The following is a 71,540-nucleotide window of genomic DNA, read 5'->3' as shown; positions in this document are numbered from 1 at the left end:
GATACTTGGCTGTAGTGCATGCAACTAATAGCCAGAAACCCAGAAGGCTGCTGGCTGAGAAGGTCATTTATGTGGGTGTTTGGCTTCCTGCTGCTCTCCTCACAGTGCCAGACTTGGTGTTTGCCCAGGTACATGATGAAGGAACCCGAATAATGTGCGACCGCGCCTACCCAATTGAGTCAAGCTACATCTGGATGACAGTCTTCAGGTTTCAGCACATCTTTGTTGGGTTAGTGCTCCCAGGTCTGGTCATTTTAATCTGCTACTGCATCATCATCTCCAAGCTCTCTCAAGGTTCCAAGGGCCTGCAAAAACGCAGAGCCTTGAAAACCACCATCATTCTCATTCTTGCCTTCTTCATCTGCTGGCTGCCGTACTGCATCACCATATTGGTTGACACCTTGATGCTGCTCAACGTTATCCAGTACAGCTGCACCTTCCAGCAACATATGGAAACATGGATTTTCATTACTGAAGGTCTGGCTTATTTCCACTGCTGTCTCAATCCAATTTTGTATGCTTTCCTGGGAGTCAAGTTCAAGAAATCAGCCAAGAGTGCACTGACTGTCAACAGCAGAGGGTCAAGCTTAAAAATATTGTCCAAGAACAAACGAGGAGTGCTTTCATCAATTTCCACAGAGTCTGAGTCTTCAAGTTTCCAGTCCAGCTAACAGACATGTTCATTCAATAATGACAGACATTTTAAAAGACTTACATGTCAAAAAAGGACTGACTACATTTTGAACTGTATATACTTTATTTTGTTTTATATATTTTGTTAATGCCCCTATTGTTCATATGTTCTATTTAATTTTGCATACATTATTTCAATTTTTCCTAAAAGAGCACAACATTATCCAGGCAGAGCCTGTGGACCATTGATTGGTCATCTTAAACCTGTGTAAATAATCATGTTATCTGCCTGTATACCATTCCTTAAAAATAATTAAATTAATGTACCATGTTTTACAGTATCTGAGGCATGTTATGCTCATTAAAATTGTTTTGCCAGCTTTAGACCCAGTAACAGAGTACGATACTTTCAGATTCACTTAAAATTATTATTATTAATAATAATAATAATAATAATAATAATAATAATAAATAATAATAAAAAGTTCAGATTTTTTTTTTTAGCACTTAGTCATCTCTTTTAATATAGATCATATTTACTTGTGTAGTTTACACAAAATTTTGGCAAGTGTTTTGCTAACTTTCAGCTCCTTTTCAAGTTGCTTCAGTCTGTTCATGGTAAATGTTAATAAAACACAAATAATTAAACAAAGCAATGAATGTCTCCTTTCTTAAACCAAAAATCAACTATTAAGCTTTTGTAAGTTGTGATACTAATACATGTTTGGCAGGAGCTGTTGAAGAATTTGAAGTAACCACACCTTATCCTATGATACGTCATATTCTCAAAATCCGGAATCGCACTAAGGAATCAACATACTTTCAAAGATTCTTAAGTGTAAAGCGCATTTCAGAAGTGAAAAACACCTCTTCTCATGTTGAAAAAAATGCAAATAATAATATTTTTGTATTTAAAAAAAACAAAACAAAACAACCTTTAAAAGCCTGTGCGACTCAGAGAGGGCAATACGTTTGGACTGGTATGAAGAATAACAAATCACTTAACTCTTCTGCTTATGTCATAGGGAAGGGTTGGTATATCTCCAAATCACTATTTTATCTCTAATTACTTCCCCAAGTTAGTAAAAGCCATTAAATGGTACTTTCAAGAAATATTTTTCCTTAAACGTTAATCTTGCCCTTAGTGTTGGCACACCTGTGCTCATGAGAGTCATTCTGAGCAGAGTGGAAGCTCAACGAACATGGGGATTCCCCTGAGTGGCACAAATGTAATGTAAACTGTTCTACAAGCACTGCAACATGCATAGTGAGACAGAAACTGTTCACTTTTACTGTTAAATACAATTCATCTACTTGTCAAAAAGCCTCTAAGTTATTGCTCTATAGCTAAATATGGCTATTACCGTTGCTGCTATGAAACCACAAATGTAATATTTTTCTTTGCATTATTGATAGCACAATTCATACTGTCATTTTCCCATTACACTTCACACAGACTTATATGGAACTATATGGTCTGATATGGAACCCTTGTACTTGTGTGACTGTTCTATGATGATGGGGAGCCTGATATCTCATCATGACAGAGCAGATAAAAAGTTTCTGGGGTTTTGTTTTTCATTTTATCCGAGTGTGTCCTCCCTGTAACCTTCTATTCCTCTTTTCTCCTGCCAGTTGTTACCAGCATTAATTAGAAATCTGGATCAAAATTAATCATTCATCTCTCTCTGCTCATCCGATTATTAAAAACAAATGCCATCAAACGTCTTGGATCTGGTGATGGTCTCATTGTTCTTTCCATACTGTTTTAACTCCTGTCTAATTTTTATTTCACCATCTCCCCATGATTCACAAAGGCTGTATTACAAAATTGAGAATACCTTGAATGTATTAATGCACGTAGTTGTCTGGTTCTGATTTTGTTCCTGTCATAAAATTAAAGAACGTGTATAAAAAAAAAAAGTAGATCAGTAAACACTTAGAACATGCACTGTATGCATATGTTGTGTAAATGGGCTGTCAATCACATGGGTGATTAATATGCTAGGATGGATAAGACAGTCGATCTGAGGCCCATCAAAGACAGATCATAGATTTGAATGGGATCAGTATCATGGGCATTCTATTTCAATCCAGCTTTCCCTTGAGGAATAGTAATTGTAACACCCTATAAATTGTGCAATGGAAGATGTTTCACATTTTATTTTCCAACCCCTAAATGGGTTGATCAGAAACTGCTTTTGCAGATCGATTCTATGCTATCCTATGCCTTAATTGTATGATATACATGTTAGGATAAGTTTAAGCCCTAAAACATAAAAAAAATGAATAGTTCAAGAGGATAAATGCATTCAAACATCTTCAACAATATCTAGGCAGGAAATATTTACAACATCCACTAGCAATTAGTTATCTTCCATGAGGTGAACTCCTGGTAGTTTGACCTGAAGTGCACAGTGGGAATGAAGCAGAACTTACTGCTGAGTTCATTATGGTCAGGATGTTTATCCTGCTAACGGGTCTCACTATATGTATCAGATTCTATTAAGTTCACAGAGGAATTGCTGGATAGTAACACAAACAGCTAGCTCCTAGTGTTTCCTTTGAGCAGCTGCCCATTAGAAAATTTTTGATATTGTTTTGGCTAGGAAACGACCATTAGGAAACCTTTCCTGTGCTTGGGCCAACATTGTTTAGTGCAGAATTATATCCACACTTTTTTATTATTGTGCACAACTTTAAAAATGTAGGTCCTAATGCTGATCTTTTTTTTTTTTTAAACCACATGGCTGAGTATTCATTTTCTACTGGCAGTTTTAAATTTAAGGTAACTTATTTCTCACAACACCCATATCACGGTTCCTCTGAAGGTTATTTCCATAGTATTAATGTGGAATGCTTAAGACACCAGATTTTACAATAAACAGTAAACAGTTTGCTCAGGGTAGTTTTTGTGTGGATGGCAGTCACATAGTCAGCAAAACAGTTGCTGACTTTGGCTCCAGGCCCTCATCAAAAAGGATGTCAATCTGGTAAAGCATTTGGAATAAATACATACATTTACCTCCAGCTGTCCAAAGTGAGAGCTGCATACGATAAGTGTGATTAAAAGCTCTCAGAGACTGGACACATACCTTCTGAGTTATTATTCAAGCCTAGTGTATCAGCTTTCAACGGCTCATTACTATGTTGCCGGAAATCCTTGAACAAGTTTTCAGAATATATTGACCACTGAATCTACTGTTTCAATGGCTTTTCAGAAGATTTAGGAGTCATTAAAAAAAATAAATAAATAAAAATCTGGTGAAAGCTGATGAATATTCTCAATAGTAGCTTTTTCAGGTATCTAGTGTGTTAATGACAGGAAAGCACAATCTTGGATCATTTTGATGACAACACCTTAAACATAACTGTTGTTCCATTATCCATTCTGTAGTGCAAAATTCCATTATTATTATTATTATTATTATTATTATTATTATTATTATTATTATTATTTATTATTATTATTATATAGTACACAACAAAATTAAACATCAAATACAGAGCAATTAAAAACATTTACAAACTAAAAAGGCTTTTGGATTTCAGTTCAGTTCAGTATTTTTCTTGTTCCGACCACTGTACTCTTTTGGCTTCACTTAGTGATTACTGTCATTGAATCATTGTGACAGTTATTTTGACCCATAGGGATTTAGCAGCACTTTATTTTCAAAACATGGGTGGTTCACAGCCACACTGTCAAAATAACTTGCTATGTAGCAGTACTAAATAGAAACTAGTACACTTTTTTGACAATTATTTAAACTAGATGTCCAAAATAAGATAATTATAGTCAAAACATTTGCCAAAGAATTCTAGTAGTTTATGTAAGTATTGCTACATGCAGCATTTTATGGGTGTTAGAAAATTATAAATGTCTAACTTCAAACATGTGGGGACAAAGAAGGTGTAGCTGTATCCAGATTTTCATGAAGGAGGGGGGATGGGGGGGGGTCATGACTGTCATGAAGGGTACTTACCTGATGAAACTACCTTTAAAGGCAATTTATAAACTATATTTTGACATTTTAAAAATTACGGAAGGGGGGGGGGGGGTTCCGGACAGGCCTGTGGGTTTTCTCATAACACAGTATGGTAAAGCATTAAGAAACATGGTACTGTATAGATAAATATGATAAAGCATAGTATAATTACAGTGCAAATATATTTCTATGGACTTAGCCTGTAGCTATTTCTAATCAGCCATGGATCAACAAATGCCCTTTCACTTGCTCTGGAGCCATGAAATTGCTTTAAGTATAAATATTAGGTACTAATAGGAAACAATGGTCTGTTTGGGAAACAGACAACAGTCTTAAAAATGTAATCTACCATAACATAAACAAATACAGTAATGTATGTTATGCAGAAATCAGAAATAAGCAATCAAATTTAAAGAACTCTTATGTGTAGTCGGAATCTCCAAACACAGAGATAATAGTAGATAATTATTAAAAAATCCAAGTATTCCGAACATAAGAACATAAGAAAGTTTACAAACGAAAGGAAGCCATATAGCCCATCTTGCTCATTTGGCTGTTAGTAGCTTATTGATCCAAGAATTTCATCAGGCAGCTTTTTGAAGCATTCTTGAAGGGTGTCAGCTTCAACAACATTACTGGGGAGTTGGTTCCAGACCCTCACAATTCTCTGTGTAAATTTTCTGTTCTGAATGCCCTTTTATCTAATCTCCATTTGTGACCCCTGGTCCTTGTTTCTTTTTTCAATGCTTGAATCAGATTGCTGCATAATCTTCTTTGTTCAAGACTGAATAGATTTGGTTCTTTAAGCCTGTCTGCAACCCAGAATAATTCTGGTCACTCTTCTTTGCACTCTTTCTAGAGCAGCAATATTCTTTTTGTAGCGAGGTGACCAGAACTGAACACAATTTTTTAGATGAGGTCTTACTAATGCATTGTAACCTTTTAATATTACTTCAACACTTTTCATTATATATCCAAGCACTTGTTGGCCTTTTTATAGCTTCCCCACATTGTCTAGATGAAGACATTTCTGAGTCAATATAAACTCCTAGGTCTTTTTCATAGATTCCTTCTTCAATTTCAGTATCTCCCATATAATATTTATAATGTACATTTTTATTGCCTGTGTGCAGCACCTTACACTTTTCTCTATTAAATAACATTTGCCATGTGTCTGTCCATACTGTCTAGGTCATTTTGAATGTACTTTGCTTCTGCAATGGTGTTTGCCACGCCTCCTATTTTTGTGTCATCTGCAAATTTAACAAGTTTGCTTACTATACCAGAATCTAAGTCAATAATGTAGATTAGGAATAGCAGAGGACCTAATACTGTGGTACTCCATTGGTTACCTCGCTCCATTTTGAGGTTTCTCCTCTAATCAGTGCTTTCTGTTTTTTATATGTTAACCACTCCCTAATCCATGTGCATGCATTTCATTGAATCCCTACTGCGTTCAGTTTGAGAATTAATCTTTTGGAAATCTAAATAAACCATGTCATATGTTTTGCAGTTATCCATTGCATCCTCAAAAAAGTTTGACACGATCTCTCTTTCCTAAAACCATGCTGACTGACTCCCAGGATACTGTTACCATATAGGTCATTTTCCGTTTTGGATTTTACTATAGTTTCCATAAGTTTACATATACTAGAAGTCAGGATTATTTGTCTGTAGTTACCTGGTTCGTTTTGTCTCCCTTTTTGCGATATCACGTTTGCGATTCTCCAGTCCGTCAGTACAGCACCTGTGTCAAGAGACTGTTGCATTATCTTGGTTAGCGGTTTGTAAATAACTTCTTTCATTTCTTTAAAGTTATTTAAAACTGAATAGGAACATGTGGGGCATGTTACCCATATCCTACTCTGTAAAAACTTGTGCAAAGTAATAATTTAATATATTTGCTAGTTTTTTCTCTTCATTTATGATTTTGACATTTGTATCTCTTAGACATTTTACTTCCTCTTTGAATGTTCTCTTGCTGTTATAATATTGGAAAAACTTTTTGGAATTGGTTTTAGCCCCCTTAAAAATGTTAATTTCTATCTCTCTCTTGACCTTTCTAACTTTTTGACTTGTGTTTGCAGTTCCCACTCTTTCTGTTCTTGGTCCCTTTTAAACATTCTGTGCTTTCTGGGTTTTTTTTTTATTGATCTATTAAACCATTTTGGCAATTTTGTTTTGGATTTAGATTAGTCTACTTTTGGGATGCAATTGTTTTGCACCTGTAGTACTACATTAAAAAAAAAACAGTCAATCTTTTTCCATGGATGTTTTCTCTATTTTACTCCAATCTACTTCTGTTAGTGTTTCATACCTTTATAGTTTGCCTTTCTAAAATTGCAAACCTTAACTTTAGTCATTACTCTTTGGGTTTTAAAAATGAGACCATGTTGTGGTCTGAGTTTGCCAATGGTTCTCTGACCTCTGTTTCAGTTATTCTGTCTTCGTTATTTGAAAAGACTAAATCAAGGCATGCCACCCCTCCAGTTGGTGCCTTGACAAATTGCGTTAGGAAGCAGTCATTTGTCATTTCCACCATTTCAATTTCGTCTGTCGTGCTCCCCACCAGGGTTTTCCCATTTTATATGGGGGAAGTTTAAATGCCCCATTAATATGGCTTCTCCTTTGCTGCACACATTTCTAATGTCATTGTGTAACAGATTATTTTGCTTAGTGCCTGAATTTGGCAGTCTATAGCATGCCCCTATTATTATGCAATTTTTGTTCACTATTCTGACCCATATTGATTCTGCATTGTTTTTTTCTTCCAGACTGTTTTTGATGTATAGCGCTATCCCTCAGTCTCTTTTATCCTGCCTGTCTTTCCTATACAGTGTAAACCAACTAATATTATATTTGTCTCCATCACTCGCAGATAACCAAGTTTCTGTAACACCTATCACATCGTAGTTACTTGTTAGTGCAGTGGCTTCAAGTAGTAACATTTTGTTTCTGAGACTTCTACCATTTAGATAAATACATTTAATGGTGATCTTACCTGAGTTGTTTCCCTTGTTTTGATGTAGTCTCCCTTTTGTTTTTTTGTTGATTCCTGTGTGCAGAGCTTTTGAGTTTTACAGCCCATGTAAAAAGACAGACAGGTTTTATTTGAAGCAGGCTGATCATATTGTAATGTAAGTAAATAGAGAGGCACTGAATGCAGCTTGCACCAGATGCCTTCTGCACAATTAGTTATATGACTCCTGAGCTGATACAATCCCAGGTGTCTTTCTTTAAGAATAGATAAAGAACCAATGTGCCCTGGGGAGTACTCCTTATTAACTGGCCTACATTTTCCCCACAAACAAAAATCACCCTGAATCCAGTTACATTGTTTTTAATGAACAAAATGTTAGACCAAAAAAAAAAAAAACTCTATATTTGCATATTGTGAATGGTTTTTGTTTTATCTACATTCATGGGTGTGGATACTTAATAGTCTATAAAAATATGAAATGTAATTGGACAGATACAATATAGGAGTAATATATGTTTTTTGCATAAGCACCTCGTAACTGACTTTTACATTTTAAATGAAAAGATGAAACAACCAAGAGATGGTTCACTAAACTGGTAAAACAAGAACATAAATAAACACTACTGAATTTTGTGAAAACTGAAAAGCTTGCACGCATCGGTTAAATCATGGTTCACTACAGAATGGGCAACGGTTAGTGAGTAAAACATTGCTTAGTTGTTAAACTGACCACAGTATGAAAACGCTTAGGCGTCAACACGAATCTCAACTTGAAAAAAAAACAAAAAAAAACAACAACAGCATAAAATTCCAGGTATTTGACATCAAAGGAAGTAAAACCTGTATATTAATGACTCACAGTTTTAAGTATGTAAGAAAGGGGAGGTGAATTAAACCATGTCTTTGGACTTTAAATCTTCAAGAAGAAACAAATAGGATATTGCGGATTGAGCTGGACTTCTTTGGTGGCTCAACATACAATATGAATATGCTTTGCCATACCTCGCTATTCTTTACAATGCTTACTATGCTTTATTACATTTTGCTATGCTTTTACTATGGTACATTTTTATAAGGGGCACTGGTAACCCTGGTCTTCCTGGTTCTCAATGCAATAAACTGAATAAACTTGACCTCAAGTTATTGTGACCCTCATCTACAGAATTTTGTAGACTTAATGACAAGGCTGTTAGCAGATTTCTGTTCACATGTTATTATTTTACCTGTGCATATCTCCTCATGAATTGCTGGACAAAAGCCATCCTATTTTGGCACCAATCTTACTATGAATTAACACTTCAAATATCCATTCTCTTTGCTAGCACAAAATGAGCTAAACTTTTACTTGCACCATTTGTATATATGTACAAATTAGCATTTTCTTTTTTATATGATTAATTCTGAAATCTAAACATTAAAAAAAAAAAAATCCCTAACACAGATTTGGATATTAAATCACTCTCCACAAGGAACAGAGTTGTAGACATTGGTGCTCAAGATGTTTGAAGTATTAAATGTCATGCAAGCAGAAGTGGCCTTTATAAACTGTTATATGTTATTAAATGCATATGCATTTTTTCGAACTTCCTTTTTTTAAGGGTATTGAACATGAGATAAGACCACAGACGGGTAGGTAGTGGCTGTGTTGGTTAATATGTGGACAGTACAGTTGCTTAGACTTACTGTATGAACCTTAAAGTACATGGTGTACAAAACAGGATGAACTCTGCCCATTAAACTACTCTATTTGACCCATGTTTTCACATGCTTTTCATTGCAGCACGTGTATTGCAATAGACCATTAAAAAATTGATACAACAGGTCAGGGTAGGGTTGCCACCTGGCCCCATAATTCCGGAACACTGTGAAACAGAACAGGATTTTGAAGTTGCCCTTAAAGTGAAGGAAATCAACAAGTGAATTGAGCCCTAGACCTTTGCTAAATTGATTCTGGTGATTAATTATCTTGAGGCAGAATGACAATACAATAATAGCTTTTAACAAATGAAATAAATAAATAAATAAATCCATCATCAATATTAATGTATTTTATTAATAGTTTTAAAAATATATATTTTCAAGTTTCTTTATAGTTTCTAATAGTATATCACCTTCTCCCACTGAAATCATTAATACTGAGCAGCTGTTCACTATTCCTGACACCAGACAGCGTGAACACTGGATCAGAGTTGTTATTTAATTGGGAGAGTCAATGTAAATTAGGGCTATATATTACTAATTAATAGGATATAAATAGCATCTTTTAAATATTGAGAACTGAAATATCATTTTGTACAAAATAAAAATAAATATCTTGAATAAACCTACACACATGATTGATGCAATGATTTGGATAATTAAGAAGCAGTATCAATTAAGCAAGTGCTTAGTGCTCAGTTCAAGTGTTTATTGCTTTCAGTTTAAGGGCAACTTAAAAACCATGTCCCATCCCAAAGTTTTCCGGAATTATGGGGCCAGGTGGCAACCCTAGGTCAGGGTCAAATGTGGTAATTTTCACCTAATTTGAAGAAAAAAAAAAAGATTTAGCTTCCAATTGCAATTGTTGCAACAATTTAGCAACAGTTTCACACCTTTTCAGCAACTATTTATAAAGAACAGCCATGCAAAGTGCTGCTGTGTACCCTATTCACACTACCTAAACAATGCATGCCCAGCACGTTTTGAAAACACGATTGTGAATAAAGAGAATTTGAATAATGTGATTTCAACTCATGCTAATAGTGCATGTCTTAAGTAATGTGGATAGGTTATCTCTTAAACATCTTTTAAGCAGTTACATGACAAACTATATCCATCTAATACCTTTGCTAAATCAAGTTTATGTCATTATCTAGCAGGGGCCAACCAATTGCTTGAAAAGGTACAGACTTTAAATTCCATTGCTGAAGCATTAATGGCAATAAAGAGCAAAGGAAGTCAGTAGATGTTCAATAAGTAAAACCCAATTAGAAACATGTTTATATTAGTATCTTGGAGCAGGGAAAGAAACACGAGGGTCATTCTAAACCAGGTTTAACAGGTTAATTAACTGTTTTGAGACAGGGACTTTTTTTAATTGATTCAATTAACAAATTAGGAAAATGTCTGGAACACATACCTGTTGTAAGGGCCGGAATTGCCCACCCCTTTCTATGCTTTTTTCTCGCTATCATTACAGCATTAACAACCATAAACCCAATACTGATTATTATTAACAGTTATTTCTGGCACAAGTCCATGTGATGCATACAACTACAAGTATGAACATTAGGCTAAAATCGTATCCCTTCACCTCTTATGTATCAACTTCGGTTAATATTTAGCAGAGGAATTTTAATTTTGCCTGTGTTTCTGTCCGGAACAACAGGAAGGTTGCACTAGGAAACGAGTTCTTCTTCTACATGTCTAATTTGCAAGGGCTGAGGTAGTAATAGGATAGCAGCTAACATTTAAGTTTATTGTTTAAAATAAATAAATAGATAAATAAGTAAGCGCGACATTCTGAAGTACAAGAAGCATGACTAAAGAAGAAAGCACCGGGTAAGAAGTAAATGACAATATGTACCACCACACTACGGCAAGCGTTTTTTTTTTTTTTTTTTTTTGCACTGGATTTCAATTTCATGCAGCTTATTGCATCACTTTTTGTTAAAACCCTCGTTGTCCTCGATAATTATTGTGTTAAAACAGGAGCGTTGTCCTCGATAGTTACTCTGTCATGAATACTTAAATTGTCTTTTTTAAAGGGGTTATCCCAAAAAGCTTTATCTACATTTAATGCACGGACCTGTTACAGATATATATATAATATATAATATATATATATATATAATATCGTATGTATGTGACTGGGGAACAGAACGTATAACTCTGTATAGCTTAGCTGGACAGTAAGTCGGTATGGTGTCTAATGTTGATTGAAATCAACAGGGGCACATGCTGTACAAAACAAACCAAAAAAAAAAAAAAAGAACTGTGGTGTGGTTATATATTCATATTGTTCAAGCACACTCACTCACTCGCATACATATTAAAGTCTCTGTAGGCGGGGTTATGAGCAGGAAACTAGTAGCGTTACAATAAACTTTATATGTGACCTTAAATACAGTTGTATGACAGTGATATACACTGGAGTGAGAGAGTGACCAGTGATATCAAGTTGACTCCCAGTTACATTCTGGCCAGAGCATTTCAGTGTGGTGGTAAGGGTGACGTTTTACCAGGAGGGATTTTACTCTAAGCTGAAGGTCCAAATTAATCAACCCGACCCGAACACGAACTGACAGTTATTTACCTGACCCAATGTAAAATTCTTGTTAGTAGACCCGGATCCGACCCGGCGTGTGTTTGTGTAAAACGTAGAGAGAAATACATTATCTGAAAATCAAATGATCTGAAGTACGATATCGTAAATGAGTGCTTTTATTCAAAATGTAACAAGAGCAAATGTGTGTTTGCAAAAATTGTTTGTCCACAACAAACGATTCCCACGTTCCTTAACTTTCTTTCAAGTCCTTCATAAACAAATCCATTACAGTGACTTTTAAGAATGATCTAACACCTTCGATATAGGTCACGTGTCTGCTGATGCGCTCTGCAAGCCATGTCATGTGTTACTGGGGGAAGTCAGTCCACGCAGCAGGAAGTATAAGCAATGATTTTTAAAAGCAAAGAGAAGAGAGGGACAGTTTGTGTATTACAAAGTAAACAAAATGGGACCCGACTTGACAATTTTGCATCCGAAAACCCGTTCGGTACGTGTCGGATCTCGGGTCCTGGTAGACCAGTGGAGACCTACTCTAAGCGGGTTTGACTTGCATAAATACATGTACACACCTTTACCAGTGCCTAAATCTACAGCACCTGCCTCGATGTAATATTGGAAGAGCTTTAATCTATCTATTTTTCACTTTTGCATAAAACTATGTGGGGTTGGTTATGTTCTCATAATTCCAGCCACTCCTGTAATTGTGCAAGAACTACTTTCTTGAAAAAAATGAGTTTACAGCTTTAAAGCAAGTTTTAATTAATTTATGAAACATATAAATTCAACATGAAACCCAAACCTAACAGCGTGTTTAAATGCACCATGAATAGTGTATTTCCTCCTATGTGCTTATCAAGTGTTCATGCTCTATACAATATTGTAACATACATGCAATACAATTAGGAAATTACTATTAGTAGTTACATATTTGAGCCCCACTTGGTCCAAGAATCAAATCTGGTGTCTCCCGTCCCATGCCTAAAATATGTTTACATACCTTGTATGGCCCAAAGATCTTTTCTGAAGTCTGAACTTTCCGCCCCAAGGTTGGGCTAACTAATTTATAACAACCAGACCTGTTTAGGTGAGAGGCATGCTTTTCATGCTCCTGTGAGTTGGGACAATTACGGTAAATACAGAACCCAAATTGTAACCTTGGCTATACATTTCTTATTTGTTTAGTACTGTCCCAAACCTGAATAAGTGTGTGAAAAAATAATCAAATAAAAAAAAAACAAGAGAAGAAACGGTTTTAGTACATAACGTTGTAAAGTTGTACTGTTTAAAATATACACACTACACTTTTTAAACCCTATTTAGGTTTCCTGTGATATAGTACAAAACAAGTGTCATTAACTAATGCAAAAATCACCCAATATAACCTGGCTTCTCATTTGATAAGTAACATAAGTCCTGCCCTATCTTGGAACAAAAAACATAATTCAGACCTGGCTTTAATGGCATTGTGCATTGCCCTTACCTAATGAAAATGCTATGAATAAATTCATTGTATCATGTTTAATGAGCTGAATGGAGATTTTTAAATACTTCAGGGTTAACTTTATCAGTGATTACATTTTCACACTTGTCCTGACCTTTTGGATATTGGTATAGTAGTACTATATAGAAATATATTGTACAGAAGATAACACCAACCTCAGGATCTGAGTACAGGAATGGAAATGGATTTGTGTACATTAGAAAGACCGTACTAGAAGCAGAGATTGTGAGCCTGTAAATGTGTCCTCCATAGCTAAAGAACATAGCTGTCATTTTGTGTTCGCTAGGTTCTGCTAGAGGAAGTAAACACGGCTTATCTTCCCCAAATTAACAGTCCAAAATAGGAAATGGTTCAATTTCCTAAACATCGAAAATACTTGTAAGTGGCTTAGAGAAACATCTGAAATTAGTCAATCAGTATACAATTGCTGCCCGGTCATTGAAACAGCTAATTTCTTGTTCTTTTCCTTGTAAATTAGCTTGTGATGTTAAGCAGGCTGCTGTTCCGAATATGATGAATCTCCAATAGTAGCAATAACAAATATAAAACCAAGCCTTAGGTTCGCCATTCAGGTCAAGACCATAGAGGTCAGAGTTCATGATGAAATGATTCATTTATATTCTTCCATTACTTTTCATTTTTGGTTTATCGGTGGAACCAGTCAATATTGTAGATGTACACATTCCAGCCTAGTTGACAAGGACAGAGGATCCTTACCAGTTTCAAGATCCATAGGGAATACAGTCTGGGTAGCGATAAACTCAACTCCTTAGAAATTTGTAGTCTCACGGAAATCCTGTTTGCTCATATTTATTCCCAGATTGAGAGGGGTATACAGTAGAGGTGTTAATGTAAAGTTTAATGGATGTTTAATCGTTGTCCTACATAATGTATTTATATGTTAACCTACAGAATTTATACAGCGGTAAGTAGTGAAGTTTGAATGTTTAGAAGGTTCAACAGAATTGAACACCTTTACTTTGAAGCACATGATGATTAACACAATAGCCAGGCAACCATGTGGGGCGGGCTGGGGTGGTTCTTGCACGGGGAGGGACAATGGTGCTAGATCTCTGCATCTGCTGCTCAAAAACTGCTGTGAACTCACTGGGAGACAGACTTCTGATGCATATTATACATGGGTATTTTTCCACTTTTGTATTCTATACAGAGCTTTGGGCAGAGGAGAAACATTTAAAGCCAGTTAAACAGGTGGTGTAAAAGGTTCAGCTGAAGAACGATTTGTGAAGAGGCACCTGCTAAAGTAATTGTGCTGCCATCTTCCTTGCACCTGGGACTGCTGTGCAGACGCAGTTCTCATGCAAATGTTTGTTTCCTTCAGGAATCATTTAGTCAACGCCTCCTAAACTTAGAAACTTGGCATGTTTATCTAACTGTTGCAGCATTACTGATAATCAGGCTGTTGTTTCTACTGAAACACACATAGTTTAGTACAAGTTTTGTTATAAAATATATTGTAAAGCAAATTGCAGAACACTAGACTCCCCACTAGTTACAGTTTTAAGGCTTGGTTTGTATGCCTTCATGAGTAATTGTGTAAATAACATGATCGTGTTACAGAAGAGAGTCATAGCAACATTTAAAAGCATTCCGTTTTTTCACACCTCATTTCATGAGAAATTGCTGATCAAGGAGTTTGATCTGAGACCTGAACTGTGAGGTTCTGTTTTATTTAAGTAGGCTATGCTTCCAATGTACAGCTGACCCAAGAACTGTTCCTTTTATAGACTTTAGAATATCAACTAGATAACTCCACACAGCACTTGTCATGAAGTGCAGTGTTATGTTTTGTTTTTATTGCATATTTTCTCTTCTATTTTTTTTTTGTTTGTTTCATCCAGTTACTTCTGTCTGCTAGGGGTGGTCAGGTAAAATATAGGCTACCTTATTGTAATGTTTAAAATCAACTCTGTTGTTTTCTCACAGACATTTCAAACTAGACTACCCACTTCACATTGGTAGAATTAAGCTTTTAAAAACAATAGGGATATAGGTTGGGTTGAAGTTGAAGTGTACGATACATTTTCCCAACTTGGCTAAAAACTTCCTACAGGAAGTATAATAAATAGACCTGGAAGTTTACAGTTGTTTTTTTTGTCTTCCTGTTACAGTGCAGAGGAACTGCAGGCACAATCAAAGAAAGCCGTCAAGAAACAGCAGAAGGAAGCTGAGAAAGCCTCTAAGAAAGCTGAAAAGCAAGCAAAGTTGGTTAGTATGTAAAAAAAACTTCATGCACTTAACAGCTGTGATGTGACGTTGGCACGAAAAGGAAAATTCCATGTGTTTACAAGCTAAAAGGATGCTTATTGTTTTTCTATTCCTGTGCTCTCAGACCTGTTTTGTCCGGCAAGGCTGTATATTGCTAGAAATGGGATTACAAGGCACGGCATACAGTAAACAACAATGCTGACTGTACCTTGCTTGCCTAGGGCCTCAAGTGTATCTGACAAAAGAAACGGTCTACAAGTTTTTACTGAGTGTACCTTGTAAAGCTGGTTCTAATGTTGCCTTTTTTTAAACAGCTTTAAATGTCATCCAACAGGGCAATTTTTTTTTTTTTTTTTTTTTTTTTTTTATAAATATAGGAATTCTGACAAAAGTAGTTATACAAATGGAACATTTCTAAATTTATATGATAAATGCAGGGCACAGAAGTTTATCTGGACTTTATATTCAATCCATCACTGGTCTTCCCCCCCAGTTAAAAAAGGGACCCCTTTTTTAGGCGTTTATGCAGCTTTTTAAAAAGTAAAACTAGTTTAAGAAAAGATTTTAAAAGTTCTACTTTTAAATTATTTCAATTGAAGAAATAAAGCAACAGCATGTAATTGATCTTATCTTTCTTTCAATTGTCTTTAGGCAGCCGAGCAGCAAAGCCCTGATGAAGAGGTCAGTGTCCTTGAACAATCTGCAGCCATTCAGACTGCTTTGTGTACTAAGCAGATACATCCCTGCAGATGTAACATTAGTAAATGTGTTTTTTCTGGGTATAACCAGTTCGCAAGTGTTAAAAGATGTTCAACCCTGCTGTTCACATACGTTTCTTGGAAATATTGTTCTTGATAGTAATACCTTCTGCCTAGTGTAAGTTACTTCTATGGTCATTTTGAAGCTTAGATTTACTTTTGAAGTATACTGTTTTTTGATAATGTCCTAAGGACTGCAAGGGAAAAATGACATGCCATGCATATTTAAGACATGCTTTAACTGTCTTAAATGATAGTACACTACATTGCAGTAAAAGCACTATTGAATCATGGCTTCCAACTACAGCTTTTTTTGTGAGGGAGAGCAAGTCTTTGCAATCAATTTTATATGCATACATCATTCCCTGCCTTTGACAATGTCTGTTTATTCATCTTTGTATTGCTGTTATGTAGGACTTTGCAAAGGATAGATATGGACTGTCTCCACTGGTTCAGTCACAGCAGAAACTAGGTCAGTAGTTTGGTTGGTTTTAGGGGAGTGCTCTCTAATACATTTTTAAACTAATCTTGAACTGATATTTCACATGTTTTTAAAATTATTGGCTCTGTGTGTTCCATGCAAGTGCCGTTTATAATATATATAATTATATAGATATATATATAGATATAGATATCTATATATATATATATATATGATATATATAGATATCTAATATATAATAATATATATATATATATATATGTATATATAATCACAGGTACAGTGTCCATGCAGAGTATTCGTTTCATAAGTAACTTATCACACCAGAGACCACACACACACACACATTGGTGTACACATACATATATATTATATATATATATGATATATAGATATATATATATAATAATATATCTATATATATATATTATACCTCTGGAGACATCTATTACCTGGTCCACCAGAATGATCAAACCCACTCCACCAATGTCACCTCCCCCTTAGTGTTGTTTTTTTTATTTTCTATCCCAAGGATAATTATCTGTAAAATTAATGTTTTCAATCAGTAAACCTACATACATAATTTCTGTTCAGCCATAATCAGATTCCCCACCAACCTGTCACCATCATTAAGGATATGAATATATTGGAATCTTCATTAAGAAATTAGATAGTGCAGTATTAAATGTATACATGTAGATGCTGCTCTATTTTTGTCATATTTTACTAAATTGTATTTCCCATTGAAAACTGGAAAGCAGGTGCTTATTTATTATTATTATTTTTTTATTATTTAAAAAATACAATGAAATACAAAAAACAAACTGCAGACCGGGTGCTGGTACTTGTACAGGATCTGACTCCAGAGAAGACTGACCAGCTGCTATGGCTTCGTGCCAGGATTCACACCAGCAGAGCTAAAGGTACGTTTTCCACATTTATCTCGCCTTTTTCCAATATCAAATCAAACGATAGAGGCATTTCAGAACTCTTGTTTTCTCCCTCCTGTTCATGCTAGCATATATTTCAATATTTTGTTTTCAAAGCACAGATAAACTAATTAAAGTTAAATAACAGACTGTTAACATTTTTTTGTGACATTGGAGTTTCAATAAAGTGAAATGCGTGTTCTTGCTAACACTAATATACTGTAAGCATCTGTCAGTATGTAACTGATCATCAAGAAATATACTTTTGTAAAACAAACCTGTACATTTAGCACACTGCTTTGTGCTGTTTTCACCGCTAAATTAACACATTCAAATATGATTTCTGTATTTTACTGCAAAACAACCATTGCTTTTCCTAGCATACCTTTCTGGGGATCTAAATGGACATATGATTTGGTCATAAGCCAGTGTGTCGATACATTATGAAAAGAGGTGGCTTTTAATAATCTGTGTATTTCAAGACTGATTCAGACTGATTTCATTGCTAAAATGATGTTGGTGTTTGTGAAAGAAGTTGCAAATCAATGCTGTGGTTATAAGCCGTTAAATATATACAGTTCCTTGGTGTGAAAACCTACCTTTCACTTTATAAATCTGATGATTGGAACCTGTACTAACTTAGTAAGTGGCTACGAATAACTGATCTTCGTTAAGTGGGGAATTTCAGTCCCTAGGTATGTAAATTCTGTAACCACACTTTTCTTGCCAGCATGGGTTCTTTCCAGAATGACCTGATTTCCATTTCCATGATTTCCTACTTTCTACATTCATTCATTCACAAATATGCAGCCTAAAGGCATCCTTCAGGACAGGATAACATATGCTCATTTACACACACATACTTTTTGCCTTCTGCTTTGCAGTTGACACCCCTGGCCGCATAACAAAAACAGAAATTTAAAGTTGAAGCTCGTGTTTCTGCCCTGGGAGAATGGCATTCCTCCTTGTTTGTTGGCAGGGAGTAATATCTGGAAGATGGTACTGGATAGTCACTCAGAACACATGCTCGCATACACAACCCTGGGTTGTACCAGAAATATTTTATTTATTCATTATTTTGTGGCAAGAAAGATGATATGTAGGTTTTGGTTGTTAGTGAAGCCCTCCCAAGAAAAACAAACAAACAAACAAAATAAACAGTTTAAATAATGGTATTCCCTAATCCCCATGCACCTGGTTATTAACTATGTAAAATAGTTTAAAATGATTCAAATCATTGCACAGACAATTTCTATAAAGAAAATCTGTTTTAAATGCATTCTAGCTTGTATAGTACACATGTCTTTGCTAAGTTTGCTAATGTAAAGGCAAAATGTAATAAATATACACATCTATGGATAGGGGAGGTACAGTATAGCAGTGGTAGCTGTTATGCCATTGAAAGGTACATACCTTACATTTAAAAACATGTCATGATACATTACGGAATATTGTGCTCAATAACATAGTCATAATGTGTGACACATTAGCAGTGCTTTTTGTGAAGGATTCCTGTGGAAAGGATTCATAATTTTTCTGAGGCACATTGGATGTAAATGACGGGGTAGTCTAACAGCTGCAGCGTGTCTGCTGTTATTTTCCAGGAAAGCAGTGTTTTCTGGTCCTGCGTCAGCAGCAGTTTAACATTCAAGCCCTGGTGGCAGTGGGAGATCGTGCAAGCAAGCAGATGGTGAAGTTCGCTGCCAAGTGAGTAAGAAATCGCATCCTGTTGTCAGAGTAAACAATGGTGGGAAAACAGACTTCTGATGGTTGGGTCCATTTTCACACATTCAAGTGAATTCATCATTTCTGCAGGACAAAGCTGTTTTTTCATCAGTACCACTGTAACCGTTCGAATGAACTTGGACGATGAATTGTCATTTAGTCTTATTGTAAAGATAATAAACAGCAGGTGTCTTTTTTAAAGGGTTTTGTGTTGCTAATGTGTACATGTCTACATGTACCTAGTAGAAGAGTGTGTGTCACTGTGACTAAACCCTTTGTTGCAGTGAGGACTGATAAGTCACAAACTGTTGTTTGAGAAGTTCAATATGGCCTCTAGTGCACAACAAAGTATAGTGTTTGAATGCAAATGATCCATTAAATCTTTGTAATTCATGCAACATGTGCAATCCAGCAGTGCAGGATATGCAACAATGAACAGAAGTTCAATTTATTTGAAGAAAGAGCATTATCGTGAATACTTGTAACTAATATACTAGTAACTAGCATCATGGACATGGAAAGTAAAATGTATTGGTTTATTTTAATATAAAAATTAGATGATCACGTCACTATAGATTCATCACTTTAAAGATTTAGCCGACTAAAACAAGAATATTTACTGAAAACCAAACCGGAAACAAACTTAGGTTGCTGAGGAATGCATGTGGTTTAGAAGCTTTGTAAAGGTATGAAATGAAATATTAACAAGTAAGATTTACCATACAACCTGTGTTAAATTAGCGTGTAAAAATTGTCGCTTCTTCTAAGGAGCTGTTAAGAGGACTGTGTGCTTACCACCTCATGCTCATCTCAAGTCGTTTGTTGTTCATTTTCCAGTAAATATGCTTTTGATCTTTAAGTGCCTTTTTTTTTTTTTATAAACTTGCTGTAAATGACGACCACATCCACATGAAGGTTGCTTACTGCAAAGCTAAAACATCTTAATCTGTGAATCCACTTGTACTCTGTAAATGATAAAAATGAAATTATTATAATCATTTTGAGTTCATTGACTTGCATCATGGTGATCCAAAATAAAAATCACTTGACAGGTAGCAACATTGTGCCCTTGTGGGAACCTTACATTGCAGGGGTCGCTGTCCTAGCATGTGGGCACTATCTGCTCAATCCGGGCTCCATCTTTGCCTGATAGCTTGAGTCCTTAGGATGACATGATTTTGACATGAGTAATTAAGTATCCCTGTAAAGTGAGCTTGTAGGTTTGTAAATTTGCCACCGCCACCTTAACATTGACCCCAGACCTAATGTGGCTGTCATATTGAGGCCATGTGATGTTTGAAAATTCAGCTGCATAGAGAACGTACATTTTGAGTTCCTACAGACCCACTTCTCTCAAACTGCACTGGAACAAGGTAAATGTCAGGTTAAAGGTTACAGTACGTTTGACCTTACGTGTTACGCTGTTGCAGTATTTTTCGGTTTGCATGTCTACTTTTACATGTTGTTGCATTTCCATCTAGTGATGAATAATTAATTAAACGAGACAAACTTATACAGAAATGGATAATGTGGTTTTCCCATAGCCTGCATTTCCTCAACCCGCAGGCTCATTGTGATGTTTTGCACAGAACTCCACATAGTTTCATGACATAGTGTTTACAGAAACTTTATGGTCTTTGAAATACTTAAGTTTCATTACTGATGTTGTCCTTTCATTGTCACATTGCTTTAATCTAATAAATGATCCAGATCACAAGCTTTGACATGCTTCCTTTTTAAAGGTTAAAGTACCCTCCCTTTGGTTAGACATCTAATTGAGGTGTGTACTTCAGTTATAACAAATGACCACTGTGTGGGTAGGCTATAGGCAACTGGTTTGTCCAATGTGCATATTTCCACAGTTGGTGAAATATTGACATAATTTTTTTTTTGATCTTTTGGGCAGGCTGACCAGTGTCACAAGAGTTGAAGTATTTAATGTCATGCCCTGCCAGATTACTGTGTGTGGTGTGAGAGAATCGTGTTTCCTCATCAAGTTTAGTTTGTCCAGTTCCCCTTTTTTGTCTGTACTTTCTATTACTTTTATCATGGTCTGCAGCCCTAAAAGCTTGTCTTGTTTCTGACCACAGTGCTCAGGAAGGTGACCCTTGCCTTAAGTGATTTGAATACAGAAGCTCTTGTGACCTTCTGATGAAGAGGGTCAGCACACAAATGTACCAGTATGTTGACCTTGTGTGCTTGCCAAAACTTTCCGTATGTTTTTCATTCAATGTGAAGCTTAAATATTCTTCTCAGAGCAGGACAACTATTCTTATGTTGGCAAGTTTGTTGTATGCAGATATGTTCTTTAACATAGAGATTCTGTTGAATTATGAGTTCTGACAAAACATCACGACAGTGCTTGAGGCAGAGGCAATTACTTGTGTATCCAAAATGTTGTTTTCTTTCTTTTTTACAGTTTGCTGTTAAAGCAATATGAGGTCGTTTCTAAATCATGAAGTAACAGACAAGTGTTACAGTAGTACGGTAGCTGGAACGTAAATAAAAGTTCCTCTTTCGTGTACTTGCAAAACTACTTGTGGTTAAACTGACAGTGTCTTGCATGCAAGTTTTGCAGTTTTAGAGTGAGGTGGGCGACACTAAAAAAAAAAAAAAAAAATTAAATTAAAAAGTGAATATGTGGGGGAAACTTTCGCTTTACTTGAAGAGAAATAATAACTTCAAACCTGTAATGCATTATTTTTTATAAATGGTATCTGAACAAGCATATTATGCTTTAAACCCCTTTACAGTATATGCACAAGATCGTTATTTTTTTTATTAGCAATTGTTTTAAGAAACTCGGTGGTCCACTATGAAAGGCGCGCTATATATAAAATAAAGATTGATTGATTGCAATAAACTGGGTTAGACCAAGAACCAGATGGTGCCATATATCAGGGTTTCCCAACTGGTGTGCCATGGAATTTTTTGATTAAAAACTGCATGTGAGAGGGAAAAAAAACAGCCTTCCCTTGTATTTTAGTTAGTGTTGGAACGGTGGCATTCTGTAGTGTTTCTGTCCGGATGGGCATGACAGACGCAACATTACGCTCTTACAAACTTGCTGTTACGGGAGTCACGCGGTGCTCCATGTGTTTTAAATCTTACAAATCTCAAAACTTCAACTCTTTATACATCTGGGTCACACGCTAATCCTTCCTTAACTGACACTTTTTTTAAGAATTGACATCCCAGTAGTTGACCCACAATCAAAAGCTGACTCTGAGAATTTCGAATTTTCGAATTTCCCAAAAATGGACAAATATTTGAAGAAAAAGATTTTGGAGCTTCCACGTCTACTTGTAGTGATAAAGCTGAACATGAAATAAAGAAACTGAAAGTAGTTGGAGCTCTCTGCAATATAGATTTTCGTTTGTAGGGGAACCATCTTGACCTCTTCCACAATGTCTCGTGTCCGTGGAGAAACTCAAACCATGCCATAGTGCTAAGTAAGTTTAAAACGACACCTTACAAGCAAACATTCATCCCTTGCTAAGAAGGACATACATCATTTTTTTCAAGCGTTTATTTCTGACATAGCGCTGGAAGCAAGCTACGTGGTTGCTGAGCTTGAAGCAAAGGCAAAAAAGCCACATACAATCGCAGAGACTTCAATTTTACTAGCATGCAAAGAAATCGTGAGAGTAATGTTAGGGGCACATACAGTCAAGGAAATTGAAAAAGTTCCCCTTTCAGAGAATACGGTAAGTCACTGCATTGATGACATGGCAGGTGATATTCAGATGGTGCTCCAAGAGAATTTTTTAAATCAAGTGGAAAGTATACATTGCAGCTTGATGAATGGACAGAGATCAGTGGCCAGCTCAACTCTTGGCAAATGTAAGGTATGTTGACGGAGATAGTATCAAAGTAAAATAAAGTTAATGATGCAAGAGGAATGGCAAGGGTTTTAAACGGCTTAAACCGAGGCGATTAGAGGGCAAGTTCATTTGGAGGCAATATGGTGGCATGCCTCAAAAATAAGTACCAATGTATGCCGCGGCAGAGAAAAGGTTTGGAACCACTGCCGTGTGTAATTCCACCTACCTGTGGTTTCCTTGCCAAGGTGGATTTTAGGATTATTGTGTTGGGCAGTATGCTGTAAAAGTAGATCTGTACTTTTAGCTGTGCAGTTTAACATTCAAAAAGCTTGTATTGTAGCTAAATTCCCTTTTCATCCTGTGACTGGCAGCAGGCAGAGATCTTTCAGCAAATATCACAAAAGCTACAGATGTGCAGTACTTTAGTTAAAAAGGATTGAAGTAGTTTCTGCATAAAATGTAGACGTGCATTGTGTTAATTCAAGGACCCATCAAAGCCACAAAAGATCAAACCCAACAAAACAATCATGTTGCTTGTGAAGATTGACATACCCCACCAGCCACTGACAGCTGGCATTCTGTATTCCTTGTAGTGCTCTTGTGTAGTAATGGGGCAGTGCATAGGGAAACAAGAACATGTCAGAAATATACAGCAGTTAACAATCATTTTAAAAAAGGTGTAATTTAATATGAGGTTTGCGATGAAAATCCAGATGGGTTTCTATTGGCCTCAGTGACTTAGCTAAAGTAGACCTTTGGTAATGTGCTTGGAGCTTTGTGTGTGGTTTAAGTTGTTCTAGTGGTCAATTAATTCATAAACATTGTGGTCCTTTTCAGGTTGTTTTATGATCACAGAAGGATCCATGTGTCACAGGATTCCAAAAGCTTTTCTAGAAGAACAAACAGATCCATATTCTCCTCGTTATTCTTGTGAATACATTGAAACCATTTGAGCAAAACAGCTATTTGCAATCCATCAAGTTTGATTAAAAACTGTGAGAAAAAAAAACAACCTTCCCTTGTATTTTAATTAGTGTTGGAACGGTGGCATTCTGTAGTGTTTCTGTCCGGATGGGCATGACAGACGCAACATTACGCTCTTACAAACTTGCTGTTACGGGAGTCACGTGGTGGTCCATGTGTTTTTAAGTCTTACAAATCTCAAAAGTTCAACTCTTTCTACATTTGGGTCACCCGCTAATCCTTCCTTAAGACACTTTTTTTTAAGAATCTTGACATCCCAGTAGTCGACCCACAATCAAAAGCTGACTGAGAATTTTGAATTTGACCCAAAAATTGACAAATATTTGAAGAAAAAGCGCAAACAAAACAAAATCCCATCGGATGATAGTAGAATCAGAGGAAAGGATATCAAGCTGATCCAATTATTTATTCACTGAAAGCATTCATTTCTGTCTAGAATGTGTTTTGTATATCCTGGCCTCTTTATGTAATGAGTCATTGTTTCAGACCGCATTAGGATTGCCTGAGAATCCTCTATTTCTATTCTCTTCATTATCAAAGGCAATTCCCTAGAATAGGGCATTCTCACTACTACTGTTCTTCCAATTATACAAGCGCTGAACGCAAAAACAGTTTTGTACAGAGTACGTTCTTTGTGTGTTTCACATAAATGGTGTCTGGGGGTAAAGACAAAATCATGTGCAGTATGAAATCTAGAGTTTCACAAGCAGCTTGTGTATATGCATTATCCTGTAGCGATGTGGTTATGTCATCATGCAATGGCAAAAAAAAAATACAACTATGTTGGGGATCTGTAATTTACCTGCAGATCTGTGCATTGGTAGTAGTTTATCCCTCCCCATACTTATTCTCCAGGGGTACATCTTGGATGGCCTGCTCTGGGTGTGTCATCCAAAGGTCCTGTCTTTTTTCTCCCCCTGTTGTAGGAACTGTGCAGTTAAAATATTTCTCTTCGCTCCTTGTGAATGGTAGGCTATTTTAGTACACATTTAACAGCTAGACTGTTTGGGACCCATTGTGCTGCTTAGAGCCAAAAACAAATCTACAGTATAAGTAGGGCTTCTGATTTTCAGTTTTATCCGATAAAACCCCCGATACAAAAAAAAAAAAAAAAAAATGAAATCGGTGGATAGCTAATAAACACAGGAAAACTATGGAAATGGTTAATCAATTCACGTTGACTTTACCCCTTACTAAATAAAACCTACTACAAAAAATAATTATAAATACATTTCCCAGTGCTACTGGGCAATGTCCAGCCTTATTAACTTGTATCTGTCATTGATTTGTTCTGAATACTTAAACCCGCCCCAACTACTGAGTGACAGCACATTCCAACATTTCTATTGGAGGCTCTGCATGCCAGATTTAAAACAAGATGACAATCAGGAATGGAGTCTTGTTCACAGGATTTAAAGCTGTATTACAGTTAAGATATGGAGAATTTAAAACAGAATTGCAAATTGTGGTGAAATGTAAAAAAAAAAAAATGCCTACACACAAAAACCCCAGAAGAATGTGCCCATGACCATAGGGATTTTGTTGCTGAAGACATCAAAGGGAAGAAGGTACAACTTAAGTGTGCAAGTACTGTCGAGTTACTGTGATACATATGTAAACAGAAAAAAAAAATAAAATGCTGAAGCATTTTGGAAAGGAACCGAAAACACTAATTAAATACAGTATATCAAAAAACGAAACCCCCGCAGAAAAGATTTATATAACTCAAAAATATCTAAAAATAAGCACCGGAAAATACAATTAATAAAAACCAGAAAAACAAAAGCACTAAGTATATGTGTTTATGATATGTATCTATGCTGTTTCTGATATTAAATTTCAGCAGTTAAGGAAATGGGTATAATAAGAAATGGGTTACTAGTAGGTTGAGTTTTAGAAATTATAATTAAAAATGGTGAAAGTGTGTGTCTTGTTTGTGTAACCATGATTCATTGATTTATAATACCAGAAAAGGAACAGAATTAAGGTGTAACATAAGGAAAAAAGGACTTGGAGGTTGGCAGTTGGCTTCACTTGCAAAATAGTTTAGCCACAGAGAATTATGCAATTCAGTTTCATAGTTTCTGAAATATATTAATGATGCTGACTTCAATTTTAAATCATTGTTTCTTCTTCTGACCACTTTTTTGCAGAGGCAATTTTGATATATATTTAGCAAATCCCATCTGTGTCCTGTCATGGCAGGGAGCAGCTGGAGATGAGCTGTTTCATCAACCATTAATCTTTGCATCTGTGCATGATGCCTATCCGTGCACATTAGTGCATTTTCCTCTGGGTAAAGCTGTCTGCATCCTATATTTGCCATCTGTTGAAATATTGACATATACTGTACACAATAGTTAACTTCAAATAAAGACCCATTCCCAAGTCATTATGCCTATGTCTGAATTTAACCCCATGCAGTCCTATGTCGGACCAGGTCCGACATTACAATTTTCCCTTTCCAGTAAAGCACAGGTCTCTAGTCATTTTTTTCTCCTGAAAAAGCAGAGGAAACCTTCTAATGTCCGAGTGAGACCGATAGGAGCCGAATGAAATTGAAAAAAAGGGTGTATCTCATAGCCCCATCCACTACAGAGATAACACGGACATTAATGGAGATAGCTGCTTCTGCATCCAGCGCTGAAAGAATATCACTGACATTTGCAGAGCTTTGAGATGTTATAGTAATAAAATATTGACTTGGATCGCATTGTTGAGGAGTTTGGTGATAAAACGAGTAATCAGGAGAGGATTTATCAGTATGCACGTCTATAAAGAGGTATGTGAAAAATACAGCGAACAAGGGGTGGGGCTTGGCTGTAGATACAGTACTGAGTGTCCTTTTGTGATTCAATGCCTTTTAATCCTATTTTTCTCTGAAAAAATATAGCGAGTGTGAAAATAAATTGGTCCAGACGTGCCTAACAAGTGCTGAATAAATGGACTGCGAAGGTTAATAAATGGAAAACAAGCCTTGATTGATGTTTGTTCTTTCTTGAGTGCAGCATCAACAAAGAAAGCATAGTTGATGTGGAGGGGGTTCTACGGAAGGTGGATCAGAAGATTGAAAGCTGTTCCCAGCAGGATGTGGAGCTGCATGTTGAAAGGGTAAGTATAGCAGATTGATCATTTTATAAAACTTTATTTTTTTCTGCGACTGCTGTATTCTGTGCTGCCATGATCCAGACAAGGAAGGTTTCTGATGTCATGTCGTTCCTGGCTGTTCTGTTGTTTGGCCTTTCAGATTTAATTGATGAAAGTCACAGTGCTGTACAGTATATTGACAGTTTAAGTGAAATATGAAAACGAGGGCCTATGGTTTGTAACCATGAGACTTGCTCATTGTTTTGTTTTTCACCTTCATGTCGGGATGTCTGTTCTCCAGTCGACCGTTTATGCTCTTTCTTGATGTCAGATCTTTGTGATCAGCCTGGCTGAGCCTCGCCTGCCCCTGCAGCTGGAGGATGCTGTCCGCCCAGAGGGGGAGGGAGACGAGGTAAGGCGCTCAAGCTTCTCCTGATCGGCTCCACTGGCTTCAGGCAGGAGCCTTGTCGAGGAAGGGTATCTTGGGCATATCTGGGTTCTGTTAAGAGTCTGAGTTGTTTTTAACATGCTGTATTTGGATGGAGAGTGTTTCTATCGATTTTCAAATTTTATAAAATGTTCATTTTGGCGCACAAGTGAAAAAAAATTGTTCAGGTTTTGTTGTTGCGGTGGACGCAAGTAAATGCAATAGCTGTACATATTTCTCTCTCCATTTGGCTTTTTGAAATGGTAAAAGGCTGCATGGACGGCCAAGTAACCAGTACCTATTTGACTTTTGTCACAGTTTTTGTCTGAGATACACTGTCACTGTAACATATCCTACAGTCCACATGACCGGTATACTACTTTTAAACTTCCATCTGTGTGAAGCCAGCACAGGATTTTGTTCAAATCTTTGCAGTCTTCCAGTTCATAAGTTCAACCACTAAACCTTGTAGTGAACAGACTGATTTGTTTTGCTTTATGTGAACACCGAAGACAGATTCTTGAACGAACAGTAATTATAATTGGCTATAATTGAATGTGGCAAGTGGAGCTATGTTTGATGGTTTTGTTTTTTGTATTTGTGCCTCATGGTATCAGAAATGCCAATTTCTTAAAATCATACATGGTATATTATGAAGGATAACTCTGCCATCTTGGTGCAGGAGATATTCTGCAAAATGTTTTCCAGTAAATTGTCGTGTCCTTGTTTATTTGCCTGGTATCCACTGTTATTTGAACACATTTTTATAGTATTAATGCCTCATTGGTTGCCAGGGTGGTAGATTCCATCAAGATGCTCTAAAACCAGCTTATGTAAAGATTACAGTGAGACCCTTTATATCCCAGTGTGAACTTCTCAGCAAGTACTAGAAGTGTCCACAGAGACTTAGCAATGCACGTAATCTTTTTCTTTCTTTATAAACAATCTTCAATGTTCTTTCTCAAACACATTTGCTGTAGTGGTTAAAAAAAATACCTAATCAAATAAAGAAGTAGAGGATGGCCTAAAAGTAACTTGACACCTTTATTTTAATTATTACCCTGTAAAATAAAAAATACATACATTAACCTAAAGCAAGTTGGTGTCTAAATTGACAGAACTTTCCAAAGCAAAGAATCATGAGAACACTGCATTAATATTTAAAACAAAGTAACCATGCTCTTCCTAACTTTAGGATTGTATTTTTTTAAACTTTCTTCCCCCAGGAAGGAAGAGCCACTGTGAATCAGGATACCCGACTGGACAACAGAGTTATTGACCTCAGGGTAAACATATCTTTCCTTTTTTCCTAAATGTTACAAAAATACATTTCTAGATTTCTAGTAAGTTTTGTGATTTGACAGTCTTGCCATTCAGAAGTAAACCTTTGATTTGGAGAAGGGTGTATTGGGTAAACGTACATTTTTTTTTTTTTTTTTAGAAATCGTGTTTAACCAAGCATTCTTTTGACAACAGTATGCCCCATTTGAGATTTAATAAATAATGTGCAGGTGGTTATTATAAAGCAGGCATCTTAGCAGAGTAAAGCCGCCTGGTGCCCTTGCACTTTTTAAAAAAAGACAACTTTTCTTGCCCTGTCTTTTGAGATCGTTGGGTGTTGTAATAAAGTTATACAATACAGTGCTTGTGACACCACTGTTTGAAAAAATAATCAACATGGCAATTTCTGTATTTTAAGATTTCTTGAAGTTTTGCATGTAGCAAAGTGGGGAATTTATTCAATAGAAATCACTTGTAATAAAGCAGCCTTGAAAACATCCTCAGTGTTCAAAATAGTCATTGTTATTCAATTCTTAATCAGTAATACAGCAACAGGAAAACAATGGGTTTACTTCTGCTTGCATTTATGTGTTTTCTTTGGAACACCTGTTTTTAAATGTCCCTGGTTAACACTTGTGGAGCAACAGTTGCATATTGCTGGACTATGGTATATCATAATATCATACATAAATCTGTAACTTGATGTAGCTGTTTTATTACTAGCATTGATAAACATTACATTATTGGTTTCACAGAGCAGTTTTTTTTTGTTTTTTTTTTAAAACAAGCAGAGGTATGTGTGAAAGTAATTTAGTGCTCTTTTTTTTTCTACGTAGACTCTGATGTAGCTAACGTGGATAAAGGGGGGTTACTCAGTCCTTTATGTCAATTATATTTTGTTGAAAAGCCCTTGAAACAGTTTAAAATCATTTAACAGCTAGACTGGATGTTACCCTGCACATGGATAAAAATGGGTTTAAAGATCATCAAAAAAAAAAAAAAAAAAAAAAAAAACATTTTCCAGACACATTCTCACTATGTGGGGCATGGGTTACACAGCTAACCTTTTCTCCATCACAAACGCCTCACCACATTTTGGTCAGCTGGAATGACTCTGTGAGATCTTGCTAGTTTGTAGACCATATTTAAAAAAGAGCAAACACTTTTTATTAAAAAATCTTTATGAAAGAAATGCATTTAGACAAAGAAACAAGACAACCATTCTCATGTGTCTTGCTGTCTTTGGAATGTCTTAATAACAGTTGTATCCTTTTACATTGTAAATTACATTTTAGTTTAAAGTGAAGATCACTCTGAGCAAAGCATAACTATACTAGGCCAGAATATTTTATTTCTGGAAATGAACTGTCCCTAAGAGTTTAAAATTGAACATCTTTTGGATTTTGAAAAGATCACTGTTTTACTGTATACTGTAAGTTAAGCTGTTATTACCCATCAGTGCAGATATTATTTTCATGCAGAGAAAACCTATGGGTGACATGACCACATTTGTGGTGTCCGGGTCATATATTTAAACTACAAGGAAAGTTATGTCAGGCTTTTGTGGTTAGGCCATGTGACGCAAATTGGTACAGTGACTGAGAGAACACAAGTAAACAAGTGCTTGATGTCACAGACATCTAATTTCAAATCAAAGTATTCTGTTGCACAGCAACACCCATAGAATGTTTGTTTTGACGCCTGAGTGTTCTGAGAACATAAAGTTCATTGCAGAAGTGAAGACACTTGTTTACCAGAGACCATGACCTGCACAAGTGGGCCATTGTTCATCTTCATTAAGTCCAGTTGTAAACTTGTATCAAGTTTTTAAAGTAGCTGACCCCATTTTCCCTTTTAACTAATGACATGTTCTTGTAAGTATATTTTAAAGTTTCATTCAGGTGCATTTTCAACCTTTCATGGATTATATTAGGATAGCTACTTTAGGAGCATTTCTTAAAATCCTACATTACAATATAAAGCCACTTATATTGTATATAACATATCCAAGCATTTCACAAAAAGTGCAACAAGCATCCACAAGACCACATACCAGTTGAATTTGATGGGAGCCTTAAAACCAGATGAAACAAGTCTGTCTGACCTTCAGCATTACCTGTATATCTGAATTAGACATAACTTTCCCATTTAACTACCTGTGTTGCTCTGTGGAGAGTCCTTGGGGAACATTGCTTCTGCAGTCTAAAACAAATGCCTGGCTTCTGAAACCCCTGGGACACACTTAACTGCTTTAGCATAGCTCTATTTTTGCTTATTTTTTGGAGGGGTTTGTTTCTACTTTTGTCCAGTTGGCAAGTTTTAGGTTTGAACAGTGAGGGTTAGGGCCAGCATCCTTTGTTGCCTTAGCACAAAGCACAAACTGGGAGAGGTGCAATTTGTACAAACTGGGTTGGGGCCAGTCTCTTAGTCATGGAATTAGGGTTTGGATTAGCACCCAAAAAAGGTAAATTCCCAGCATTTACATCTTTTATTAGTGCACAGTTGTCATGGAACCTACAAAGATCAACTTCTCTATACTGTCAAACAGTGTCTAGACAGAAGCATTAATAATTGAGGTCAGTTTTTATATTGATATTCCAGTGAATTGGGAAATGCCTATGTTGACTCATCTGAAACTAGTCACGGGTATTTACTCGTTTACTTCTCTACAGACAACAACCAACCAGGCCATCTTCCGCTTACAGTCAGGAGTCTGCCAGCTCTTCAGGGAGACACTCATCAACAAGCAATTTGTGGAAATTCAGACTCCAAAAATTATTTCTGGTTTTTTTTTTTTTTTTTTTTTTTTTTTTAAGGGTGGGGCGGACGGGCATTTCCACTTGAAGTCATCAATTCTTCAACATTTAAGATACAAATGTTTCCACCATAGTCACAGCACAGGTGTGGCTGGTGGTAGATTACTTAAGTGCTTGTCTTTGGATGTGCACTTCATTAGAAACAGGTATAAGAGGGCTGTGATTGTAAAGTTCCAGATTTAGCCTTGAGCTAGTGCCTTAATGGCACAGTCCCAGGGGTCTTTGCACTGGTTTGCAGACAGTGCGTCTTTACAAGATTTTCTGAATTCCCCACTGGGTCATTTTACACTTAGTCTGCCATTGCCTGAGTAGCGTATTATAATGGGCAGTGGCAGGCAGCTGCAGAGCTGTAGCTTTTTCCATCAACTAACATGCATTAGCTCCAATGATATCAGCCTTCTTTTTGCTTGTTATGACTGTAGTAGTCTTCCACCCTTCACAAACAGTAACTGTCTTTTAAATGTGAAGGCATTCTCATTCCTTTGACATGCTATCTTATTTTTCTTCATTTTATGCTCAGAATGTAGCAACTGAAAATATAAAGAAGCACTGATTTGTACATGTCTATCTTTAAATCTGCAAAATCTTTGTCTCCAAGTCTTCTGTCATCCACATATACATTTGTTAAAATTATTGGTGTTTTTAACTGGTTTAGAACCATGGCTGGTATACCAACATGTGTACTAATAGTTTATTTGCCCAGTCTATTTAACGCAACCCTGGATTAAAGTACACACCCTTATTCTCACTTCCTGAAATTCAGACAGCCAACCAAAATACCCAGGGGTGGTCTTTTTGAATTTTGAATTTGTCGGGTGCAAACTGTTAAATTACAATAAGGCAAATTTCAGCAAGTCATTTTGTAATGCAAAGCACACACAAGAAATGGAAGTTTCAAAATTATTTGACTTTTATACACACAGCAATAATTATAGTTGTGTGTCAGAACAGCTTCCTATTGAATGGGGTTTATTCATATTAAGTTAAATTGGAGTGGAGTACATGTTTCATCCAGGTAGTCTGTTTCAGATTCAAATAACTTTTTTCTCAATTTTAACAATTAAAATGATTAATTCCAGCTGCTAGTGAAGGAGGAGCCAATGTGTTCACGGTCTCCTACTTTAAAACCAGCGCCTTCCTGGCCCAGTCCCCACAGCTCTACAAGCAGATGTGCATTGCTGCTGACTTTGATAAAGTGTTCTGCATTGGGCCTGGTAAGGTTATGTGTGTTTGTTGAGGTTCTCCGCCTGTCACTTGGGGACCTATGTGCAAATCCTAGGTTTTGTACAAAATAAATTGTTTGTTTAAAAATACACTGTATACATATTTATATGGCACAACAGTAGATGTTTACCATGTTCCAAAAAACGATCTGATGTTAGCCATTCTTGAAATATGTTTACTTTAGCAAAACATGTGTTTCACAAGAACTATGACAGAGCCACTGACTGCATGCGAAAGTTGGTTTATATTCTGAAGATGAAAATGTTTGTTATGGAAACCCCCACATTTTCAGACTGAAAACAATAACAACCAAACTTTAAATGCAATGTTATCATGATATATGTATAGCTCTTAGGGGACCTCTAGTGCTTAATGGTAGTATGGCTTTAATTTTTCAGCATCTGTGATCCTAAAAGGGCCATATAGCCAGTACTATGACAGGCATAATATTTTACTGAAATTACAACAGACAGACACATAGCAAGTATTAATCTCCATAAATAGCAATATAAATATTTTAAACTGTTACAGATGGGGGGGGTTTAAAAGCTGTTATTTCTGGTGAACAACCAGCCTGTGAAACTACAAAATTAAAAATAAATAAATGAATATGTATATAAGTTTTCATGCTATAAGGCACCCAGTAATAAATACATTGGAGTAACAGAACTCACTGAATTTGCTTAGTTCCCACACAGATACAGGGCAAATGGCTGTGAAGTTCCAGTTTATAATAACATTTTGCCCCATGGGTTTTGTCAGGTTTTACGGTAATAAATACACTTTTATATAATGATGTGTAAGATTGTACACGCTTCTACAGTGGATTTGTATTTGTTTAGTTACCACTGATGTGTGTTTGTTTGTTTTTTGTGTATTTTTATTTAATCTGTTCAATCAGTGTTTCGAGCAGAGGACTCGAACACACATCGCCACCTCACCGAGTTTGTAGGCCTGGATATTGAGATGGCTTTTAACTACCATTATCATGAGGTGGTGGACCAAATTGCTGCAACTTTGGTTCAGATTTTCAAAGGACTGAGAGACAGGTAAAACTAAATTCTTCAGATAAACATGAGATTAAGAAAGGGATCCATGACACTTTACCTGTCTGTAAACAATGATAACACAAGGGTTTGTCAAACTTCACACTGTGGACAGATTAAAGTGCTATTGAACAGGCTTGAAGTATAGGTTTACCAGTTTGATATGACGCTGCAGTGCAACCTTGTGGACGGAGAGTGCAATACTGAGACTGTTCTCTAAATGCAGTTTGTGTTCCATATTGATAAACTTTTAGTGTGCACAATACATATAAAGCAGTAGGAGATTAATACAAATGTATTTTAAATGGAAATGATTGTGTGATTTGTCATGGAATGCATTTTCATGTACATGTATGTATTAAACAGTGCCCTTTTTAATTCTGTTTTTTAAATGGCTCAGATTCCAGACAGAGATTCAGACAGTGAACAAACAGTATCCGAGTGAGCCCTTCAAGTTCTTGGAACCCACCCTCAGGCTGGAATACAAGGAGGGTGTGGCTATGCTCAAGGAAGCTGGGGTGGAGATGGGAGATGAGGATGATCTCAGGTAAAGCAGGCAATGTTTTAAGACTTAAATATAAAGACAACAGTGTTATTACTTCACTGTTTTTTGCTCCGTAAGCAAGTCACTGTTCCCTTTTCGGACCCTGATTGACGCAATTTTTTAAACATTTATTTGCAGATTTACGTTGGAGTTTCTAACCCTTTTCAAACTTGTGGTATGAGTCATTCACATGAAAGATATTTGAAAGAGCATGGTAACAGCACATGAATGTCAATACAGGCCAACAGTATTAACCTCATTATTTGAGATTGCTCTTCCTTTTTACCTGTTGTGTAGACAATGCATTTGTGACATGGGTATCTAGCCTTTTGACTTCTGATAACAGATGGAACTGGGAAGGAATAAATACTTTTAAAATAAGATAGTCCACACCATCAGACATGCATGTCATGTTGAGGACCAAAACTATATAACATTTTTTTTTTTTCTTTAGTACACCAAATGAAAAACTTCTTGGCCGTCTAGTAAAGGAAAAGGTAACTAATGTATTCAAATTATTGACTTGCTAACCGTTAACATACTATAGAGACTTATTCACTAATAGTGCAAAGGGGACCTACATCGAAAATAAGGTGTTTCATAATGGTGTTGATGTCTGAGTAGGGGGCACTCAGCCAACAGCTCCAGCATAGTGCCAGGGAGAATCCTTCAGATGAGATGTTAAATCAGAGTCATATATATACAGTCTGTGAACAATACAGATCCCATTGCTCCCAGGCCATTATTTAAAGTCAAAGATTCAATTCCCCAATCCCTGTTAACAGGGAGGCATATTTTGAAATAAAAAGGATCACAACTCGGGGAATCTTTCCTGATTTTAAGTAGTATAGCTAATGATTATGGCATTTGATAAAGTAGTATCCATGTAATTAAATGTTTGATAAATAGTCTGCTTGATGACCGTGGCATAGAGAGAAATATAATATAGTAGTTATTGGCATTCAAAGTAAGAGTGACACATGCACATATTCTAAAGAACACCTTTTTGTTGTCATTTTAATATTTTTTTTATTTTCCAGTATGACACTGATTTCTACATCCTTGACAAGTATCCTCTGGCTGTGAGACCCTTCTACACCATGCCAGACCCCAGCAATCCTGTAAGTGTGCAAGGGGATCTCCTTGAGTCGCATCAGTGTCTAAAAGGAAATCCGTTTCCAGTGTTTATTAACCGGATGTATTTTGCAATATTTCAGAAATACTCCAATTCGTATGACATGTTTATGAGAGGAGAGGAGATTTTGTCTGGTGCTCAGCGAATCCATGATCCCCAGCTGCTATCAGAGAGAGCCCTGCATCACAACATCGGTAACAATTCTAAAGGATGTCATGGAGTGTAAAATTAGATTTTACCCCTAAACACTCCATGATAGATTTGTATTGTATTGCTCAAGTGTAACATTACAGTCTATGTAAAATTGCTAGTTGTTTAACCAAATCATACATTTTGTTTTGAAATATGTAAACTTTTACATTACAAAACAGATGTTAGGTCCATGCTTTTTATTTAATGTGTGTGTTTCGTTCTTGGAGTAGAACGACAGTGACCAAAGGGTATACTCAACTTTTTCTTTCTGACAGACCTTGAAAAAATCAAGTCCTACATCGACTCTTTCAGATTTGGAGCTCCTCCCCATGCAGGTGGTGGTATAGGTAATGTATCTCATATTTTGATATTCCAGTCAGAAACACAATTCAATGAATGAGTTGATGGAGGGGGAGGGGGGTATGCAAAGGTACTTGCATTGCATATTTTCTTTGAGAAATAATACAGGTACCCACTAGGTGGCACCTTACATTATGTTAAACTGACATTCCCTTGCCCTACTAATTCCATACCATACCATACCATTCATGAAGTTAACAAACATATTGGGATCTGTAATGGAAACTTTTAAAGAGCCTCTGTCTAAAATAGTTTAAAGTTTACAATAAGAAATTCTTTGTGTAAAATAACTGCATCGGGACATGTACATTTATTTATTTATTTTTTTAATATACAAGATAATGGTTTGTAGTGTTTTCTCATCTTTCAGCAGAACCAGTTCGTGAATCTAACATTTGCTGTTTTGTCATGATGGATTTCATCATGAATCGGTCGCCAAGTCACATGTATAAAGAGAAAATTCTATAAAAGTATTATGATTTTACTCCTATGAAATTTTATTGGATGTACTAGTTTGTCACCATCGTCTCCTGGACACAGTATTTAATGTGTGGATTGCTGTTGTTTTTCTGCAGGTTTGGAGCGTGTCGTTATGCTGTATCTGGGACTTCACAACATTCGCCAGACCTCTATGTTCCCACGTGACCCCAAGAGGTTGACTCCTTAGGAAATGTGCTGACAGGACATTCACTCTATCAATCTGCCTTGGAATCGAGCTGATCAAATGCAATAGGCCATACATGTAATAAACAGAAGTGCCACAGACATTTAACAAATAAAGCAGTTTTTGTATGAATGAAATAACAATGATAGTTTAATAGTTAGTATAACTAAGTCTTTTTATTAATATTATGATGAAAAAGTCATACACTACACTGTAGTTTACGTGTGTAAACTGGATACATTGGCAAAATGTTATAAATAACTATCAGTGAATGGAATTAAGTTATGTACTTTTAAAACAATAATAAAATTATTGCAGGCATAAACCTTTACAGGCAAAGTTTTTAAATGCAATGAAACATGGTTTTCAGAGTAATGCTGTTTATTTTACATGAAGGAACAAGTTTCTAATAGACCAATTGATGCATAAAAGGTCTTGTATAGCATACATAGTGTGATACCCAACTGCAATAACATATCTTATGAAACGATGTTCGGTTGTTGGGTATCTGCTATGTGAGGTAATGTTTTATTGTAATTGGAAATGAATCCTGATCATTTTCACACTGGAAGAGTTCAAATGATATTATTTGGTAAGAGAGAAAAGGGGATCATCTGTTTTTAAAAGGTTTGCGTTTACAGTGTGTCACACTATGTAATGGACTCCAACTGCAACACTTTTTAAAAATAAGTTACGACCAAAACTAACGTGTTAGGCAGTGTTCAGTAATATACAATAACCTTCCTGAACAAGTAAGCAATTTTAAACACGACATAACAAAGATCCAAGTTCAAGCTGCGTCCATTTTTTATGTATTTTGGTATGGTTACAAACCACTCCCCCCACACATTTTCTCGCAGCTGGGATTGGCCAAAAAACTCAGGGCAAAAGTAATTTTTCGGAAAGGGCTCACTGAATTGGCTATTGGTGGCGCGAAAGAGAACACGTGGGTTAGAGACCGGCGCGAATTTCTCCTGAGTAGTGTTGCAGGAGAGGTGTGTGAGTGATTCATTCTGGTGTACATGTACTAAGAACTTAATAAAAACGTAAAACCGAGTTCTACAACATTTCAAGAAAATATGGATATCCCGGAACCCGCAGCTGGAGCCAACGGCCAACACGTTAAGGATGACTTGGCAGAGAAGTGTCAGAAATTGTTTCAGGACTTTTTAGAAGAGTAAGTACAAATATAGCAACAGAAACAATGCAGTATATTTCTCTTATGTTTGGTTTGTATTTTAACATTTGCAGCTGTGTGAATTATCATATTAAAATGTGTTAATATTGAATGTGGTTTTTAAAAGTGAGTATTATACAATATAATTTAATTAAGTGCATTAAACTATGGCCTGTAAGACGAGGTCCCAGTTAAAAACAAGTACACAATTACGGCGATATTCTGCTGTATCTGTGGGGAATAACTAACCAATGAACACATTTATGATTATTATATTTTAGTAATGTACTTTTGTAGGAGATTAGAACATTTCGCGTCAACATAAAAAGGTTGTAGGTTGTAGCAGCTGAGACTATTCGAATACTAAATTTAAGATTGAAATCAGCCGTAGTACCGTTTGTGCAACAGGTTGAGAGCTTGGCCTGTCTTTTTGCAAGTGTGCAAAAAAAAAAAAAAAAAAAAAAAAAACGCATGGAAAAAATTTAATTATAAAGTTAGTTCATTGTTTATTTCTGGCATGGTCTGTTTAATTTAACTTCCTTAAAAAGTTTCACGATAAGGTTATTCGGCATACAAATGCCATTTCACATTGTATGCTGCAACCCACGTGTTACATTGTTTAGTCATTAAATTAGTTTAAGTGTTCTAGTTTTTTTGACTGTTGAATGTTGTTTTGATTTCTGCAATGTTCCTCTGATGCACATTAAGTTGTGTCTTTCTCAAACAAAAGCTGTTCTTCCACGGTTTCTGCAGCGCCATGGTCTGCAGTGAGTGACGTCATCAAGCCGGGAGATGACACTGTAATCTGTTTAAATTACTCCAGTGCGCTAATAAAACATCAAGGAAACCATTCTGGTGGGGTGGGAGGCTCAAACATAAGGTTTTTGCCTATTCAGATTACTTAAAAAAAAGTGTACATTTCATGTGAAAAGTATATGTATTTGGTGTTCTATATTAACTTTAAAAACTACAAAATTAATAATCTGACTATTGCACCCTAAACTGTTCCCAGACATAACCAAAAACAGTGATGTCAACATCATCCGATTCAGAGACGCAGAGTCACTTAATGTTTAATTCGAGGTTTTTAGCTTTTGAATTCTAATTTTATGTATCAATCTTATTATTTTAAACTTGTTCACTGTATTTCTGTTTTTAAACCAAGTTGTTGCTTACTTGCCAATTTTGCTGTAAAAGGTTTAATTCTGTATTTTTTTATTTTTATTTTTTTTTACTGTATTGTAAAGCACTTTGAGACACTTTGTGAAAAGTGCTATATAAATAAATAAACTTACGTTATTACATGTTCCTGTAATTAATTTATATTTATAAACTGCTTCATCCTGTATTCTTATGGTGGTTAGTCCTTAGCTATTCTGTTTTTCATCAGTTTAAAATGTGCATATTTCAGGACAGTTTACAGAAGAGTTTTAAACCGGAAGTTAAACTCCTAGTTATCTCCCAGGTTTCAGAACAGTGATGGGGATGTGAAGTACCTGCGTGATGCAGAGGAGCTGATTCGTCCCGAGAGGAACACTCTGCTTGTAAGCTTTGCAGATTTGGAGCAGTTTAACCAAGAGCTTGCAACCACTGTTCAGGAGGAGTACTACAGGTAATGAACCAACACTTGGCAAGTTTGAAGTAAATTTTGGTTGTGATCCATTTGCACATATGCTAAAGTGAATGTTTTAAGTAAACAAGGAGAGAAAGCAGCAGGGTGTATGATGGAACATTATCAAATACTGTCATATGAATAAATGGCTGTATCTTTAAAAAAAAAAAAAAAAAAAAAAAAAAAAAAAAAAAAAGTAATCCCATTACACATGGTTTCCTTTCAGAGTGTATCCTTTTCTGTGCCGGGCTGTGCGAAGTTTTGCTCGAGATCACGGGAATATGATTCCAGCCAACAAGGAGTTCTATCTGGCAATCCAGGATCTGCCATCAAGACACAAGTAAGAATGCATTACATCTGTTTGGTGTCAGGCTATTAAAAAGACCATGTGAAACCATAAATTAGAAAGAGTTGTAAATTGAAATACTGCTTGCATATTGGTTATCCTTAAGTATTAAATAAATAACTTAATTATCAGTAGATAGGTGTTATTTTCACAAGATCACCTGCAGTTTCTTAGACGGATCATTATTAGAGGGTCATGTGTTCTAAGCTGAAGGAATTTGAGTTGTTTTTGGTAAGCAATGCGACACGTGTCAAAGAGAACAGTGGAATTAAATCAGATGTGCTGGCTGTGTTCACTGTACATCAGTGCAGTGTGTTTCTCATGGCTTAGGTCAGCTGTTGCTCACTTACAGATATTAAAGCCATTGCTCCTCCTGCTCACTGAGACCCAATCCTCTTTCCTGTCCAGGATCAGGGAATTAACGACTGCACGGGTTGGCGCTCTGGTACGGATCAGCGGCCAGGTGGTTCGTACCCACCCTGTTCACCCTGAGCTGGTCAGTGGCACGTTCCTGTGTCTCGACTGCCAGACTGTGGTTAAAGATGTAGAGCAGCAGTTCAAGTACACCCAGCCCAACATCTGCCGAAACCCAGTCTGTAGCAATAGGAGGAGATTCATGCTAGACACCAACAAATCAAGATTTGTTGACTTTCAGAAGGTACGTTGAACAACTACTGTGAAGAATTTGGTGAACCAAAGCTGCTGTTTTTTGTTTGTTTGTCTTGGTCGTTTCTGGGGTTTTATTGTAAACTTCACTTATAGTCTCTGTTTTCCAAAGTCTGTACAACATTAAAAAGATGCCATTGAATGATTACCACACTCTGGTTTACGAATATGAGGCCCTGTTTTTGTTTTGTTTTTGCTTTGTACAAATATAAACAAACCTCCCCATCTTCCTCTTCAGGTTCGTGTTCAGGAGACGCAGGCAGAGTTGCCCCGTGGCAGCATCCCTCGCAGTCTGGAGGTGATCCTGCGTGCCGAGGCAGTGGAAACGGCCCAGGCTGGGGACAAGTGTGACTTTACCGGCACTCTGATTGTTGTCCCTGATGTGTCACAGCTTTCTTCCCCAGGTATTAGCCTTTGACTTGTCTTCACCCTGGAATATTATTCAAAGCTGGTTGTTTTACTAATTGACTACTGCTCTCTCTGATTTACGAATGAGGCCCTTCCTGAATTTGTTATTGCTTTGTAGTACAATCTGCTTTAATCATCTCAACGGCCCACCTAAAGGAGGTCTTTATTGATGTATTTGATTTTGTTTGGAGGCATTTTAACTCCGGTGGTGACTTTTCTTTTTCAGGTTCGCGTTCTGAGACAAGCTCCCGTGTTGCTGGCTCAGAGGGTTATGAAAACGAGGGAGTCCGAGGATTGCGAGCTCTGGGAGTGAGGGACCTCTCCTACAAGCTGGCCTTCCTAGCCTGTTATGTGGCACCGACTAATCCCCGGGTATGTGTGAGTTAGGAGCAGGGGGTCTGAGGGCCATAAAATGAAAGTAATACAGATTGACACTTTGCTATCTGCTCCGCTGTAGGTAGTTAAGAGCCCTTTTGCCCTTCCAACCTGTTAGTTCAACACATTGACCCGTTCTTTGGTAACTGTCTGTAACTTTTTTTTTCTCCAAGGGTGTTTTATTTAAGTTTACCCAATAATAAATAATAATTTTAATATAGCTCTTTTCATAGTGGACCAACATCACAAAGCGCTTTACAAGATACGAGACTAGGGTGTGTGGACTATGCATCAGCTGCAGAGTTACTTACAAGAACGTCGCAATGAGTTAGTGGCTGAGCTAGGATTTGAACCGGGCACCTCCTGGTTACAAGCCCATTTCTTTACACTGGACAACACAGCCTCCTAACTTAGAATGATAAAGTTTGAATATTAGATTTCCCTTTCCTTTTCAAGATATGACAGGGGAATCTAACACTAGTCTCGTTTTAGTTCAGACCTTGACTGCCATATGGGGGCTGTAATAAGGTGGATCAGATCAGTTGAGGGTGAGCTGTAAAAGAGTGAATATGTGTTTTATTCAAGGAATGTGTTGGTGTTTTTGTGTTTTTTTCTGTTTTACAGTGGCTCTCAAAAGTATTCACCCCCCCCTTGGACTTTGCCACATTTTATTGTTACAGCATGGAATCAAAATTTATTTAATTAGGAGTTTTTGTCACTGATCAACACAAAAAAAGTCCATAATGTCAAAGTGAAAAATAAAATCTACAAATTGTTCTAAATTAATTACAATTACAAAAAAGAAAATAATTGATTGCATAAGTATTCACTCCCTTGAGTCAATATTTGGTAGAGGCACATTTGGCAGCAATTACAGCCATGAGTCTATTTGGATGCTCAATCTCCGTCAAGTTGGACGGGGACCTTTGAGCAGCAATTTTCAACTCTTTCCACATATTCTCAATTGGATTGAGGTCCGGTGTTTTGGCTGGGACACTCCAGGACATTGACCTTTTTGTTTAAGCACCTCCAGTGTAGCTTTGGCTGTATGTTTGGGGTCATTGTCTTGCTGGAAGATGAATCTTCTCCCACGTCCCAGGTCTCTTGCAGACTTCAGCAGGTTTTTCTCCAGAATTTCTCTGTACTTTGCTGCATCCATTTTGGCCTCTATCTTCACAAGCTTTCCAGGCCCTGATGCAGAGAAGCATCCCCATAGTATGATGCTGCCACCACCATGCTTCATGGTAGGGATGGTGTTCACAGGATGATGTGCAATGTTAGGCTCGCTTAGCGTTGAGGCTGAAAATCTCTATTTTAGTCTCATCAGACCATAGAATCTTTTTCCACTTAGTCTCAGAGTCTCCCACATGCCTTCTGGCAAACTCTAGCCGAGATTTGATGTGAGTTTTTTTTTTTTTCAACAATGGCTTGCTATTGTTGCCGTATGTACAGTGTCTCCCAGCTCAGCCGTGGAATACTGTAACTCCTTTAGAGTTGTCATAGGCCTCTTGGTGGCCTCCATGATTAGTGCCCTTCTCGCCCGGATACTCAGTTTTTGAGGATGGCCTGTTCTAGACAGATTCACAGTTGTGCCATATGCTGTACATTTCTTAATAATGCACTTTACTGTACTCCGGGGGATATTCAGTGCCTTGGAAATGTTCTTATACCCTACGCCTGATTGATGCTTTTGAAGAACCTTATTCCGGATTTGCTTTAAATGTTCCTTCGTCTTCGTGATGTAGTTTTGTTAGGAAATGTACTAACCAACTGTGGGACCTCCCAGAGACAGGTGTATTTAACCTGAAATCATGTGAAACACCTTAATTGCACACAGGTGGACTCCATTCAACTAATTATGTGACTTCTAAAAACAATTGGTTGCACCAGAGCTTATTTAGGTGTGTCATAGCAAAGGGGGTGAATACTTATCCAATAAATTATTTTCTGTTTTATATTTGTAATTTAGAACAATTTGTAGATTTTATTTTTCACTTTGACATTATAGACTTTTTTGCGTTGATCAGTGGCAAAAACTCCTAATTCCACGTTGTAACACAACAAAATGTGGAAAAGTCCAAGGGGGGTGAATACTTTTGAGAGCCACTGTAAGTATGACGTTAAACATCAAGCAACATGTTTTTTTTGGTTGAAACATACTAAAACAAAATCATACGAAATGTGCAGAGAATTATTTAAAGGAAAATATCCTGTTAAGAAATACGGGGAGCCACCGTCAAAGCCGGCCATTCATAAGTTAGTGCAGAAACAGAGAGAGACTGGTTCTACATTTCTAACTGCATTTTTCTAATTTTATTAGGTAAACGTTTAAATAAAACACCCTGTTAAAGCACAGGGCACGAATTCTGCTACATTTATTACAAAATATTACGCCATCTGTATTCTGCACCATGTTAGTCTAGCTGTCCTACCAGTTAGAACACAAATGTCAACTCTAAGTAGTTGGTTCTTCAGTGTTGTAAAAGGAACTCCTTTGTGCTGATTTAGTTCGGCGGTAAGGAGCTACGAGATGAAGAGCAGACTGCTGAGAGCATTAAGAACCAGATGTCGGTGAAGGAGTGGGAGAAGGTGTTTGAGATGAGCCAGGATAAGAACCTGTACCACAACCTCTGTACAAGCCTTTTCCCCACCATACACGGTAAGAGGTTGGCTATACTGGATTGATTAACAACCAATAGCAGCTACAGGGAAATATTTATAGAACTGTTAGCATATTTACATAAACCAGTTATCTTATGCTCAGTCAAAAACTGCATCTTGTGAGGTTTTGGTTGAAGTAGTGTTGCTCGCCATGGTATGCTTGTTAAACCAGAAGTCTTTGAGCTACTGAGGTTTTGATGGAGAATGCTGTCATCCTCATCCATGTTTTGTTGTTTCTCTGTTAGGTAATGATGAGGTGAAGAGAGGCATCCTGTTGATGCTGTTTGGAGGAGTTCCCAAGACCACAATGGAGAAGACATCGCTGCGTGGTGACATCAATGTCTGTATCGTTGGAGATCCCAGTACTGCAAAGAGCCAGTTCCTCAAGTGGGTATCTGAAACAGGGTTGCCAGATTTCTGCTGGGTTTATAGCCAAAATTCACTGCAAAAATAGCCCAATTATTTGTTTCAACTGAAAGCAAGCTTATTGTTAACATGCAGGCCTATGCATTAAAAAACAAACAATCAAAAGCTTTAATAAGAAAAGATACCTAGTATAAATTTGATACAAACTACAAGCCCCAGTACAGCTCATCCATGTGTCACCAAATCAGCAAATTTGTATGGAAGCTCTGAAGGGACAAATAAACATTCATACCAGAGAAGCAACCAAATTACAGCGTGATCCCTTTATTGAAATACTAATGCTGGTACTGTATCCCAAACAATATTGCAAACTTGAAAAAAGTTTAAATTTTTTAAAGTTATACCACTATTCTAATTGTATTATCAACCTGCGACTCCTTAATATTTCCCGCGGCTGTGTTTTTAAAGTAGCCGAATTCTGTGGGAAAACCGCAGACCTGGCAACACTACGTCTCTCTGCATTGGAACCTATTGCATTGCCATGGCTCGCTCCTTATTTTTTTTTTATTTTGTTGTTGGCCTTGGCTTGCTTCTATCTACATTTAGATGAGGTCACCATTGAAATCTGCTGTTGGTACTGTACATAAAGGAACTAAAAAAATAGTTTTATGTTGTCATTGTCCCCCCAGGCATATTGAAGAGTTCAGTCCCAGAGCTGTATACACCAGTGGAAAAGCCTCCAGTGCTGCCGGGCTGACTGCTGCTGTAGTGAGGGATGAAGAATCCCATGAGTTTGTCATTGAGGCTGGCGCGCTGATGCTGGCTGACAATGTAAGTAGTTCATCTGTAAAGTTACACTTCCATCAGTAATAAGATAAAGAAATATAGAAAGGCCAAAAACTTGTGTTTCTTGTGCATCTAGTTTTTATGTTGCTGTGAGAATTTGTTCTAGCTGAGTAGGTCAAAACTGTAATGCACTTTTATATAGAATGTACTGTTTTGTTACATTCGGTACAGCTGATTAAATAATTAATTCGGCTATTTTGAATGTTCGCTAAATTTAACGTATGTCAAGTGAGATTCTTAAATTGTAATGGATAATTTGTTTGTTTGGTAGGGAGTCTGCTGTATTGATGAGTTTGATAAGATGGACCTAAAGGATCAGGTGGCTATCCATGAAGCCATGGAGCAGCAGACTATTTCAATCACCAAAGCGGGAGTCAAGGTAAAGCACCTGGTGATAAACACGATGACGTAGGTAGGACTTGTGAGCAAACTGTGAAGTGTACGGTGACGGGTTGGAGAAAATTTGACTGAAGCAATGGCTGACACCTGGTTAATTTAGAAATCTTCTAAACTCATGCCTTTAACAGGCCACCCTGAATGCCCGGACGTCCATTTTAGCAGCAGCAAACCCTGTTGGTGGGCGCTACGACAGGTCAAAGTCCCTGAAACAGAATGTGAATCTTTCTGCACCCATCATGTCCAGATTCGATCTCTTCTTCATTCTGGTAGACGATTGCAATGAGGTAAGAACTGAACAGCACATACCCTATGTCCTCTCCTTGTTATCTGCAAACTTAAAGCTGCTTTTATGTATGACTCTTGCCGATATTCATTTTGTCTCTTATTGTTCCAGGTCACGGATTACGCCATAGCCAGACGTATAGTGGATCTCCATTCCAGAATTGAAGAGTCTGTTGAACGCCTCTATACCTTGGATGAAGTTCGGAGGTACCTGCTCTTTGCAAGGCAGTTCAAACCAAAGGTAACTAACCCAACCTTAATGGTCAGTTTGTAGTAAACCAAGCCCCTACTTGTTAATGTTTTGACCTAGAGGGTTTTTAACGGTTTGTAAAATTAAGCTGTTCCTTTTTAATTTTGTCCTCTTTCAGATTTCAAAGGAGTCAGAAGATTTCATCGTTGAGCAGTACAAGCGCCTACGCCAGAGAGACGGATCAGGGGTCACCAAGTCGGCTTGGCGGATCACTGTCAGGCAGCTGGAGAGTATGATCCGCCTGTCTGAAAGCATGGCCAGGATGCATTGCTGTGATGAGGTGAGGAACTGGATCTGCTTCAGTCTAGCTAACCCCCTGTGCACTAGGGTTTCACATCTGCACTGATCCTAAATGCAATAACTTGAGCCTGTTTCTGAACTAATGTCAAATTTGAATTGCAGTGGCTTCATCAGTGTCCTCTGTTCCGCTTGCTGTCTTGCAGGTGCAACCAAAGCATGTCAAGGAAGCTTTCCGATTGCTGAACAAATCCATCATCCGGGTGGAGACTCCAGATGTCAATTTGGACCAGGAAGAGGTGGAGCCAGAGGAAGAGGATGCAGCAGTGCAACATGGTGTTAATGGTGTGCAGTTTATGCCACTGGGATACCTCTAATTTTCTTATTTGACCTCCTAGTATCTAAATGGGATATAATGCATATTCTATATAAGTAATGCTATACTTTGGAGCAGGGGTTATATAAAGGTGAAGACAGTTTTTCATGTATTTTATTTACTATTACATGAAGTAACAGCACATCCTCCTGGTTACGTAATTAAGGTATTTGTTAAATGTTATTATATAATTAATATAGCATCTCACTGATAAAGCATTTTTTGGTGCACTTGTATATCTGGTGAACAAATTCATGAGTCATGATGCAAAAACTTACTTCAACAGGTAATGATGGGGTTGTACCAAATGGGGTCAGTGGTGATGCGCATGGAATCAGTGGACATGCTGAAAATGGGGTCAGTGGCTCGGCTGCTCAACCGTCTCTCATACTGTCTTTCACTGAGTACCGCCGGATTTCGAACCTTGTGGTCCTCCATCTCCGACAGGCAGAGGAAGGTTAGTGCTGCTTCAGAATAGCTAACAGAAGCTATCTGTTATGAATAGGTGGTCATCTGAATGTCATTTTTAACCATTAGCGGTCCATTTATTCAGCGCTTGTCGGGCACATCAGGTCCAATTTATTTTCACACGTGCCGTTTTAATTTTTTTATGAGTAAAATAGATTTAGAAGGCCCTGCATAGCAAAAGGGTATCAATATTAGATCTCCAGCCAAGCCCCACCCCTTGTTCGCTGTATTTTTCACATACCTCTTCATAGTCATGATAAATCCTCTCCTGATCACTCGTTTTATCACCAAACTCCTCAGTAATGCAATCCAAGTCATTATTTTATTACTATAAAATCTCAACTCTGCAAATGTCCATGATATTCTTTGAGCGCTGGATGCAGAAGCAGCAGTGCAGGGGCTATGTACCAGGTGGTACTTTTTTTTTTGGGCTTCATTCAGCTCCTCTCGATCTCACTCGGCCATTGAAAGGTTTTCTCTGCTTTTTCCGGAGAAAAAACAACTAGAGACCTGTGCCTGACGTCTTTTTGATGATATCGGACTGGAAAGGGAAAATTGTAATGTCGGACCTGGTCTGACATAGGACCGCAAAGGGTTAAAAATATATATAATATATATATATATATATATATATATATATATATATATATATATATATATATATATATAATAATTTTTAGTAATACATTCATGAAATTCTCATGTATGTCTAACTGCCCTAAGACTTTTAGAACCACCAACTTACAAGATGCAAATACTAAGTGACAAATAATGTGTTGCTGTAAAAATGAATAAATAAAATAAGTGACTGGTAGTGGGGACAAATATAGGCTTACATTTTTTTTTGTTTTTTATTCCCGGCAGAGGAAGACGAATCTACACTTAAGAAAAGTGGACTGATAAACTGGTACCTGAAGGAAATAGAATCTGAAATTGATTCTGAAGAAGAGCTTGTTAACAAAAAGAAAATGATTGAAAAAGTCATTCACAGACTTGTTCATTATGTAAGTACTGAAGTGATATGGTTAATAATTATGGCATTTTAAATATAGGCATTTATTGCATTCTGAAGGACACGTAGAACCAAAGCTACCTGTGTTTACTTGAAGGATGGCAGTAATTCGGATGTCTGTTTTATTTTAAAGGACCACATTCTGATTGAGCTGACGCAGAGCGGTCTAAAAGGATCGGCAGAAGCAGCAGAGGCTGAAACAGGGGAGGATCCATTTTTGGTTGTGAATCCAAACTACACACTGGAGGATTAAAACTTGGAAACATAGACTGAAATGTTTTATTTTGCACTTGTTTTTGGATAATTTTCCTCAACACTGTGTGTTTTAACCATGCAGTTGGATCTGTGGTTTTATTTGTTTAATGAATATGTCTTGTATTTTATCATTTGTCTAGATATTGTACTTTTTATCAGTGTTATGGTTTCATGTACTGCATTTGCATGCATTGTTTATATAATTCCGTTGCTACTCATACAGTGGAATTTTGAAATGCTGCTTGTTTTTATGAAAGATTGTATAAAGAGAAACCTTATCTATCTGATTGCAAAGTTTGTACTGGAAATGGTGTAAATTCAGAATGTTTTGATTTCCAGGAAGCATTCATGTTAGGAAACAAAAATAATAAACTGCAAATTGCTTTGAGGTTAATTTTTTGTAGGGAATAAAATATACCCTGTTTTAATGTTGAAACTTTTACTTGGTCTCTTATAGCTAGATTACTAATTAACTTTTTTTTTAACCAAAGATGAAAAACAATCCCATTTAACTACCCGTGTTCTTTTTGTGTGTGAATGGTTTTATATTTAAAAACTCAAACAAAATTACATCATTAAATTCAGGAGTGAGTGTTTTCGCCACTCTAAATTTCAAATTACTAATATAAAATATCATTAACCTTTTTTATGTTGAATGATGCGTATCTATCTGTAGCAGGGCAGTAGGAAAGCCCTGATGTTTAATCGTAATGTTTATTTTTATAACGGGGGTCTCCCCCTCCGCCCCTGTGTTATTTTGTATTTGTTTATTTGTTTTTTGTATTTTATTTTGTATGCAGATGACGGCGAACCGCCGTGTGTTTGGTTTATTACAAAATAAAAATAAATAAAACGCACGGCCACGCCCATAAATAAATATATATATATATATATATATATATATATATATATAAACAATACATACACAAACAGAAAACACAGTACAGGAGCGGAGGGGGAAATCAAGTTCTAAAACCACTAAATGTACAGGCCTCCTGTTAAATTGTGTGGAATGCCCGGGTTGTATAAAAAAACGAGATAACTAATTTTATATGTATACTGAGCATCAAATGAAACCTCACTTATTTTTGAGAATCAAAAGAAACGTATCACTTATATTTGCATAACATTCCCTAGATGAATCCACTAGCTTTTTACTGTTTGAGACAAAAATCTCGTCCACGCCACTGAATACGACTAATTGTCAACTGTAGTGCTTCTACGACGACGTTTTACTAGACAGCTAGACCCGTCATCCAGAGTGTCAAACAACGGACAGTAGTTTGGCACCACACAGGACCAATATGGCAAGTAGTCCAAACTCATACTTAACGACCGACACTCGTGTGTTTCTGCCTAATATGTCATGCTAAGGGATCAGGTCGGAGGGTTCAGCCGTCGGCTACCGTGCTCTGCGCACGAGACGAAGTCTGCAATATCTGATATATATATATATATATATATATATATATATATATATATATATATATATATATATATTCGAAAGTAAATGTTATAATAGTGACAGCTTGTGTTACGAGTATCATACAATCATACAATGCGTCAGAATGGACAAAGAAAATATTAACCCAACGATCTCTAGAATTTCTTTATTAACTTTGTACTAATCCTCCAGAGTGAGAGTGAGTATTATTGTATAAGACTACAAAGTCCATGCTGCAATGCACAGTGTCAGGTGCATTCTGGGATTGAACCATAACCATAAACAAAAAAATAGGACGTGACAACATGGCCACAGTATTTGAATTATTATTATTATTTTTTTTCCTTGGGTCGTGACGTAAAGTTTGAAGGTTTAGTTTTTAGTGTGTGTGGTGATATATTGTGCAGTACAGAAGTTTGTCTTCCAACGCTTAGTTACCATACAAACCCGCCTCATTAATATATTCAAATTTGTTTAAACACTGTGTTGTGTTTGGACCTTAACCGTCTATATAATCCTGAATGGACAGTACTGGTATACTATTTTAGTGGTGACTCTCAATTTATCAGGCACTTCAAATAAAGCATTAATACTGTAGTTACTGTTTGTTTATGCCTTAAAAAAAAAAAAAAAAAAAAAAAAAAAAAAAACGATTTTGTTTCACAAAATATTGCTTTTGTTGGTTGCGACCACTTACATATTTTATGACTAACTAAAATGTGTCAAACTGTTAATTTATTTTTCTACGGGAATACCCGTTGTTTTGTTCGCACTGAAAATGCAGGTCAAAAACTTTCAAAACATTAATACTGTTTTTTTTTTTTTTTTCTTCCAGGATTATTGGTTTTCTTCTTGTCAAGCGAGAGGTAGATAAGAATCGTTTAAAACAATTAAAAAACGACAGAGGATGAAGAAATCAAATGAAGGAGTGTATGAGAGTGACAGGCACAGAACACCCAAGGTCCTGACTGGATTTCCCATAAAATGAGTGATATACTAAAGTTAAAATGTGGACATATCTTGTAAATATTGTGTGCCTATAAAGATGGCTAAAAAACCTTTTGTATTAATAGCAGTTTAACTGCCATCTCCTGGCATGACATGACAAATGTGTTACTCAAAATTACAGTACTTTACCTGAAATGTTCTTTATACATTTTGATTTTGCTGGATTGTGTTAATGTATTCATAATTAAATTTAAACTTGATGCCACTAAAATAACACATTTGTTTGAAATTATTTGCTGTAAATTAGTTTTCACAAACCTGGGGTTTTCACTGTATCTTCCATCTGTTGGTCTTTGGTGTATTGAGATTTAATTTCTTGTTCTTTGTCTGCTGTCATAGTAATCTTATTTTGTATTTTAGGATTTTAACAACTTGTTAAGTACCTAAACAAATTAGCTCCCAACAGATTGTTGCTAAAATGCAGAAATGAAGAGCTGCGTGCTAATGTTTTTGAAAATAAGCCAGTGAACACACACTATTAAAGTCATCGTTCCCTACAGTGTTGATAACAGGTTTGAGCAAGACTCTGGGCTACTCAATTCAGTATTTGAGGACCTGGTCCGAACAAGGTCCTGGACTGTACAGAAATGGACTTACAGCAACAAGTAACTGATACTGCTGAATCAATACCTTAGCTACCCACTTTAACCCTGCACCCTTTCAAAGTTTTATAGCAGGTGCTTCTCCCAAATGGGAATCATATACTTCTACATAAGGTGGCTTTTGGGCCCAGTTGAATTTTTTCAGTTTAGGAATGCTCAGGGTATGTACAAACTAGTCTTGTTGAACCTATAGTGAGCATTTTAGTTTGGGATTTCATTAGTACCACATATATATTTTCTAAACTTTACTATGGGGGAAAAATGGATAAACTTTATGTTAATATACTATTAGGACATATACAAACAATACACACATGTTTTAAAGAGTGTATGGAATATATTATAAAAAGATACATAATAAACAATGTGCCTGTTAGCACTTTAAAATTCTGTAAACAACATACTTGGTGGTAACAATCAGCCAATCCTATGATGACTGGTTCAGCTTAGTACAATAATATCAGTGTATTTATCCACTTAAAAAAACGTTACAGTGACGCCTTTAACCATCACTTAAGTTAAATTTTTTTGGAAAAGTACTGGATATATACATGGTAAACAAACTAAATGGTGCCTGTTTTGTACATGACAGCAGTACTCTAGAATATATTAGATTTAAACTAATTCAACAAAATCAATGGAATAGTTCAACACCCCAAGTTTAACCTTTTGATTAAAAACTGCAACCCTTTTTTATGCATGTTTTCATTTCATGAAATTCCATTTGTTTTTCCACTCAAACATCGATTGTATGCCATAACAAATCATAGAGTAATCTACTAGCAATGCTAATCGGATGTAATCCAGTAATCAAGTTCATATTTTGCATATTTGTAGGTAACAATGAGTTTAGTTAACCTTGAAAAGGGTTTTGAGATGAAACTTTAAAATGTAACATTACCTATAAATATAACATTAATGAAACAAGAAATACACTTTAGCCACACAAATTTATCATGTAATATTCCGGTACACATACTATATACTGTAACTAGGTAAAAACGTTTGGTCAAAGCTGTTACCATATAGCATCATTGTAGTAGTCCACAGGACAACTCTGCAACAATGCTATTTGATTGCCCCAATGAGTTGCAGTAAACTTATGAAAATGTTGACAATGTCAGTGTATAGTCGGAGAGCTCCATAAACATATTCCTCGGGGCTGATTGCATTTTTCTTATTGCCCAGGATCAGCTGTGTGTCATAGGCCAAAAACTGTTGAGTATCAAAAGAAAAAGTTTGAAACAAAGAAACACTTGCTTTCACAAACATCAGGTAAAACAGATGGTAACTGATAAGCAACTGATGACATGCGTATAAAACAAGTTACTCACCAGCGTAAATATAACAGCTGCAAGGGCTGCAAATAACATCTGAAGCCATGGAATCTGGGGTAAAAAAAAAGAACCCAATTCAATAATAGTTATAGTACACACACACACACAAACACACACCATGTGTTCTACTGTGCCCAAACTATTCCCTGGGCCTTTTGTACCTATTTCTCAAACTAGTTAAAAAAAAAAAAAAAAACCTAACCTAACCCTTGTCATGCAGGAAGCATTCAGAGGAAATACTGGGGGTGAGGGGTATCTTTTTGTATATTCCTGATTGACAGATAGGTTTCGAGATTGCTCATTGTTGGCTTACATAATATTGCAATACAAGGTAAGGGTTCCGTTTTCATGTTCATTGTAAGAAGACAGCACAGCCACTTACATATTTAAATGACAGTACGACAGCAGTGATGATTCCGGTGACAAAGAGAACAATCCCAAGGACAGAGAATAGGCCTCCGCATGATGTGAAGTCCACCTGAGACAGAATGTTACGTTAATGTTATGTGTCATTCACGACACGAACGGAATGTTCAAAAATCCTCAATACATGCGATGGGTGGCAACTTTAAAGAAAGCTGTTTTACAGACACAATATCTGTATAATCTGGTGTATGGTCATTACAGTTGATCAACTCTTGCATAGTGCTGAGGTTGTAGCTTGTTTGCATCTGCTGACAGGTTGTTCTTGTGAACAAGGTGCCTGCACCTGAATTAACCAACTTTTAAAAATACCTTTACCTTTGTCTGAAAACAGAAGACGGTGACAATGATGCAGACAATTGCTGTTATACCAAGGGTCAGAAACACAGCCTTTGTGTCATAGTAACTAAAAACAAAGATTACAAATGTATTAAGAATATTATAAACAACAGGAAGGCAATCCACCCCTTTAGACCCTGTCCTACATTGCAGCCCAATACAGAGTTAGCAGTTAAAGACAAATACAGTTAAACATAAAATATACTTACATAGTGAGAGTAACACATTTATGTTCTGTGACATATTAAATCAAAATTCTTAATACGTTGTTTTAGGTTAATTTAAACCCATTAAAAAAGTACCTTACTACGTGTTAGTAAGAACGTATCAATGTCCAGTGTCCATCACAGATTACAATCACCAGAAACTCTAAAATACCCCTAAAATGTTTACAGTTATTTCAGCTAGACATTACAAACCTTGCAATTGTTCCAGTCATGTAGGACATAGCCAGGGTCTGCACAGGAAAACATAGAGCACATCACATTAATTGGTCTAATTATACGTTATATATGTTAACTTTCAAATGAAAGGGCTATCATATAGTTAACCTCTTGTCTCACATTTAATCATCATTTTTGAAAATGCTGACTTACAAATATTGCCAGTAAAATGACATTCCAAGGGAAACGTCTCCTAAAAAACAGAAACGGATATGTTCTCAAAACACAAACACTTCTAAAACATAGATCACAATGAACATTAGAAATGTGTAAACTGCAGCTCACCTTGGCCCTTCACAGCAAGCCAGCACAATGTAGGTTACGAAGAAAACCCCACTGTAGAAAAGGACAAGGTACAGTATGTATCTCTAATTGTTTCAGGGCAATTCAGCAAACTGCATCATCAGAAGCATTCATGAAAGTATAGAATCTGGAATAAAATAACAGAATGTGTGACATGTGGATATTAGGGATGCCACTAAGAAATGAGTTCCTGACAGATAAATTAAAGTTCTGCCATTAATAATGCCTGTACTTAAAATACAACAGTTTGCTAGACAGCCCTATCCACCCATCCTGTAATCAGCAATGACAGTTTTCCATGCTAAAAATATCAAAATTCTCTGAATGGTTTCTATACGAGGTTTATATATATATATAATATAATATATATATATATATATTGGAATAATAATTATAATGAATCTGAATGCACCATGTAATCATTTGTAATATTATATGGTTGTTTATTGACTGTAATGTACTTGGATATTACCTGCTTTGCCTCATTCATTCATGTACACAGCACTGAATGTTTGAATAAAACAAAAAGAAATTCTATGAGTTTTCGCACCTTGTGTTCCAGGTGACTGGAGATTCTAAATTCTAAGATGGCAATTTGTCAATAGGTTACTACTTGACCTAAATAATTGACATAGCTGTGAACAGTAAAACAACACTTACTAAGACACCCAGTACACAGCTGGATATGTGACAACAAATGACTTCACTGGCTGACTAAAAATGCAAAACAGAGAAGAGTTTCAGTACAGTAAAAGGTACAATCATTTCATTAAAAAGCATTAAATACACAGCAAACAATTACTATAAAAAAGTCTATTAACAGATACCAATCAGAAGACATGTATTTGTATTATAATCTCAATTCTTAAGTTATTCTTTTCCAGTCTTTGTTTCTTACCAAAATGTAAAAATGGCAACAAATGCCACTGTAACAAGAAGCTGTGCTGCCAGGATGAGGTATACCTGTCATGAAAACATAAGCAATTCAGCCTCCAGCATGAAACAGTGAAACCGCACAGGTACTGTATATGATCCAACCCACGTGTTAATATAAACAGCTGCATTGCTATCTGCAAACTAGGAAGAGTAAGATAATGCACATCTGGCTTTCATTTAAGATAGGAAATCAGCTATTGCATTGTTTCAAATTTCAAAATTTCCCTCAATATTTGATCCTTTTTTTTTTTTTTTTTTTTTTGTTTATCTAACCCTTTACTGAAGTGAGATGACTATTGATACAAAATCTCAGAAAGGAACATGTTACTTATTTTCTTCATTTCCATGAGGTCATTATCAGGTGGGGCAGTGGAATTCCTAGAATCAGGCCGGGGCACTTTTCTGCTTCTCACTAAGGGGTGTTTTTATGGTACAGCTCTCCCACTTGCCACACCATGCTGGTATACTGACAATATACAAAAGAAAAATGCGCAACCAGCACTAATGTTGAACTAACGCAGTAATATTTGGTTCTTACCTTCCGGATGAAAGCATGCCGGACATTCTTATCATTCCAGTTGCTTGCAGTGAATCCTTCAGTATTATCACCATGTCCGTCATATGTTGTATTACCATCTGTTAAAAGCAATCACACTGTATTTAACATGTTTGAAGCTATAAACTTTTTGCTGCTTATAAAATATATTTTTATAGTAAAAGGCATGACAGTACTAATAACTATTTTGCTATCACAATGGTTTGAGGAGGGTAGTGTACAATTTACAGTTTGTCTTTAGCCTGGATGTACCGTCTGAGAATCAAAATAGAAACATATACTGTACCTTACCTACTGCATATTCATATTGGAACTGTACATATACTGTACCTTACCTACTGCATATTCATAATTGAACTGTCAATATTGTAAAGACTATGTACAGTTACATTCATTGAATGGTTATAAAATAAAAAAACAAACAACAGTTTTCTCTAATAGCAGTTCTTCAGTATGACCTTTTTATAATATGTTAATACATTAGGATAGATTGTCTCGTATTGCATCAGCGATGTCTTCTTGTGTAGTATTGTTACAACTGTGACTGGCTGAATTCATTATTTGTTATACATTATAAATATTATTTGTCTGTTCGGTCAATACTTGCACACCTTTACTGACGCAAAGAAACTAACAGAATGACCAAAGTAAACATAACTGGTCAAATATTTAATTTCACTAATATGGGAAGAACCATATTTGTTTGTTGATTCAAGCCTGTGCAGGACACATTTACACTGATTATCACAGCAACATATATGTTTCTGTAACAGTACTTTAGCACAGAAAAACTATTTGTGGGTTGGAAAATACCTCCGTTTAGGGGGGCAGTTGGTGGCATCATGGGAGGCATCATGGGGGGCATGATTGGAGGCATTCCAGCCGGGTTGTTGGGATTGGGCTGCATTCCTGGCTGAGGGAACATTCCTGGCTGTGGGTAGGCCCCTGGCTGTGGGTACGCCCATGGCTGTGGGTATCCTCCAGAACCTGGCAAGCTACCATATGGTGGTGGCTGAGGATACTCTCCAGATTGGGGAGGGTATATAGGATTATTTTTATCCTCATAGCCTGGGGGTATATCTGGCCTCGACATGGGGGCAAGCTTTTCCCTCAGCTCCTTGGCTCGTCCTTTAAGTTTTTTCCCTTTAAGTTGTTAAAAATAAAACATATGGTCAGATGTTTCAAGAAAATGTATTCAAAGTAAGCCTCCTGTAAAAACCAAAAGGTTAGGTTAATTAATTTTGAAAGCAGGTTTAGCTTGCCCATCCACATATAATATACATGTAACATGTACTCTGCATAGCTCATTTCAGCTTGTATTTAGGGAAGCTACTACACCATTATCAGTAAAAGTTCACAATGTACTTATTAAACTTCTTTGTATTTATATGAACTATAGTCTGTCTGTAAACTAGTAGTTTTCAGGCAAACTACAAAGAATGAGCACGCTAGAGCTGCCAATGCCAATTGCACAATTGATATTTTAAAGGAAAACTTCAAGCTGAGAAATACATTAAAAGACACCGTAAATAAAAAAAAAATAATAATAAAAAAAAAATAAAAAAAACACAACAAAAAAAAAACATGTATGGTAAAAGTTTATACTGTACATATCCTGCCAAGGACATAAATAACACATTACAAGAGTCAGTGTGAAAACGTAGGGCGCATTATGTGTAATCACTCTTTGTTACAAATACAAATGCAAAATGCATCTAATTTGGGTAAGCATTTCTGAAGATTGGAGGGGATTCATTACTGCAAGCCCACTCAATCAGACCACAAATAATGCAAAAATTGATCAACATATCCTACATTTTGAAAATAAACTGTGCTAATGAATGCCCTTACCAAGTTTCATTACAATTGGGAGAGCTAGTGTCAAGTGTGACATACCCTGGCCCAACCAAAAACACTGTTGGCTTGTAGATGAATGTTGTAGAATGTTACAGACGTATTTCAAGATTCCCGAATTTGAAGGAAAATAGTCCTACTTGTAAACGCACAATGTTATCAGCTAAATGACATGATATAGTACAAATTAAGCACCTGCTATTTTAATTAGGAACCGAAATGGTAATTCTGTATAATAATGACACCTACTACTAGTGTTTCAGTGTATTGCTTTTTGAACAGTACACTAAATGCTCTGTCGACCTACAGTTGCAAAGCCAATCCATTAGCTACCCAGTAGACAAACATGTTCTACCGCATAGATATCAAAACTAAATTAAAAAAAAAAAAAAAAAAAAAAACACCAAAATAAGGACCCAGTACCATCAGCGTGATGTCCAATATAATTTGTATGGACTTAGTTGAATCCTACTTTTTCATTTTTTTTTTTTTTTTTTTTTTTTTTTTTTAAATCTGTACGCCAGTTTTTAGAATTGTACGCTGACACAATTGTGCTCCCAGAGGACATGTTAAATAGGTCCACAACCACATTGGAATGATGTGAAATCCCTATTAAGTTAAGCAGCACGTAACTGTAGCGTATGAATTATGAGTGTATTTAACACAAAAGGTTACAGGCTCAATCAATCGTGTATGTGGGACTTCCAAAACCGATTATATATGTGCATAGCTAGTAACAACCATCAGTTAGTTACCACCATACCCAACTAAATAAACAATAGGCCTACATAAATAAAACCGAGAACACCACGCCTTGTTCTTTCGGTAAAAAGTAAATTATTTAACTAGAAATTAAATTTGTTAAAAGAAAAAAAAAAAAAAAAAAAACATTAAAAAGAAAAGATGTCAAAACATCGTCTTACATATATATATATATATATATATATAGATATATATATCTATATTTATATATATATATATATAGTATCAAACATCAATGTTACCGTATTTAATAGTTTTCAAGACAGGTGCACACAAACCAGATTGTTTTTAGTACACAGGTAGAAACAAGTGAAAAAAATGTTGGTTACAACAGATTCCAAACGCGATCAAGCCTTTCCTTACAAAAAGTTGTAAATCCCACAAAAACAGACAAACAAAAAAAAAAGTGCGTAATAAACTACTTTCTGAGTAATTCTTTCAAGACTTGTTTGGAATGGATGTCATGTTATCGATACTTCTTGGACTCAGTTTTGATCAATACGCACATAGAGAGGAGGAGTTACTTCACCGGCAGAAAAGGAGTTTGGGATACCGGTCCAGCAACACGAACAACTTGGTATCATCTTCAAAACTCGTTTATCTTGATATTAGCTTGCATTCAAGCAAACCCAATTTCCTTGTAACAACGTATTAAGAAAAAAAAAAAAAAAATTTTTGTTGAGATATTCGAAAATAATATGGTAATTAGTCAATTAAGAAGGATTGCGAGTACTGACAAGGTGAAACAGAATTAAAATACATATTCTCGGATATCTACTTCATATGACATACAATTATAATTTCTGATAACGTATGCCCTACCAGAAACAAGTTCAGTTGTCGTGCACCAGACGCACTCACAGCCATTAACCTCTTATGTACGCAATGCGCTTGGACTTTTAAAGTTTTTTTTTTTTTTTTAAACTCTGTGACATGGAAAAAAAAAGACCAACTGTTTTCTGTTTTAGTTCAAATAATTTGTGAAAAAATGAAAGACCAGATATAGGGCACCCTTTAAAAAATGTGCTGCCAATGGACATGTTCATGTCTGCATAGTACAGCATGGAGAACCCTGGAGAAATACATAGCTAAAACAGGGTACATTACAATATTTTCAGGATACTTCCTAGTGGGTTTATAGTCAAATCCTGTAAGTAAAATAGGGTCAACAGTGTGAGACATGATATAACGCCATACACATTAAGATTCAGATACTCGATAACGTGTGCTAAAATGTTTGGATCACGTTTCATCACAATTCAATAAGCTCTACATAGCTATTTGCAGGTCGCCTCCACATAAACCCATATCCTGATACTTTTTATAACGTACATGCTAAGACAAGAGAGTCTTAATTTATATGTTTTTATTAGTTGTTAGAGGGTGTATAATGGCGTATTCAACAATACAGTGTACACAATACAGTAAGAGTGTACGTAGCAAGTCTTAATTTACACTTTGGGTTAAAATTACATTACACTACACCAAACAATCTAATTGAATTCAATGAACATTTTTGTATAACGTTCTGTGTTCAATGGGGAATTCATCAAGAGAATGACACCGCCGCACATACACTGCCTACAGTTTCGATGACAGCATCAAACTCGCTGGTTTACGGTCGAGCCAGTCAAACGTAGTCATTTTGCAGTTGAAAGAGCGTGATGGTCACGTGATAACGAAGGGCGGAGCTTTATGACAACAAGGCAGTATCGGTTCCACCCACAGCCATGGCTCTGCCTGACTGGTGCTTGTTTTTGGTGTGTTTTGCAGCTTGCAGCGGCGTGTTTTGCCTTGGCTTTCGGTACAGGGGCACGAGAAGGAGCCGTTGGTTTTGGGGTGTAGTTTCAAGGGTGATGGCAAGAACCGAGAAACCCCTCTTTAGAATGGCGTGAGTAAAAAAAAAAAAAAAGTGGAAATTATTATTTTTCCGCATAAGAAACCTATAAGTACGCACATTCGCAGTAATGCGCTCCTGTTGTTAGTGCAGCTCAGCTTGAAACCCGGTTGATCCTGTTACTGTAATACACCGCAGTAATTCCTTACTATAACCACTGTCTTATTTAGGTTATGATAATAAATAACATTGTGTAGGTGTTTTTTTGGATTTCAACATATTGAGCAACAAGAAAATGACTCCGATTTCACGAAATGTTTGCAAATCGTACCCTAACTGTGCTCTCTGCATTCTGGACTGATAGAAACCTGAATTCAGTAACTGGTCATCGAGGCGACTGGACAGTTGTGGCTGATGAGACTATACCGGCTGAGGTTTACATGTCATTAAAATCACTAACCTAGCTGTTTTTGTATCACGATTTCGTTGTCCGTGTCAACACTTGGGCATTCTGGGGGCCAGCACACACACAATTACATAACATGGCAGGCTTACTGTAGAGGATCTTTATTTATCTTTCTAGCTTTACGATATTAGCAGTGTAATGCAGCTGACCTATCTATGTGTTGTCGCCATTGGACTGAAGAAGTAAGCAGGTCTTAAGTCATTATGGTGGATAAAAACACTGGCTGAATTTGATTTAATGAGAGTCAGGGTGGAATATGAGTTACATGTATGTGCAGTGTTCTAAATCCATTCATGGGACCTAAAACACATTTCTTACACATGATGTATTTGTATGCCCTCCCATCAGATCCTGCTAAGAAGATGCATGCATTCACAGTTTGCATGGCATCTGTTACAAATCCCCCATTATTGTGCAGGTTACATAGTTAGGGGTGCAATATGGGCTGTGTCAGACACTTTTCCATGATTTGTGTTGGCTTTGACTTTTCTTTCTTTGTTCAATTGCAAACTTGTTTCTTGAGAACTTTTGTAGCTAACAGTAGTACATACTCAATTGTTTGCTATTCTGATGTAACACATTTTGGTAGATAAAATGAAGAACAGAAAGTTTTTCTTGCCTCCTGAACACACTACTCTTTCCAGGAATGTCAATGCGTAGTGCTCACCTGAAAGAAATTCAGATTTTCATTTTCCTGCTTTCTCAGCACATTTCTTTGTGTTTAAAAAAAAAAAAAAAAGTCTGGTATCCATTAACTCATTAGGGGGTGATAATATTATTAAAAGTCCAGAAGCTGGAATGCTTTGTGCATTAAGTTAAACGGGTTGAATAACAAATTCACCTTAGATTTTAGTGAGGATAATGGCATTTCTCTAATTATAATGATGATGTTGGCAATCAGAGTTTTTGGCTCAGCAAAACCAGGTTTTTACACTTTTGAATGCAGTTCACCTAAATGTTCACTGTATTCACCTTTATTCTGTTTCTCACAGATACACGCTGTACACAAGAACTAAACTGGGTTATATGTTCTATAAGAGGCAGGTGAGGAAAGCTCGGGAACGCTTTCCTTCAGGCCACTCTACGGTTCAGCCAACGACTATAAATAGTAAGTTTCAATTGAACTTTTAAAACTTCATTCATAATTTGAAAGACACATATAGTAATGGGTCTCATTCACATATGTTTAACTTATTTGAAAAAATAATCCATGAGCAAAAGCTTTGTGCAGAACTCCTAGTGATACTTACCATTGAGTTTCCTACCAACTTGGGACTTGTAAATGCACATGCGCATTTTCATAGAGCAATAACATTATTTGATATAGTAAAACAATCAAGAAACCAGTCAGAACATCAATAACTGTTCCTATAACTGTTGTTATATTTGTTATTTCATTACAATTTGCTATTCAAAACTGTCTTTGCCTATGCATATAAGGTCCATATTCTTCGAGTTACACGCAGGTAACATGCCACCTTCATGTAATACAAGTTCATATACTGCAAATAGCCATGCACGTTTGTATTTTTACATAGTTTCTGTTTTTTATTGATTTCAGGTGTGAAAATTGTACCGATTCCCGTATTGACAGATAACTACAGTTACCTGATTATTGACACAACATCAAATGCTGCTGCGGTCGTGGATCCTGCTGATCCAGAAATGGTCCAGGTAAATGATCATTGTATTATAGAAGCAGAAACCTGTTAAAGTTCTGAATACCGGTTCATTTTAAAGTATTGCCATATTTGCAGTTAGCTTCATACACTCTGCTGTTGAACTATCAGGGTGACTCTTGGGTCAGTTTGTTGATAAACAGACTGGCATACACAGAACAATGCAAACTGTATCCAGTAAATCGTATTGTTTGCGACTTGCATATGCATATTTGTAGTACAGGACACCTGCGTTTTAACGCCTTTCATTATAACAAACCTTCGACTATAACGAACATGGCCTCTGGACCCAAAATAAAAAAACAAACAAAAAGATAACCTAAACACACACTGTCAACATCCCGGTCTGTACACAGTACCTCCGCAGTGAAGTCAACTCTGAAGCGCACATTGCAAAACTGAAACGAAAATCATTTTATGTTGCAGCAAAGCTGGAAACTATATTGATCATTTGAAAAAAGGAGTAATGCAGGCATATCTGTCATGAATGTGGGTTGTCAAAAAGCCCTTTTTTTTGGCTTCTTCAGCAACCATGCAACAAAGCAAAATTGATTTAAAGAAAAAAAAATGACAAAAAACATTTAAGGAACCTTTCATGTCGGGTTGATTTGGAATAAAAGCTCAATTTGGGATTCTTGCATGTTGGATTAAGAATTGGTGCACTTTGATACGATTCATGTCAGATTGATTTTGAATAAAAGTTTAGCTTCAATTCGAGATTTTCCTTTTTTTTTTGTACTGCATTTTAATTGTTTAATGAATAGGATAAAGCAAAGGCAGAATACTGCATACATGAGACGAAGAGGTTCAAATAATTCTACTTTCATTCAAGATCTTAGCTCATTAACTTACTTCAAAAGTTTGTCATTGTCATTCATTTTAATTGTCCTTTTGGTGTAACAAACATAGCAAACAAAAGGCTTGGACCCCAACAGAGTCTTTATAGCGAGGGTGTACTGAGATAAGTAAGGTTCAGATGTTTATGCAATTTAGTGTTGTGAACTGTTGTTTAAAATGTTTTTAGCTTGGTAACTAAGCCAGACAAACTTTGAAAAAAATATGTGAACAAGGCACTCGGTTTCAAGCGCTGTACGGAAATGATTTGAATAAGAATGATTTGCCTCCAAGAACCAGTTTTATAAAGACATATTATTAATTGTAGAATGTGTTCCAAAGGATGTAAATACTCACCAGTCAAAATCAGCTGAATCTTCCACTTTAAATCAGTGTAAATGCTGTTAAGTCTACAGAACATTTATGCAAGTTCTTTGTCACCAGCCCTTGTGTATAGAGGTCACAGAAAGGCAAAAAAAAACATACCTAAAACAGTTTATCTTGTGAGCTTCTGCTGTCTTGGGTGGGGGTATTTCTAGCAATCGTGCTTTATGTAGCCTCTCCCTGGCTACCTTCCAAATTCAGTGCTGTACCAGCACCACTATGTGCGCATCTGGTTTGCCTGGCCCTTGACCTGAGTAAGATTGAGATACTCTGTTGGCTAACAGTATAAATTTACAAGCACACATGACTGCTTTTCTTACAGCCCTGTGATACAGTGATAAGTGCACTGTATGCCCTTGTAAGTGATTTGTGCCCCTCTATAAATTAGTATGCATGTTATGTGCATCACGTTCAGACTGTCACAAGATACCACTAATAAAACAAAGCTGCTCTGTTAGTTTGAACAATCAGTGGCATTACTGTAATCATCTTGGAGGGCAGTCGTTTTTGTTACAGGGGAAGATAAATGTGATTTTAATAATGTATTTTTCTTTTTTCCTTTAGGCATGCCTGGAGCAGGAAGGTGTGACACTGGAAGCAATCCTATGCACACACAAACACTGGTGAGAGAGTTTGAACAATTACAGCATGACAGTCATTTTAAAATGCTCTTGATTTTAGGGCAAGTAACCATAATTATAATGTCAACCAGATTATTGCATTACATTTCAAGACCGGTATGGTTTTGTTGAAACACACACTTTCTAAGGTCGAGGGTATTGTTGAAGGTACAGGATTGTTCTGGGGTTGGTTATAAGAGGCAAGGATAGGGTTATCTTAAAATGAAATTCTAGGTTATGCTTTTTCTTCTTCAGTCATGTTTTCTAAATATTGTTTAGATGGCTTTTGCAATAATAAACTTCCACCACTGCACACCTCAGTAAGTGGTTGCTGGTTCCAGCTTTGTAGGTTGTAAATTCAAGGCTTGTTCTGAGTTAGCTATTTTGTATATCAAGCTCAGTGGGGTGAAAGTTAAGGACGGCTGCTGTTCTGTGCCACAGCAACGTCAAGAGGCCAGGTTTTTATTGTCAGTGCAATTTCTAATCTACGTGTTTTAAAACTAGGGTACTGCATAAGCTGATGTCATGGTAACTAGGCAAACAGTTGTGTTTTGCAGTACACATTGAAAACATCTTTTATCTAGTTCAGTTTTACAAGAGGTTGTGTGTTTGGAGGAGAGTGCTATGTATAATGCAAGGTTCAATGGTAGCTCTGTTCTTATTCTAGGGATCACAGTGGAGGTAATAAAGGCCTAAGGAGGCTGCACAGCTCCTGTCGAGTTTACGGGAATGCCATGGATAACATCCCAGGGCTCACTAAGTAAGTCCTGATCTGGTTCAGAAGCAGATATGCAGTGCCATGATATTGTATTCAAAATGCTTCTGCAGTAGTGTGTAGCATTTGGAAGTGGACAGCACATTTAGACCAAGTGCTCCACTCAGTTTCTCAGTTGGTTGTGTTCTGCAGATTACACAAATAACAGGATTAACCATTAAAGGAAGATACGCTTGCATTTTAATCTTTTACGAAGAGATTGTCTAAGTTTTGTGCTTTATAATTTTGTGTTTACAATACTTTTTTTACGGGTCTCATTTATTTTGGAAGATGTTAAAGTGAAACAGCTGTTTCCTTTCTTTAAACACAAAGTCACGAAGGTCACAGACTGACATTTCCTGCTAGGGACATAGGGGATTGCTACACTGATGGTAGAAAACTAAGTTATTCATAACTGCATTTCTGTTTAGTTTCCAGCTTCTGGCTTCAGTTATGTATAACATTTTCAGCATTGTTCTTCAACTGTGATTTTAAAATGTGTTTTACAATTTTGCACATTGTCTGATGTGACGATATGACATTTTATTTCGATGTTTCTGGGTTCAAATCCATCGCAGGAGTCTCTTTTAATGATCTAAACAGAGTTGGCTCCTTAAACCACAGACCAGAACATGAACTGTGCCAGAACATGATGTTGTAATGTCTCTTAAGTCATATGGTAGATGTATGACTCTTACACCTTATGGGCATTTTCAGTCCTCTCTCAGACAAAGATTCAATAGAAATTGGCAGGCTGCATTTTCAGGCCTTCTTCACTCCTGGGCACACAGTTGGTCACATGGTTTATCTTCTTGATGGGAAGTCCATCGACGGTCCTTCTAGTCTGTTCTCAGGAGACCTGGTATTCCTTTCTGGCTGTGGTAAATGTTAACATTTATTTCCCTATTCTCTCAGGTTTCTAGCCACCCATGTTAAGTTATTGATTTAAACATTTTTTTGCCAGAAAAGACTTAACGAGGGTTTATAGTAAATACTACCTTGCCTGGCATAGTAAGCACCAAGCTAAACCATTTCCCCCAAGAGACCTATAAAATGAGTAGATGTGCATGGTGGAGACATTTTATGGAACTATTTTGTTAGCTACAATGAGTACCATTTTAGGTACATATTTAATATTTATAGGGTTATAAAAAAACTGAAGTGAAGTTTGTTGGTGACCTATGACTGCCATTAATTTGGTACAGTAGCTGTGTATTGTTAATATTGGCCACACTACTCCCTTTATTTTAACATGTGTGACACCTGATTGTCTGTTACAATCTGCATCTTGACAACTGTAGCTTTGTTTTTGTTCTGAAGTATCTGAGGTGCAACATGTTCTGTTTCAGGGCGAATGTTTGAGGGGAATGCCACAACAATGTTGGCATCGCTTGATGCTGTTGCTGCTCTGGCAGATGAAACCCTTCTGTGGCCAGGTATTGGTTTTAAAAGCTATTCAATTACAAAAAAAAAAAACAATCCCACAGATACTTCCAAAAGGTTAATTTCATATTGTGCCTCTAGTGTCCAACCATTTTGTTCATAGTACATGTTGACAATAGTCCCCCATTGTCAACAATTCAACTAAACCGCAGTGCTACTCCTGTATATGTGTATTTTCTGCACTTCTTTTTAGCTTTAGAAGTGGTAACTGTGGTGTAATCTTGGGATACTTTTTGTTCACGCTCACCAGGTCACGAATACGCAGAAGATAACTTGATGTTTGCTGCTGAGGTCGAGCCCAACAACACAGCTCGGAAAAACAAGTTCCAGTGGGTTTTACAGCAGAGAGAGGGGAATATGTGCACTGTAAGTGTCATGCATTTCCTTTCTGAGCCTTTTGAGATCATTAGATGTACAGTAACAATCCTGTAACAGCTTTCAGCACATTGAGTCAGAGTAGGTCCTTCACATACATGTGTTTCATGTTCTGTTCAGCTCAGTGGGAAAATTGTATCAGCATTACTATTTTTTTTGTTTGTTACATAAATGTTTTTGGTACAGGACATGTACAGTGTAAAAAGTTTCCAGGATATAAATATGGAAACGCAAAAAGAAAAATACAGCTCAGAGAACCAAAAGAACACATGAGTAATTGTTACACTGCATTTTTTGTAACCCTGACAGCGTGCTCATTATGTTTGTTCTGCAAAATAAAGGGAGGGAGGTGGCCTTTTTTCTAATGAGTTTCAGTTATTTGAAAAGGTTTATGGTTAGTTTAGTGTCGTTACACGCCCTGTTGTTCGCTCCAAGTTTCTGCATTTAGTCTGTGTGAAATGGGTGAGGCTGCCATGACAAGGAAAATGGTTTTGTTCAGAGGTGGGGTTAAACAGTCAGTTTGCCACATCTTTAGATGGATGCTCCAAGCTGAGTAGTGGTTCCAACCACTGCCAGTAGCTTAGCGACACACCAGCAGTAGGCAACTATCGGAATGAACACAAATATTGGATACAAGCTTCTTTACGTGATAATTAGAAAATATGTTTGGCAGTTCAGCAAAGTATTAGTAGCATTCATGGCAGAATTACAACAAGTAGGTTTATGGGGCATGAACAGTGCATTTTGGTTTCTGTCAGATGTCAGCATCTAATAGGATATAGTAATACTGTACGGTGCTCTATATCCACTTGTAGTAAATACTGGTATTGGCTTCCCATGATGCCCCAAGTTCACTGTCCTGACATGAATATGTCTTCCACTACACCCCTATCCTGTTCTTTTGTAGTTGATATGAAATATACTACATAAAGTTCCATTATTGTTTAACTTTATACCTTGCTTCCTTTTTATTGTAGTGCCCATCAACTATCCGAGAGGAGAAGGAATACAACCCATTCCTGCGCAGCCACTCAACTGAGCTTCATCAAGCTCTGGGGCTGCAGCAAGAGAGTGAGGAGGACTGGATCAAGTTCAGAGCCAGAGTTCTTGAGGAGGTGCGCAGACGCAAGGACGTTTTTAAAGGAAGATAGTGCTCACCTGCTGTGGCAAAAATGAAGAAGGAAAATCTTTCGGCAGGATTTATTAAGATTGTTTTGCTATCCAGTTCTAATCACTATGTTCAAAGAGACTCTGTGGAAAGGAGATATTATTTGGAGTCAACTGAGCCAGGGAGGATTTTGTATAAGTTATAAAAATAAGTTACAGATCTTCATCTTTGCTGGTCTATTTTTTTTTTTTTTAATTGACCATTCTTTTTACTGTGAAATATCCAACACAATGCAACTTAATAGAATGGGTGTGTTGCAGGCATATTGTGGGTTGAAACTTTGCATCAAGCAATACAGAACATTGTGTATTTTTTCCTTTAATATAAAACTGTTTATAAATATATAAATTGATTGAATATCAAGGGTTATTAATATCACAAAACAAAGTTGCTAAACTGTAGCCTTGGGTAACACTAGCTTTGATACTGCAATGCATTGGGAAATTACTATTGTTGCTTCACTACCTGACTGTTGCATCAAGTACACAGGTTTTTGATTTATGCCAAACTAAGTCTTCAAGTAATATGAAGGTGTTGGCTTTAAACCCTAGAATGAAATACATATTCAGGAATTTAATAAAGTTATATTAAAATATGTTTTATTTCATGTTTATGATATTCTAGTGCTTTTAATTGGTGCTAATATTTAAATTTGAAGTGTTGGGACAATGTTTTGCATTCTCCAGTTTGTTTGATAAAAGCTTACATTCTCCCCTTTCAACAAGAAATAGGCATCCCTTGCTTTCATCTAACTAAAACCAGGTAACACACGTCTACATTAACAATGGCGGTGTTTACATGCACAAGTCATGACCATTTTCCTCACAACCCATTTGCCTTACTTTTCAGGAAGTGCGTTGCTGTGCAGTTCTGATTTAGGAGAAAAATTGGCTGCACCAATGCAAATTACTCAGTTGATAGTCATTTAGGGGAAGGGATATTTAAGTGTCCATGTCTGCTCGCACATTCTGAATTACACCAAGCATTAGCTACTTTTATTGTCTGGTTACCTTTCCAACACACACACACAAAATTATATATAATATAATTTCATACATGCCAACAGTCCTAGCAAATGTTCAATGTTCCGATGCACTGGAAGAAAGTCTTGATTTACACATTTAAAAAAAAAAATTTATTCTGCACAGTAGAGTTAGTGAAAACCACACACTGTGCTCTTCGTGCTGCTGACACATCTGCTGATCACTAACTTATACAAAGGGAAGAACGCTCCATTGTGTCTGTTTACTGTCATGCTGGTTGTGTGGTGTTGAGTTGAGGAGAAACGTCTATTATTATATTATTACTGCCGCTTCAATAAAACTATGAACTGTGTAGCCAGAAATGAGTAAAAACAACCGGAAGCTTAAGAGTTAAAAGCTATCCATTGATCTATTCACATGGTAAGTATCTATCTGGTGCTGACAGCGTGAGCACTTTATAATATTAAGTTCCTCATTTGTATTCAGTGAGGTAGATGTATATTAACCTATTTAACATTGTGCAAACGCATTCATGAAGAAACAAAGAAAGGAAGCTTGCTAAACTGTGGTTTGAATAGAATGGTGAATCAATGTTAGACATCTGAGTTGTTTATCTACTATATTGATACATACAATTGTTAGAAACCTTTAAAGTGCCATACATATTGACCTGTGATACTACAAGAAAGATTATTTTATATTAAGATGTTATTACGATGTATTTGGGAGTGAGTTGTTTTAATATGGTATTTGTAATGTATCTCTGGATATTACAGTTAACACTCCTGACAAACATGCAGTTTTTTTTTTTCCATTTCTTTAAAACATGTAATGAAAGCTAAATATTTCATCTGTGAGCCAGAGGAGTTGCAACTATGCCTGTTTTCAGACACAAGCAGAGAACTTTACTATTACTGTTCAACAGGCAACATACCATGATGACGACTGTTATCTAATTCATGCTAACAGCCATGGATGTATTGATGATATAGCATGTGGAACATCCATCATGGGTAGGTATGATATGCATGGATTAGTATAATATACATTCAAATCTAAAATCACTTAAGTTGTAAGTCACTGAAATATTTAAACTATTCTTACTGTACTATAAATACAATTACAGCTTTTACTGAAATCCAGGAAATTATATTTTTGATTAATCGTTAAAAGGTCTGGAAAGGCTTCAGAAAAAAAGTTACAGAATATTTATTTTTGTTTTGTTTTTTGTTTACCTAATGTACACATTTAAGATAAAACATGTTTTCTTAAGGTAATGTTCATGATGTTTAATTTGCACTTATGTAACAAATGGTAACGCACATGATTTTATATAAGCAAAATTATATCGGAAAAAACATAGCATACTTATTAGATAACCATTGTATTAATGTATTATATTAACAGCTTATGTTTCCAAGAGGCTTGAAACTTTAGAGCAACATCACCATGAATATGTGAAGGTACATTATTTGTATTGGTTGTTATGTTTGCATCTATTAAACCACAGAATAATTTATGAATAGGTGAATTCTATTCACCCAACACAGGGCAGAGTTCACTTTTGGAAGAATTAGAATACAAATGTTGACAAAATGGAGAGGTTAGACCACCAGTGAGCTGATACAACTACCATTTCATCTATCAACATGTACATCGCACAATGACAGCTGCAGATACATATTTATAATTAAACAATTATCATAACTGCCTGAGTGTCCATGCAGCTGACTATGTAGTTACTTGATAGAGGTTAACAAAACTTATGTGATTGGTCAATATCAACATTTATGTTGCTGTCACAGAAAGACAAGCAGTGTTGGAGCTGTATTTGTCCACATGCCCAAAGCAGTGATAATATCTGCTACACCTAACAATGTACTGCATTTAGACTAGACAAATAAACTGTGGGATGATGTGACAACGCAACTCACGGTCACAATGGCTTGGGTGTTTTTTATGCAGTTAAGTCTTTTGTAATATTGTGTGTACTATTAAGATAATTGTTTAGAAATTGTTGATAGTCACAATTCCTATGACACCCACAGGAAATAAATACTATTTCTTATCATGGTGATCTTTGGAAGCTTCAGGCAAAAAATTGATCTACTTCCCACAAAATCGATGCACCAAATAGCTGGTGCTGCCATCTAGTGGTTATGTAAACAGTAAAATATTAAAAACCATGGCAGAGCCTGCTACTTATAAATTAATCAAGTA

General features: G+C 36.5%; 5 protein-coding genes across 7 annotated transcripts in view; 4 read left to right on the top strand and 1 right to left on the bottom strand.

The window, feature by feature from the left end:
* Positions 1–1,281, top strand: part of LOC121322314 (C-X-C chemokine receptor type 4-like) — a 2,482-nt gene extending 1,201 nt beyond the window's left edge. The window contains exon 2 of the mRNA XM_041262104.1: positions 1–1,281. This exon is cut by the window's left edge and continues 394 nt beyond it. Coding sequence (XP_041118038.1) covers positions 1–671 — 671 coding nt within the window. The 3' untranslated portion in view covers positions 672–1,281.
* Positions 1,282–10,960: 9,679 nt separating this feature from the next.
* LOC121322313 (aspartate--tRNA ligase, cytoplasmic-like) lies at positions 10,961–37,355 on the top strand. Of its 2 annotated transcripts, XM_041262102.1 has the most exons (19): positions 10,961–11,139; positions 15,500–15,596; positions 16,248–16,277; positions 16,769–16,826; positions 17,627–17,719; positions 19,330–19,432; positions 27,267–27,369; positions 27,677–27,757; positions 28,999–29,058; positions 31,726–31,837; positions 32,949–33,083; positions 33,995–34,142; positions 34,540–34,686; positions 35,138–35,180; positions 35,724–35,804; positions 35,901–36,012; positions 36,286–36,357; positions 36,741–36,840; positions 36,946–37,034. In XM_041262102.1, exons 1-18 carry the CDS (start codon positions 11,117–11,119, stop codon positions 36,836–36,838), a joined length of 1,596 nt encoding a protein of 531 aa, XP_041118036.1. In that variant the 5' UTR covers positions 10,961–11,116; the 3' UTR covers positions 36,839–36,840; positions 36,946–37,034. The 2 variants fall into 2 exon arrangements, with proteins under 2 accessions (XP_041118036.1, XP_041118037.1); XM_041262103.1 differs by lacking the exon at positions 36,741–36,840 and having other exon boundaries at positions 36,946–37,355.
* A 79-nt stretch (positions 37,356–37,434) lies between these two features.
* On the top strand, positions 37,435–49,198 carry LOC121322312 (zygotic DNA replication licensing factor mcm6-B-like). Its single transcript, XM_041262101.1, has 17 exons — positions 37,435–38,211; positions 39,677–39,823; positions 40,050–40,163; positions 40,578–40,827; positions 41,074–41,239; positions 41,470–41,615; positions 44,127–44,277; positions 44,525–44,666; positions 45,335–45,476; positions 45,763–45,870; positions 46,019–46,174; positions 46,285–46,413; positions 46,541–46,702; positions 46,866–47,004; positions 47,322–47,492; positions 48,368–48,507; positions 48,649–49,198. Exons 1-17 carry the CDS (start codon positions 38,114–38,116, stop codon positions 48,766–48,768), a joined length of 2,481 nt encoding a protein of 826 aa, XP_041118035.1. The 5' UTR covers positions 37,435–38,113; the 3' UTR covers positions 48,769–49,198.
* A 2,943-nt stretch (positions 49,199–52,141) lies between these two features.
* On the bottom strand, positions 52,142–59,533 carry LOC121322311 (protein lifeguard 3-like). The gene is made up of 12 exons (XM_041262100.1): positions 59,020–59,533; positions 56,975–57,304; positions 56,144–56,241; positions 55,568–55,632; positions 55,330–55,383; positions 54,652–54,702; positions 54,520–54,559; positions 54,343–54,380; positions 53,903–53,990; positions 53,544–53,639; positions 53,159–53,212; positions 52,142–53,039 (listed from the first exon to the last, which is right to left on the bottom strand). The coding sequence occupies exons 2-12, from the start codon at positions 57,252–57,254 to the stop codon at positions 52,893–52,895; spliced, it is 1,011 nt and encodes a 336-aa protein (XP_041118034.1). The 5' UTR covers positions 57,255–57,304; positions 59,020–59,533; the 3' UTR covers positions 52,142–52,892.
* A 937-nt stretch (positions 59,534–60,470) lies between these two features.
* Positions 60,471–68,932, top strand: LOC121322310 (probable hydrolase PNKD). Of its 2 annotated transcripts, XM_041262097.1 has the most exons (9): positions 60,471–60,668; positions 62,073–62,188; positions 62,642–62,754; positions 64,542–64,600; positions 65,265–65,357; positions 66,069–66,232; positions 66,701–66,787; positions 67,045–67,160; positions 68,147–68,932. In XM_041262097.1, exons 1-9 carry the CDS (start codon positions 60,508–60,510, stop codon positions 68,318–68,320), a joined length of 1,083 nt encoding a protein of 360 aa, XP_041118031.1. In that variant the 5' UTR covers positions 60,471–60,507; the 3' UTR covers positions 68,321–68,932. The 2 variants fall into 2 exon arrangements, with proteins under 2 accessions (XP_041118031.1, XP_041118032.1); XM_041262098.1 differs by lacking the exon at positions 65,265–65,357 and having other exon boundaries at positions 60,472–60,668.
* The last annotated feature ends 2,608 nt before the right edge of the window (positions 68,933–71,540 follow it).

Source organism: Polyodon spathula, chromosome 10, assembly GCF_017654505.1.
Source record: "Polyodon spathula isolate WHYD16114869_AA chromosome 10, ASM1765450v1, whole genome shotgun sequence".
NCBI lineage: Eukaryota > Metazoa > Chordata > Actinopteri > Acipenseriformes > Polyodontidae > Polyodon > Polyodon spathula.
The sequence above is the reverse complement of the archived record's forward strand: the minus strand, read 5'-3'. Positions and strand labels throughout refer to the sequence as shown.

What these genes read in the sequence shown, in the direction of transcription:
- LOC121322313 (XM_041262102.1), top strand. Translation starts at nt 11,117, where the DNA reads ATGACTAAAGAAGAAAGCACCGG. An exon ending in TTCAAAGGACTGAGAGACAG is followed by an intron (nt 34,143 to 34,539) that starts GTAAAACTAAAT and finishes TAAATGGCTCAG; the next exon opens with ATTCCAGACAGAGATTCAGA. An exon ending in GGAGATGAGGATGATCTCAG is followed by an intron (nt 34,687 to 35,137) that starts GTAAAGCAGGCA and finishes TTTTTTCTTTAG; the next exon opens with TACACCAAATGAAAAACTTC.
- LOC121322312 (XM_041262101.1), top strand. Translation starts at nt 38,114, where the DNA reads ATGGATATCCCGGAACCCGCAGCTGGAGCCAACGGCCAACACGTTAAG. An exon ending in TGGCACCGACTAATCCCCGG is followed by an intron (nt 41,616 to 44,126) that starts GTATGTGTGAGT and finishes GTGCTGATTTAG; the next exon opens with TTCGGCGGTAAGGAGCTACG. An exon ending in CGCTGATGCTGGCTGACAAT is followed by an intron (nt 45,477 to 45,762) that starts GTAAGTAGTTCA and finishes TTTGTTTGGTAG; the next exon opens with GGAGTCTGCTGTATTGATGA.
- LOC121322311 (XM_041262100.1), bottom strand. Translation starts at nt 57,254, where the DNA reads ATGTCGAGGCCAGATATACCCCCAGGCTATGAGGATAAAAATAATCCT. An exon ending in GGCATGCTTTCATCCGGAAG is followed by an intron (nt 55,633 to 56,143) that starts GTAAGAACCAAA and finishes TTTTCATGACAG; the next exon opens with GTATACCTCATCCTGGCAGC. An exon ending in CAGCTGTTATATTTACGCTG is followed by an intron (nt 53,040 to 53,158) that starts GTGAGTAACTTG and finishes GATACTCAACAG; the next exon opens with TTTTTGGCCTATGACACACA.
- LOC121322310 (XM_041262097.1), top strand. Translation starts at nt 60,508, where the DNA reads ATGGCTCTGCCTGACTGGTGCTTGTTTTTGGTGTGTTTTGCAGCTTGC. An exon ending in TCAGCCAACGACTATAAATA is followed by an intron (nt 62,189 to 62,641) that starts GTAAGTTTCAAT and finishes TATTGATTTCAG; the next exon opens with GTGTGAAAATTGTACCGATT. An exon ending in GGTATTCCTTTCTGGCTGTG is followed by an intron (nt 66,233 to 66,700) that starts GTAAATGTTAAC and finishes GTTCTGTTTCAG; the next exon opens with GGCGAATGTTTGAGGGGAAT.